This window comes from Grampus griseus, assembly GCF_964374135.1.
Source record: "Grampus griseus genome assembly, chromosome: 2".
In the NCBI taxonomy this organism is placed as follows: Eukaryota; Metazoa; Chordata; class Mammalia; order Artiodactyla; family Delphinidae; genus Grampus; species Grampus griseus.
This window is the reverse complement of record NC_139018.1, coordinates 78,411,135-78,483,223: the sequence shown is the minus strand read 5'-3', so window position 1 is coordinate 78,483,223 and position 72,089 is coordinate 78,411,135. Positions and strand designations below refer to the sequence as shown.

Here is a 72,089-nt window from a genome sequence, read left to right as displayed (position 1 = left end):
TACAGAAGCATGGATTTCTTCAAGGATGCAGTTCAATTTGTTGGTAGCCTCTAATTTTTACCTGCCCACCCCTGCCAAGCCAGTTCTGCACAGATCTATCCTTCAAACACACATAGAAAATTCCCAACACCGTACCATGCAAATAAGCACTACATACGTGCAGAATCAGTCTTACAAATAGACAGCTGGATGATCACCCCTATTCTGTAGTATAGGAATGCCACTGTGGTTCCTCTGCTATAAAATACCTCCCTACTAACTTGGATTGTATATGCAAAATGCCACCATTATGGAGTTGTTCACTTAAGCTATAGAATTGCCCCTTTTCAAAAGCAAATATTTCTTAGAAAGGTAATATTTTGCTACCACCAGATATTAACAAATTCATGTAAATGCCTTTATTATATCTTCTCTAGAGTATGAAGCCAAGGGCTTCCTTTAATCTAGTAGAATGGGTAGGGAAACTGGGGGCACAGAGATGGAGGAAGGACATATCAAAGAAAGGAAAATTTCCATTCCATTCTGTTTGCTGTTCTGCAAAATTTTCCAGTGAATTCTTGGCTGTCTCTTCCGCTTTGTGTCAAAGGCACCCTGGGGAGCATTCATTTGATTGGTCAACCCCAGGCCCCATGCCTATGCCCTATCTACAGAGCTGGGGATATAAAACTGCCAAGGTTTTCACTTCTTAGTGGGAGGTGTACTCTGTCTTAAACTGTTAAGAAACAAAATCCCATTGAGTAAATTTTAAAGATCTTACTGGCTCTATTCAGTAATTCCTGAATCAGGCAGCATCCAATCTAGCAGAGAGAAAGGAGCTCTGAAGACCTGAATAAGGCAAGAGAATTTTATAGGCCAAAGTGAGCAGGAACAAAGGAGATATGCTGGGCATTTGCTGATTGGTTAAAGCAGGATTTGTTTCCTTATATGGAACAAAGGGAAGTCTTAGAGCCAGGTCAGGTAACTAAGCAAAAGCCGATTGGCTGACCTAGGACTGCCTTTTCTGGAAGAGTTAAGCATAGAATCGTAATTAAATCTGGGCTTGCTGATGTGGGGCTTAGCATGAGTGACTCCATCTTGGGCCCAATCTGGCTACTTTAATAGCATCGAGACTCATAAAGTGAATAATTCCCTCAAATATAGAAAGGGAGCAAAATGGTGAGCAGTTCCCAAAATGATAAATACCTTTTACCGGCCTGTTATGTGTCAAGCACTGTGTTTGATTCCAAGAATAAGACACAGCCACTGTCCTCAAGTAACTGATAGTGAAATGGGAGAGACAGGCAGGTCGGGACAGTTACACTGCAGTGCCCATTGTAGCAGCATTTAATATAGTGCAGAAAGTGCTATTGGATCCCACTGCAGGGAGTGACTAAACCCCAGGAAATAGGAAAAGGCCACAGAGAGGAAATACCATTTGAAATGTGTCTTGAAGGATCAGTGGGAGTTGCGTCCTGGAGAAGAGAGGGAGGTAGCCACCTTTCTTGTGTGTGGGGAGGAAAGCTTATACAAAGGTATGTAATCATGAGAAGTGAACAACTGAGAATTCTTCGTTATAATCAGCTTCCACTGATTCTGGCCAACTTAATTTGAAAAGGAATTCATGAGATGCATGGCTGATAGCTCAGAGTCAACAGAAAGGCAGGAACTAGGGCTGGAAAACTGGCAGGAATCAAGGGATTGTTGCTAAAGGGCTGGATCTTAACCTAGGAGCAGCCTGTCAGGACCCCAGTCACTGGACGAGGACCCCACCACTGTCCTTGCACACAGAATGCTGCTGCCACTGCCACCAGCAGAATGGATTATCAATGGCCTTTGCATCTTTCAAAGTCCTGGGCCAGAACACTCAAGTGACCAAACCAGAGGATACACCCATACTGTCAGTGCTCCCCAGTGAGAATACCCTTGGACTCCCACCCAAACTCACGCCTTGAGATTCTCCCCAGATAGGAAAGGGGTTCATAAACTGAGTAGCCAGAAAATAAATAAAACTGACAGATGTCCTTGGCAAAGGGTACGGCCTAATCTGAGAATATTCAGAAACTCTGCTTGTTAGTTCCTAGAATGTGTGGAGCAAAGTAATGCTAGAGGAGGTTGAAGACAGATGAAACCGAATTTTTGAAGACTTGCATGACCACCTCATTAATTTGAACTTACTCCTATAGGCAGTGAGAGTCAGCAGAGGTAGTAACAGCCAAATGACTGTGTGTGGGTTCTTCTTTTTCCAGAAGACAATGGCAATGTGGACAGTGAACAAGAGTGGAGAGAGATTGGTATCTGGGTATTTGGAGAGTCAGTCAGGGCTTGTTGCTATATTACAAATGATAGACTTGGAGAGTTTGGGCTATGACGGTGCTCGGGCTGGAACTGAAATACAGTCAATGGGATTTGATCAACTTGAGGTTGCACAGATTTTATCACCTTCGCTTAACCTGCTCAGTGACTTCAGTGTGGAGAGAAGTGGAGGGCCAGGAAGCAGCTGGGGATAAAGAAGCCTATGTTCCCCCCTTGTCTATTCCAACCCCAGGAATGAGATCCTTTGTGTTTCCCTCATCAAGGCAGGAGCCTGTATTCTGAGGCTCCTTAAACAGTCTCAGCTGCTGGTAAGAACTGAGGGTGTGGTGCTGCCCTGGTACCCTGCTGAGAACTACGTACCTGCTCCACAGCTAGCTCCTTTTAGACGAGGGAACCTTTGGTTCTTACCAATTTCCATCTGTCTCCAGCTTCCCATCATGGCGGAAGCTAAAAAGGTGAGGCAGATGGGTCTTATAAGCCCCCGGAAGCCAGGGGGTGGAGGAGGCTCTAGGACCTCAGGGTCCAGCTATTTCCCTTGTCCTTTATGCATTCATTTTCAATGTTAATAAAGTTTCCACTACTAGCAGAGCCCTGCACTAGATTCTATGGGGTGTCAGAAGCACTATAAGACACAAGCGTCACTCTAAAGGAAATTACAGTTGAATGGAGAAGACGAGGCATGAAGCCAAGTCAACAAGTGTCTGTTAACTGTGTGTTGTGTTCCTGGCACACTAGAGAAAAATTACAAGGCTCCATATGTCATGCATGCTAGCAGTGCTTGGCTAAATGCTAAGGATGCAAAATATAAAGAAATGAAAAGTATTGGGCAAGATAAATTGGAGAAGACTGCTTGGAGAAACTGATTCTTACTCTGGGCCTCAAAAGAAATGCAGCATATAGGTTCCTCAGTAGAGAAGAAAGGAGGAGTATTCCAAGGTGGGGGACCCTCAGGAACAAAGGCACTGAGGAGAAGTGAACAGGCAGTGCACAAGGGACAGTTCAGAGGCCGGCATCACTCTAACCAGGTGGCTGTGCAATAGAGTAGAGAGAGATGAGGATGGAGAGTAAAGTGGACCCAGCCATGAAGAACTTCAAATATCTGGCTAGGGGATTTCTGATGCACTGCCACTGAGAGTTGCTGTGTGGGTGAATCACATGTCAGATGATATTCAAAGGGGGTTAATCATGGGATTGGTCGGCATCATGGCCCAGGACAAGAAAAATTCAAGATCTCGCCCCTTGGGGAATAGTGTAGTAGTTTGGGTGTGGGTAACCAAGGGTCTGGAAAAGAGTATTGGGTATAGAATGAAGAGAAAAAAGTCAAATCTGGAAAACACATTGAAGCATTGAAGAAAGAGTGCATATTCCTGATAGGATCAGGATTTGGAGGTAGAATCAAAAAAATCCCAAGGCCTCCAGGAGCCTTGGAGAATGGTAGTATCAATAACAGAGAAAAACAAACATTGACCTGGGTGGGGAGGGAAGACTGGGCAGGTCAGATTTTGAAATGTCCTACATGGAAATAATAAATACCTCTTCTGTCTGACCTGGTCATATCACCTCTGAAGACTGCAAGTGGTTCTAGTCTAACTGTGGAGACAGAGAGGAAGTATTATGGAGAAAAAATAACATATCATTTTCAAGCTTACACATTCGAAGGTGAAACCCTAAAATATTTTGACTACATGCTTCAGACTGTATACTAACTCATCATTTCATATTAATCTCTTGCATTTGTGACCCACTTTATATTTTTTAAAAGATTCCCCCATATTTTTTCCTGTGAGTTCATAATAACTGTAAAATAAACAGGACAGGAACCACTGTTGGGACTGAGGTACAGAAAAGTGAAGTGATTGGTCCAAAATCACATAGCTAAAAATCATTGGAATGTTGATTTCTGGTGTTGTGTTTTTACCATTAACCCAGGTTACCTTCCTCATATGGCATGGTGACACTAACCATTATCTTATGATACAGTATTACTGAGTCTAGTATGGACTAGCTGCAATGCTAAGCCCTTTAAATACACTACCTCATTTCATTCTCCCACCATCTCTGCAAAGGTTTGATGATGGGCTAGCAGCACTGTGCTAGTTGTTTTAGATACATCATTCCATTTAATCTTTACAACAACCCTATGAGGAAGATACTGTTATACTCATTTTATAGGTGAGGAAAACAAGGCTCATAGGAATTCAATCACATGTACAATGTCATGAAGCTAAAAAGAGGCAGAGCTGGGATTTGAACTAGGACATTCTGGTTTCCAAGCTCATAGTTTTCCATTATTTTACACCACTTCTAAATTAGCAGCTAAGAGATGATTTTTTAAAATAGTCTGCATTACATAGTGTTACATTGTCAAATGGAACTGGATTCTGGAGGCTATGCTTAGTGTACTCTGTAACCAAAGTGCTCGTGATATTGGGTTTTCTTTTTGTGATAGGGAGAATGATTTTAATTTTCCTCTTTCACTGCTGAAGCCTACAGATCAGTCCAGGATACTCCCTATTGTTTTTTTTCATTCACTCTTTCCTTCTCTTTCTACTTCCTTTCCCAAGCTAAAGCAAAAATGCTCACCTGCAATGATTCTATCCTGTAAATTAAGAAAGGAATTAGAAATGTCATAGATGACTTCTTTGGTCACGTGTACCTGGCCTCCAAGGTTCACGTTTCAAGAGTTCATCCTGAAAGGATATGAAGGTCTTCATAAGCTTGGAGGCTTTTCAAATACTATAGCTCTTATGGCAATAATTACACCCCTCCAGAATCTCCATTTCAAGAATCACAGTCCATCACCGTCACATCCTGTCCTTTGAGTGAGCGCCCTCACAGTGCCCACACCCTTTACTCTGTTGTCTCTGACGCAAAAGCATAACTAGCCTATAGAACTGACTATGAGCCTTCCTGCCACAGTATGGTGGCCTCTCAGGTTCTGCTCCTTACTGGATAAATCACCTGACCTCAATGAGCTTCCACATGGGTATCATAATAGAACCTACATCATAGGTCCATTGTGTGGGTTAAAGAAATGTTTAGCACAATGCCAACCACTAGAAAACACTCATTAAATGATTCTTATCATAAGAAAACTTCAAAAAAATAGTCCCTGAGACATGGGACAACTGGCTTTGGGGAATTACCTGGCCCAGTGCAGAGCCTGTTGTATGTAGGCTTCTAGGAGTCAGTACCAGCTAGATCTGCAGTGAACAGTCCCCACTTAAGTGCTACTATCCTGGGGGGCTGAGTTCACATGCATACCCCAGCCTCACACCCTTTTCTTGAAGCACAGCACGTTGGGCACTTCCAGAGGGAGCCCAATGCTGGACCTGAGCACGAAGACCAAGGGTGCAGCAGCTCTGCAGCTCAGGAAGCTGGGGCTGCCTCAGAGTACACAGAGGCTGACCCCAAGCCTGCACGTCCATCCTGACCTCTGCTGAAATGAATGGATTGAAGCCTAAGGGTGAATGGAGGCAGCAGGGAAGCATTTGATTTTTCAGTCAGGTTTAGAGAAACCCCAGAGCAGAAGTGGATTTTTTTAAAAAGTAATTTTGAAATGTCTTGTTGTATCATGAATGAAATTAATAGGGCCTCCATCCCTGCCTCAAAGGGGGGAGTTTGACAGACAAACTGCCCCAGGAGGAGCTTGGTGCCTCTACATAAGGCCTGACTCAGCCCTGGGAAGCAATCCCAGTGCTCCCTAGGACTCATGAGGAGACACTACAAGGCAGGGTGGAGTGGGGTGTGATAGCCATCCTCTAATGTTTGGAAGGCTGTCACATGAGAGACAGAGTAGACTATGTTGTTCCAACAGGCAAAACAAGGACCATTTGTTAAAATTACAGGACAGACGTTTTTCACTTAACCAAATAAAGATCTTTGTAAATCTACTACAGTCAAACAATTGACAGGCAGTATTGTGATAGAAAGAACACCTGTATAATGCTTTCCAGTTCTAGTCTTCCATAAGTCAAGATGGACTTGGCTGTCTTGAAGGGATAAGAAGAATTCTGCACACCAAAGGATCAGAAGTCAAATGCATGTTTCATGCTTTTTAATGTCCAAAGTGTTCTGCTGTGAGAACAGGGCACACCTCAGGAAGCCAGGATAGCCATGGATGGAAGACCTAGGAAACACGGCCTCTGCTGGAGCCCCATATGCAGTGGCCCCTGATGCGTAACTGCCGTGGCTCAGGCATACTCACTAGCCCTTCTGGCTGTCACCTGTGTGAGCTGCCTATCTCTGCTACATCTGGAACTTAACTGGTGCCTGCCTAGGTCTGCATTCTACAGTTTCTAACCTGACTCTTCAAGTAGCCCCTTCCTGGTTCCCTAAGCTCCCAACCTAATCCAGAATAGTGGCTGGATCCGGTCTAAAATGAGTGGGGACGGGGGCGCGAGAGGGGATAGCCCGTGACGTTCAGAGGTGGCTGGTACTCACAGCTGAGCCGTGTGGCTCTCCTCTTAGATCTGAAAATCTCACAGAACTCCAGCTTCAGACAAGGTCACTCTGAGATCATGATAAACAAGGCCATGTCATAGTTTTGCCTAAGCACAGACAAAAACAAGGTCACCATGCCAACTACAAAATACCAAATACCTTTCTCTCAGCCAAAATGAGCAACCGTTACCTCTTTACCAATTACAACTTTATACTTATTCTAGTCTTCCTTCTCTGTAGATAAGACTTACTGAGATATCCAATTAAAGAATTGCCCCCACTGACAGCATCCAAGCTAGAGCAAATCTTTTACGAGCTTAGACCGTCCCCTGAGTAACCCAACAAAAACCCAAATCTCATAACTGGTTCTTTCTATACCCTCTTACTGAGATGCCCTAAGGCTCTCTGTGGTGTGTGTTGCCTCTCACTGCAATGAGTAATAAGCCCAACTTGTTCAACTGCAAGTGTTTTCCTGGTGTTCTCTGGCTGGAGTGTATTGACAGCCTACCCTTTGTCTAGAGAATGAGCACCAAACCTCCTAGCCACCATTGTATTTTGCTTTAAATTTAGAGGCAACTTCATTGGACTGCCTCACCACCCAGTGGATTTAAAACCATCATATTCACACTCATGGGTCTCCTCCAGGTGCTCATTTCCACAGCTAGCCTTTCTCTAGTTATGATGCCTCCAAGCTACCCTACATACATTTGATGCACCAGATCCCCTCAAGTCCCTCTGCCATCAGGACTTGCAGTAGTTGATGCCACTCTCACAGAGTTATCTTTTAGCCACGATGAAGAGGATCAGAACCAATATTTCCAAATTCTTGACTACTATCTCATTATCTACCACGCTTATCACTTCACCCCCATTGACTCTCCCAGTACTGATTTGGGGATTTTTTTCTGTTTCCTACAGCTGGTCAGCATGGCTTCTTAGGGTCCTGGGGTAACTTAAGGAAGACAAAAACATGTTCAGCTTCCAAATCTTAATCTTACTGATTCCTGTTGGTATGGAAACAAAGCATGAATGTCTCCCTCCTTGCTCAAAGGCGACTATTTTGACTCAGGTTTATATAAATCACCAAAGCTCTTCTCTGATTGCAAATATTCCTAATTCCTTCCCAGTTTCAACGCTTTTTCATTACCCTAACTGCCTATTTACCAAGTAGAGCAGCAGGGGAAATAGCAAATGAAAATGAAAGAGTCAGCCTAGCAATACAATCTTTGCCACCAATTTGGAGATGTCTGTCTTCACAAAGCCTTCTCCTTGGGAACCCTCAGCATCTTATGACATTATTTTATGGATTTTTCAGCCTAACTCATCTTCTGGTATCAAGGTTATCTCTTCTGTCCTCCCCAGTGCCCAGCTCCAGCAGATCAGAGAAATGCAGACTTTACCTAAATGCTGAGTATTAACTAGACAATACCTAGCAAACAATTCTAAGGAAAAAGAGACAAAACCAGACAGTTTGCTTTGTTGAGCAGATAAGGAAATGCAGGATGATGTACGGATGTGCTTAATGCTGGAGAACAAAAGAGAAGAAACATTTAGGGTTTTTTTAGAACTTAGATTCTTTCTTAGTTTCTGCCATTTTAGTTCCAGTCTTGTCAGCTTAATTGAGTCCAGTGTTGACTCTCCACTTCTATTTGAAACACATTCAACATAAGCTAATGCCCACTGTTTGTTATAGATCGGCAGTTTGGCTCCAAATTCCTGCAAACTCATGAAGGCTCCTTTTGTCTAGAACAGAGGAAATTCAAGTGGCTTGTTCCTTGACTCCTTTCCTCTGAGTCTATAGTAAGTCTGTTTTCTTGATCTCTGTACTTTATGGGCTTCAGGTATAGAAACTAGAGTCTTCCCCTTAAGAACTGACCACAAAGGCTCCCTTTCCCTTGGACCCCACCCTGGCCCTGCTAGGCCTTCCAGGATGGAGGGCAGGACTCCCCCAAAGGGGTACAGTTGAACCTCTGCAACAGTTGACATGGAGTACTTATCATATGCCAGGCCCTATTCTTGAGAGCTTTATTTCCTGAATTAATTTAACTCTCTCATCCATTCTATGGGCTAAATGCTATTATAATCCACATTTTACACATTAGCAAGCTGAAACACAAAATTATGTAACCTGTGCAAAGAAAACTGACAAGTAGGAAAATCAGGACTTAAACCCTGGAATCTGACTTCAGAGGCCATGTTCAGCTGCCCCTCAAGAAAGGAAAAGGAAAGAAGGAAGTGATCCAAAAATGCTTTGCATATTAGCGCCACCGTCCATATGGGTATGTCTGAGTACATCATGGTATCCATGTCTTGGAGTAAAACTTCTCTTCCCCAAGGTCAGCAGTGGTCTTCACACCTGGGAATGAGTGCCCCTAGGCATATGCAGAGGCTTTCCAGGGTAATGTGGGTGCAGTCAGTTTTAAGGGGACTGATTTCCATGTCCCCACCTTCCATGTGTTCTTTCCTAAAATGGATCTTCTTCAGAACTTACCAGCATGGACAGGCAGGCTCTCCCTCCCATCTCCCCTCCATAGTAGCCCTTCTTCCAATTAACAGAAGAGCACACCTCTCAACCTTCCCAAATATTGATACGGTTCATTGTCCCAGGTTGTAAACATCTAGGGCCTCAGTTCTGGAGCTGAGAAAGTGAATAACTCTAATGATTGGCTAACATATTCTTTAGAAAATCAGTGTTTCAACAAAACTGAAACACTACCTAATAGAGATGATGGATCACTAAAAATAATTGTTGATGCTAGAGTACCACTTGACTTTAGCATATGATTCAGGAGTCTGAGAACTGAATGACATTGCTATAAAAAAAAACTCTTCAGATGTGTATATGAACAAGATTATTTAGTGCTTACATCTGTTAAAATGGAACTAGGAATATAATTGTACCTTCACTTGTAATATTCATCCATGGATATATAATACTGTTTACCCACAGATATATGACTATACACTAGAGATGTATTTCCAAAATTTTTTACTTTTATGTTTTTTTATTGAGGTATATTTGATTTACAATATCATGTTTCAGGTGTACAGCACAGGGATTCAGTTATACACACACACACACACATATATTCTTTTTCAGATTCTTTCCCCATATAAGTTATTACAGTGTATTGAGTAGAGTTCCCTGTGCTGTACAGTAGGTCCTTGTTATCTATTTTATATATAGTACTGTGTATATGTTAATCCCAATCTCCTAATTTATTCCCCACTCCCTTCCCCATTTGGTAACCGTAAGTTTGTTTTCTATGTCTGTGAGTCTCTTCCTGTTTTGGAAATAAACTCATCGAATCTTTTTTTTTAAGTAAGCCAGACAAATATCATATGATATCGCTTATATGTGGAATCTACTTTTATCTTTAATAATCATCAAAGGTTATAATATAATTATATTGTTTTGATATATTACATACCAATAGTCATTTTGATAATATCTCAACCCAGAAGACTGTTTTTAAAACTTAGACCAAAGGTTCTCAAACTTTCTTGTTTCACGGCACCCTTGATGAGCCAGCAATATTTCCAGTGTCCCCAGACTAAAAGAATTACCTATCGGTTCCATTTATTAACTGCTTAGATCCCAACAACGTAATAAGTACTTATATCCTAACAACATAGTAGCCATTGGCAACAATAAAACACATAAAGTGGAAGAAAAATTAATATTTTTTAATTTCATTCTTAAACAATCACAGTTACTTAATGAGATGTGTGCACCTGTTGTACTCTGCACAGCTTCTCAAACCTGGGGATCAGATTGGGCACCACACCCTCATTTCCTGTCCCACGCCATCTTTCGCGCTGACATGCTTTCGAATCACAGCAACTGCCGAAAAACCAGCTTTGCAAAAATATAACCTCATCAAAGGAATGTAGTTCAATCTAACGGAGAAGCTATAAACTACTTCTAAACTGTTGACACTGTGTTTCCTTGCAAATTTAAAGTACCCCACAGTTCCCCTGCGGATTCACTGAAGAGCCCCTGGCACACCTGGGTAAATAGTTGGGGAGTAGCAGACTTAGAGTCTCAGGTTCACAGGAAATAATTTTTTAAATCTCAATTTATTTATTTTGTTGTAGAGAAAATGGTTGTGTCATAAGTCTTACAAGCATAAACTATATTATGTTGCAATAATATTCCACAGAGGAAGTGGAATGGAAATACCCTTTTTTATGTATCTTTTAAAAAAGATGATGTTAGATATCAATTTGATATGGTGCTTAAATATCACTGGATATCTTTAAAACAATGATATAACTTGTATTGTTAAATATTTATTTTTAAATATCAGACTTAATAATATACCAGCCATTACAATCCTTTGCCACTGTTTAAACTTATGATGAAATATTTACATGTCAGCCTATGTGTAAAAGGGTCATATTTTTCAAAATTCTTTTAGGGCAGGGCTTCTCAACTTTAGCACCATTGGCATTTGTGGCTGTATAGGTCTTTGCTGTGAAGGGCTACCCTATATGGTAGCTACCTTATTAGCAGCAGCCCTGGCCTCTTTCCACTAATGCCAGTACTATTTTCCCCACATTGTGACAACCAGAAGTGTTTCTAGATATTGCCAAATGTGTTGGGGGGGGGGTGGTTGGCAAAACACCGCCAGCTGAGAACCATTGTTTTCAGGGTATTTAAGCAAAAAGTTATAAAAACCACAAGCTAGACTTATATGAGACGCAATAAAGAATGATCGTTAGGAACTCAGGTTTTAGAACTTCTGGTCCTACTGTTACTCACCTTGGGCAAGATAGCTAATTTCTCTAAACCCATCTCTTCAACTGTAACTGAGAATAAACTTTATTACCGCTCCAGAGAGTTGTTGTGAGCCTTAGATAAGAATATTCATGTGAGAGCCTTAGGAGAACCTGACACACAGTAATCTGTTAATAAGTCTTAGACATTATTAAATAGTTACTCCCAGCACCTCTTCAGTATGTACTTCCCTACAGAGGCCACTCGTCTACAGCATCATCTGCCTGAACTCCTCTGGCTGATATTCATGCCTTTTATAATCTGTCCGCACACTGTCTAGCTAGCCTTATGCCCTAGTGAGGAAAGCATTGCACATCAGACTCAACATGATGCAGTCTGATTTCTTGTCTGAGTCTAGTTCCCGGTTCTGTCACTAAAGACCTGTGTGAGCCTGTGCGTGTGTGTCTTTCTGTGTGTATATGTGTGTGTCCGTGTGTTTTGGGAGGTGTGTAGCAAGACTTGGTAATCTCAAATTGTCTCTTTAAACTTCAGAAAGAGGAGGGGGAAAGGAAAAGAAGAGGAAGAAGAAGAAAGAAGGAGAATGCTGTGGACTGTGGCAGGAAATTCTTTTCCTAAGGCAGGACTCTATTCTCTTAACAGGCCAGACTCCCTGCCTTTATTCGTGTTATCCCTGCTCCTCTCTGCTCTTCTGATTCCCTCAGGGCAGCTTACATTCCACCTCTTCTAACCCTGCCCTGCTCACCCAGCTCACACAGCTGTCTCTCACTTCTCTAAACTCCTGTAGCACTTGTGGTCTGTAAACTAATTAAGTGTAGCACTTAATTATATACCATCAATTCTCAATGGTCTCCCTTTATGTCTTGTGTCTGTCATATGACCCCATTGAGATGACTTACTTAGGGCAAAGAGTGCCTCACATCCTTTTTAATCTTTTCTTTTTTTAACATCTTTATTGGAGTATATTGCTTTACATTGTTGTGTTAGTTTCTGCTGTATAACAAAGTGAACCACTATACATATACATATATCCCCATATCCCCTCCCTCTTGCGTCTCCCTTCCACCCTCCCTATCCCACCCGTCTAGGTGGTCACAAAGCACCCAGCTTATCTCCGTGCTATGCGGCTGCTTCCCACTAGCTATCTATTTTACATTTGGTAGTGTATATATGTCCATGCCACTCTCACTTCGTCCCAGCTTACCCTTCCCCCTCCCCGTGTCCTCAAGTCCATTCTCTCCATCTGCGTCTTTATTCCTGTCCTGCCCCTACGTTCTTCAGAAACTTTTTTTTTTTTTAGATTCCACATATATGTGTTAGCATACGGTATTTGTTTTTCTCTTTCTGACTTACTTCACTCTGTATGACAGACTCTAGGTCCATCCACCTCACTACAAATACCTCAATTTCGTTTCTTTTTATGGCTGAGTAATATTCCATTGTATATATGTGCCACATCTTTATCCATTAGTCTCCTGATGGACACTTATGTTGCTTCCATGTCCTAGCTATTGTAAATAGTGCTGCAATGAACATTGTGTACCTGACTGTTTTTGAATTGTGGTTTTCTCAGGGTATATGCCCAGTAGTGGGATTGCTGGGTTGTATGGTAGTTCTATTTTTAGTTTTATAAGGCACCTCCATACTGTTCTCCATAGTGGCTGTATCAATTTACATTCCCACCAACAGTGCAAGAGGGTTCCTTCTCCACACCCACATTTATTGTTTGTAGATTTTTTGATGATGGCCATTCTGACTGGTGTGAGGTGATACCTCATTGTAGTTCTGATTTGCATTTCGCTAATGATTAGTGACGTTGAGCATCCTTTCATGTGTTTGCTGGCAATCTGTATATCTTCTTTGGAGAAATGTCTATTTAGGTCTTCTGCCCATTTTTGGATTGGGTTGTTTGTTTTTTTGATATTGAGCTGCATGAGATGCTTGTAGATTTTGGAGATTAATCCTTTGTCAGTTGCTTCATTTGCAAATATTTTCTCCCATTCTGAGGGTTGTCTTTTGGTCTTGTTTATGGTTTCCTTTGCTGTGCAAAAGCTTTTAAGTTTCATTAGGTCCCATTTGTTTATTTTTGTGTTTATCTCCATTTCTCTAGGACGTGGGTCAAAAAGGATCTTGCTGTGATTTATGTCATAGAGTGTTCTGCCTATGTTTTCCTCTAAGAATTTTATAGTGTGTGGCCTTACATTTAGGTATTTAATCCTTTTTGAGTTTTAGTGTATGCTTTAAGGAGTGTTCTAATTTCATTCTTTTACGTGTAGCTGTCCAGTTTCCCCAGCACCACTTCTTGAAGGGGCTGTATTTTCTCCATTGTATATTCTTCCCTCCTTTATCAAAGATAAGGTGACCATATGTGTGTGGGTTTATCTCTGCTTTCTATCCTGTTCCATTGATCTGTATTTTGGTTTTTCTGCCAGTACCATGCTGTCTTGATTACTGTAGCTTTGTACTATAGTCTGAATTCAGGAAGCCTGATTCCTCCAGCTCCATTTTTCTTTCTCAAGATTGCTTTGGCTATTCAGGGTCTTTTGTGTTTCCATACAAATTGTGAAGGTTTTTGATCTACTTCTGTGAAAAATGCCATTGGTAGTTTGATAGGGATTGCACTGAATCTGTAGATTGCTTTGGGTAGTATAGTCATTTGCACAATGTTGATTCTTCCAATCCAAGAACATGGTGTATCTCTCCATCTCTTTGTATCATCTTTAATTTCTTTCATCAGTGTCGTATAGTTTTCTGTATACAGGTCTTTTGTCACCTTAGGTAGGTTTATTCCTAGGTATTTTATTCTTTTTGTTGCAGTGGTAAATGGGAGTGTTTCCTTAATTATTCATCATTAGTGTATAGGAATGCAAGAGATTTCTGTGCATTAATTTTGTATCCTGCTACTCTACCAAATTCATTGATTAACTCCAATAGTTTTCTTGTAGCATCTTTAGGATTCTGTATGTATAGTATCATGTCATCTGCAAACAGTGACAGTTTTACTTCTTCTTTTCCGATTTGGATTCCTTTTACTTCTTTTTCTTCTCTGATTTCTGTGGCTAAAACTTCCAACATTATGTTGAATGATAGTGGTGAGAGTGGACAACCTCGTCTTCCTGATCTTAAAGGAAATGGTTTCAGTTTTTCACCATTGAGAACGATGTTGGCTGTGGGTTTGTCATATATGGACTTTATTATCTTAAGGTAAGTTCCCTCTGTGCCTACTTTCTGGAGGGTTTTTATCATAAATGGGTGTTGAATTTTGTCAAAAGCTTTTTCTGCATCTATTGAGATGATCATATGGTTTTATTCTTCGGTTTGTTAATATGGTTTATCACATTGATTGATTTGTGTATATTGAAGAATCCTTGCATTCCCTGGATAAACCTCACTTGATCATGGTGTATGATCCTTTTCATGTGTTGTTGGATTCTGTTTGCTACTATTTTGTTGAAGATTTTTGCATCTATTTTCATCAGTGATATTGGCTTGCAGTTTTCTTTCTTTGTGACATCTTTTTCTGGTTTTGGTATCAGGGTGATGGTGGCCTCATAGAATGAGTTTGAGAGTGTTCCTCCCTCTGCTATATTTTGGAAGAGTTTGAGAAGCATAGGTGTTAGCTCTTCTCTAAATGTTTGATAGAATTTGCCTGTGAAGCTATCTGGCCCTGGGCTTTTATTTGTAGGAAGATTTTCTTAAAAATAAATTTATTTATTTACTTATTTATTTTTGGCTGCATTGGGTCTTCGTTGCTGTACACAGACTTTCTCTAGTTGCAGCGAGTGGGGGCTACTCTTCATTGCGGTACATAGGCTTCTCATTGAGGGTGGCTTCTCTTGTTGCAGAGCATGGACTCTAGGTGTGCAGGCTTCAACAGTTGCAGCATGCAGGCTCAGGAGTTGTGGCTCACAAGCTCTAGAGCACAGGCTCAGTAGTTGTGGTACATGGGCTTAGTTGTTTCGTGGCAAGTGGGATCTTCCCGGATCAGGGCTCGAACCCATGTCCGCTGCACTGGCAGGCAGATTCTTAACTGCTGCACCACCAAGGAAGCCCTGCTTGGAAGACTTTTAATCACAGTTTCAATTTCAGTGCTTGTGATTGGTCTGTTTATATTTTCTATTTCTTCAGTCTCAGAAGGTTTTGCTTTTCTAAGAATTTGTCCATTTCTTCCAGGTTGTCCATTTTATTGGCATATAGTTGCTTGTAATAATCTCTCATGATCCTTTGTATTTCTACAGTGTCAGTTGTTACTTCTCCTTTTTCATTTCTAATTCTGTTGATTTGAGTCTTCTCCCTTTTTTTCTTGATGAGTCTGGCTAATGCTTTATCAATTTTGTTTACCTTCTCAAAGAACCAGCTTTTAGTTTTATTGATCTTTGCTATCATTTCCTTCATTTCTTTTTCATTTATTTCTGATCTGATCTTTATGATTCCTTTCCTTTTGCTAACTTCGGGGTTTTTTTTTCTTCTTTCTCTAATTGCTTTAGGTGTAAGGTTAGCTTGTTTATTTGAGCTTTTTCTTGTTTCTTGAGGTAAGATTGTATTGTTATAAACTTCCCTCTTAGAACTGCATTTGGGGTATTCCATAGGTTTTAGGTCATTGTGTTTTAATTGTCATTTGGTTCTAGATATCTTTTGATTTCCTCTTTCAGTTCTTCAGTGATCCCTTGGTTATTTATCAGTTTGTTATTTATTGTTTAGCCTCCATGTGTTTGTATTTTTTAGTTTTTTTCCTGTGACTGATACCTAGTCTCATAGTGTTGTGTTCAGAAAAGATACTTGATACGATTTCAGTGTTCTTAAATGTACCAAGGCTTGATTTGTGACCCAAGGTGTGATCTATCCTGGAGAATGTTCCATGAGCACTTGAGAAGAAAGTGTATTCTGTTGTTTTTGGATGGAATGTCCTGTAAATATCAATTAAGTCCATCTTGTTTAATGTGTTATTTAAAGCTTGTGTTTCCAGCACTGAAATTGAGACTGTGATTAAAAATCTTCCAACAAACAAAAGCCCAGGACCAGATGGCTTCACAGGTGAATTCTATCAAACATTTAGAGAAGAGCTAACAACTATCCTTCTTAAACTCTTCCAAAATATAGCAGAGGGAGGAACACTCCCAAACTCATTCTACGAGGCCACCATTACCCTGATACCAAAACCAGAAAAAGACGTCACAAAGAAAGAAAACTACAAGCCAATATCACTGATGAACATAGATGCAAAAATCCTCAACAAAATACTAGCAAACAGAATCCAATAACACATTAAAAGGATCATAAACCATGATCAAGTGAGGTTTATCCAGGGAATGCAAGGATTCTTCAGTATACACAGGTCAATCAATGTGATATACCATATTAACAAACTGAAGGATAAAAACCAAATGATCATCTCAATAGATGCAGAAAAAGCTTTTGACAAAATTCAACACCCATTTATGAAAAAAAACCATCCAGAAAGTAGGCATAGAGGGAACTTACCTCAAGATAATAAAGTCCATATATGACAAACCCACAGCCAACATCGTTCTCAGTGGTGAAAAACTGAAACCATTTCCTCTAAGATCAGGAACAACACAAGGTTGTCCACTCTCACCACGGTTATTCAACATAATTTTGGGATTTTTAGCCATAGAAATCAGAGAAGCAAAAGAAATAAAAGGAATCCAGATCGGAAAAGAAGTAAAGTCTTCACTCTTTGCAGATGACATGATACTATACATACAGAATCCTAAAGATGCTACCAGGAAACTACTGGAGCAAACCAGTGAATTTGGTAAAGTAGCAAGATACAGAATTAATGCACAGAAATCTCTTGCATTCCTATACACTAATGATGAAAAATCTGAAAGAGAAATGAAGGAAGCACTCCCATTTACCATTGCAACAAAAAGAATAAAATACCTAGGAATAAACCTACTTAATGAGACAAATGACCTGTATGCAGAAAACTCTAAGACACTGGTGAAAGAAATTAAAGATGATACAAAGAGATGGAGAGATACACCATATTCTTGGATTGGAAGAATCAACATTGTGCAAATGACTATACTACCCAAAGCAATCTACAGATTCAGTGCAATCCCTATCAAACTACCAATGGCATTTTTCACAGAACTAGAACAAAAAATTTCACAATTTGTATGGAAACACAAAAGACCCTGAATTGCCAAAGCAATCTTGAGAAAGAAAAATGGAGCTGGAGGAATCAGGCTCCCAGACTTCAGATTCTACTACAAAGCTACAGTAGTCAAGACAGTATGGTACCAGCACAAAAACAGAAATATAGATCAATGGAACAGGATAGAAAGCACAGAGATAAACCATGCACATATGGTCACCTTATCTTTGATAAACGAGGCAAGAATATACAATTGAGAAAATACAGCCTCTTCAATGAGTGGTGCTGGGAAAACTAGACAGCTACATGTAAAAGAATGAAGTTAGAACACTGCCTACCACCATACACAAAAATAAACTCAAAATGGATTAAATACCTAAATGTAAGGCCACACACTATAAAATTCTTAGAGGAAAACATAGGCAGAACACTCTATGACATAAATCACAGCAAGATCCTTTTTGACCCACGTCCTAGAGAAATGGAGATAAACACAAAAATAAACAAATGGGACCTAATGAAACTTAAAAGCTTTTGCACAGCAAAGGGAACCATAAACAAGACCAAAAGACAACCCTCAGAATGGGAGAAAATATTTGCAAATGAAGCAACTGACAAAGGATTAATCTCCAAAATTTACAAGCATCTCATGCAGCTCAATATCAAAAAAAATCAAACAACCCAATCCAAAAATGGGCAGAAGACCTAAATAGACATTTCTCCAAAGAAGATATACAGATTGCCAACAAACACATGAAAGGATGCTCAACATCACTAATCATTAGAGAAATGCAGATCAGAACTACAATGAGGTAGCACCTCACACCAGTCAGAATGGCCATCATCAAAACATCTACAAACAATAAATGCTAGAGAGGGTGCTGGAGAAGAGGGAACCCTCTTGCACTGTTGGTGGGAATGTAAATTGATACAGCCATTATGGAGAACAGTATGGAGGTGCCTTATAAAACTAAAAATAGAACTACCATATGACCCAGCAATCCCACTACTGGGCATATACCCTGAGAAAACCGTATTTCAGAAAGGGTCATGTACCACAGTGTTCTTTGCAGCTCTATTTACAATAGTCAGGACATGGAAGCAACCTAAGTGTCCATCGACAGATGAACGGCTAAAGATGTGGCACATATATACAATGGAATATTTCTCAGCCATAAAAAGAAACAAAATTGGGGCATTCGTAGTGACGTGGATGGACCTAGAGACTGTCATACAGAGTGAAGTAAGTCAGAAAGAGAAAAACAAACACCATATATTAACGCATATATGTGGAACCTAGAAAAATGATACAGATGAACCGGTTTGCAGGGCAGAAATAGAGACGCAGATGTAGAGAACAAACATATGGACACCAAGCGGGGTAAGTGACGGAGGGGTGGTGGTGGTGGTGTGATGAATTGGGAGATTAGGATTGACATGTATACACTGATGTGTATAAAACTGATGACTAATAAGAACCTGCTGTATAAAGAAATAAATAAAATTCAATTTAAAAATTTAAAAGAAAAAAAGACGAGATAACAAGTGTTGGTAAGGATGTGGAGAAAAGGGAACCCTTGTGGACAGTTGGTTGGAAAGTAAATTTGTATAGTTACTGTGGAAAACAGTATGGAGTTTCCTCAAAAAATTAAAAGTAGAACTACCAAATGATCCAGCAATTCTACTTCTGGGTATATATCTGAAGGAAACAAAATCACTATCTCAAAGAGATATCTGCACCCTCATGTTCACTGCAGAATTACTGACAATAGCCAAGATATGGAAAGAACCTAAGTGTCTGTCAACAAATTAATGGATACAGAATCATGGTGTGTATGTATATATGTGTGTGTGTGTGTGTATATACACACACACGAATGACATATGAGTTATATATATATGTATATATGTGAATGACACATATACAATGGAATATTACTGAGCCATGAGAAAGAAGGAAATCCTCCCATTTGCAAGAACATGGATGGACCTTGAGGGCATTATGCTAAGTGAAATAAGTCATACAGAGAAAGACAAATATTGTATTATCCCTATGATCTCACTTATATGTGGAATCTAAAAAAGCAAAAAAAAAGAAAAAAAGATGTGGCACATATATAGAATGGAATATTACTCAGCCATAAAAAGAAACAAAATTGAGTTATTTGTAGTGAGGTGGATGGACCTAGAGTCTGTCATACAGAGTGAAGTAAGTCAGAAAGAGAAAAACAAATACTGTATGCTAACACATATATATGGAATCTAAAAAAAAAAAAAAGTTTCTGAAGAACCTAGGGGCAGGACAGAAATTAAGACGCAGAGGTAGAGAATGGACTTGAGGACACGGGGAGGGGGAAGGGTAAGCTGGGACAAAGTGAGAGAGTGGCATGGACATATATACACTACCAAACGTAAAATAGATAGCTAGTGGGAAGCAGCCGCATAGCACAGGGAGATCAGCTCGGTGCTTTGTGACCACCTAGAGGGATGGGATAGGGAGGGTGGGAGGGAGACGCAAGAGGGAGGAGATACGGGGATATATGTATATGTATAGCTGATTCACTTCGTTATAAAGCAGAAACTAACACATCATTGTAAAGCAATTATACTCCAATAGCGATCTTAAAAATAAATAAATAAAAAGCTTGTGTTTCCTTATTTATTTTCATTTTGGATGATCTGTCCATTGGTGAAAGTGGGGTGTTAAAGTCCCCCACTATTGTGTTACTGTAGATTTCCTCTTTTCTGTCTGTTAGCATTTGCCTTATGTATTGAAGTGCTCCTATGTTGGGTGCATAAATATTTACAATTGTTATATCCTCTTCTTGGATTGATCCCTTGATCCTTATGTAGTTTCCTTCTTTGTCTCTTGTAATAGTCTTTGTTTTAAAGTCTATTTTGTCTGATATGAGAATTACTACTCCAGCTTTCTTTTGTTTTCCATTTGCTTGGAATATCTTTTTCCATCCCCTAACTTTCAGTCTGTATGTGTCCCTAGATCTGAAGTGGGTCTCTTGTAGATAGCATATATACGGGTCTTGTTTTTGTATCCATTCAGCCAGCCTGTGTCTTTTGGTTGGAGCATTTAATCCATTTACATTTAAGGCAATTATCGATATGTATGTTCCTATTACCATTATCTTAATTGTTTTAGGTTTGTTATTGTAGGTCTTTTCCTTCTCTTGTGTTTCCTGCCTAGAGAAGTTCCTTTAGCATTTATTGTAAAGCTGGTTTGGTGGTGCTGAATTCACTTAGCTTTTGTTTCTCTGTACAGGTTTTAATTTCTCCATCCAATCTGAATGAGATCCCTGCTGGGTAGAGTATCTTGGTTGCAGGTTTTTCCCTTTCATCACTTTAAATATGTCCTGCCACTCCCTTCTGGCCTGGATAGTTTCTGCTGAAGTATCAGCTGTTAATCTTATGGGGATTCCCTTGTGTTATTTGTTGCTTTTCCCTTGCTGCTTTCAACATTTTTTCTTTGAATTTAATTTTTGATAGTTCGATTAATGTGTCTTGGTATGTTTCTCCTTAGATTTATCCTGTATGGGACTCTCTGTGCTTCCTGGACTTGATTGACTATTTCTTTTCCCATATTAGGGAAGTTTTCAACTATAATCTCTTCAAATATTTTCTCAGTCCCTTTCTTTTTCTCTTCTTCTTCTGGGACCCCTATAATTCGAAGGTTGGTGTGTTTAATGTTGTCCCAGAGGTCTCTGAGACTGTCCTCAATTCTTTCATTCTTTTTTCTTTATTCTGCTCTGTGGTAGTTATTTCTACTGTTTTATCTTCCAGGTCACTTCTGTTCTTCTGCCTCAGTTATTCTGCTATTGATTCCTTCTAAAGAATTTTTAATTTCATTTCTTGTGTTGTTCATCGTTGTTTGTTTCATCTTTAGTTCTTCTAGGTCCTTGTTAAATGTTTCTTGCATTTTGTCCATTCTATTTCCAAGATTTTGGATCATCGTTACTATAATTACTCTGAATTCTTTTTCAGGTAGGCTGCCTATTTCCTCTTCATTTGTTTGGTCTGGTGGGGTTTTATCTTGCTCCTTCATCTGCTGTGTGTTTTTCTGTCTTCTCATTTTGCTTAACTTACTGTGTTTGGGGTCTCCTTTTCACAAGCTGCACGTTCATAGTTCCTGTTGTTTTTGGTGTCTGCCCTCAGTGGCTAAGGTTGGTTCAGTGGGTTGTGTAGGCTTCCTGGTGGAGGGGACTGGTGCCTGTGTTCTGATGGATGAGGCTGGATCTTGTCTTTCTGGTGGGCAGAACCGCGTCCGGTGGTGTGTTTGGGGGTGTCTGTGAACTTACTGTGATTTTAGGCAGCCAATCTGCTAATGGGTGGGGTTGTGTTCCTGTCTTGCTAGTTGTTTGGCATATGGTGTCCAGCACTGTAGCTTGCTGGTCGTTGAGTGGAGCTGGGTCTTAGTGCTGAGATGGAGATCTCTGGAAGAGGTCTCACCGATTGATATTATATGGGGCCGGGTGACCTCTGGTGGTCCAATGTCCTGAACTCAGCTCTCCCACCTCAGAGGCTCAGGCCTGACACCTGGCCGGAGCACCAAGACCCTCTCAGCCACATGGCTCAGAAGAAAAGGGAGGAAAGAAAAGAAAGAAAAATAAATAAAATAAAGTTATTAAAATAAATTTTTTAATTATTAAAATATAAAAAGTAATATACATACACACACACACACATATATATATATATAAAGTAATAAAAAAAGAAGAGAGCAACCAAACCAATAAATAAGTCTGCCAATGATAAGCGCTAAAAAGTAAACAGATAGGGGGCTTCCCTGGTGGCGCAGTGGTTGAGAGTCCGCCTCCCGATGCAGAGAACATGGGTTCGTGCCCCGGTCCAGAAAGATCCCACATGCCGCGGAGCAGCTGGGCCCGTGAGCTATGGCTGCTGAGCCTGCGTGTCCGGAGCCTGTGCTCCGCAACGGGAGAGGCCACAGCAGTGAGAGGCCCGCAGATGCAGGGTACATCAAGTTGATTGGGGAGCTTTAATCCGCTGCTTCTGAGGCTGCTGGGAGAGATTTCCCTTTCTCTTCTTTGTTCTCACAGCTCCCAGGGGCTTAGCTTTGGATTTGGCCCCGCCTCTGCGTGTAGGTCTCCGGAGGGCGTCTGTTCTTCGCTCAGACAGGACCGGGTTAAAGGAGCCGCTGATTCCGGGGCTCTGGCTCACTCAGGCGGGGCGGAGGGAGGGGCACGGAGTGCGGGGCGGGCCTGAGTCGGCAGAGGTGGGTGTGACGCTGCACCAGCCTGAGGCGCACCGTGCGTTCTTCCGGGGGAGTCGACCCTGGATCCTGGGACCCTGGGACCCTGGCAGTGGCGGGCTGCACAGGCTACCCAGAAGGGGGATGTGGATAGTGACCTGTGTTCGCACACAGGCTTCTTGGTGGCGGCAGCAGCAGCCTTAGCGTCTCCTGCCCGTCTCTGGGGTCCGCGCTGTTAGCCGCGGCTCGCGCCCGTCTCTGGAGCTCCTTTAAGCAGCGTTCTTAATCCCCTCTCCTCGTGCATCAGGAAACAAAGAGGGAGGAAAAAGTCTCTTGTCTCTTCGGCAGGTCCAGACTTTTTCCCGGACTCCATCCCTGCTAGCCGTGGCACACTAACCCCTTCAGGCTGTGTTCACGCCGCTAACCCCAGTCCTCTCCCAGCGCTCTGACCGAAGCCTGAGCCTCAACTCCCAACCCCGCCCGCCCCGGCGGGTGAGCAGAGAAGCATCTCGGGCTGGTGAGTGCTGGCCGGCACCAATCCTCTGTGCGGGAATCTCTCCGCTTTGCCCTCCGCACCCCTGTGGCTGTGCTCTCCTCCGCGGCTCTGAAGCTTCCCCGCTCTGCCACCCGCAGTCTCCGCCCGAGAAGGGGCATCCTAGTGTGTGGAAACCTTTTCTCCTTCACAGCTCCCTCCCACTGGTGCAGGTCCCGTCCCTATTCTTTGTCTCTGTTTTTCCTTTTTTCATTTGCCCTACCCTGCAGGTACGTGGGGAGTTTCTTGCCTTTTGGGAGGTCTGAGGTTTTCTGCCAGCGTTCAGTAGGTGCTCTGTAGGAGTTGTTCCACATGTATATCTATTTCTGATGTATTTGTGGGGAGGAAGGTCATCTCCACGTTTTACTCCTCCGCCATCTTGAAGGTCCTCCCCTCACATCCTTTTTAATATGTGTTTGTGATGCTCAAATCATATCACACAGCAGTGAATCAGTACGGGTTAATCAGTTAATTGTCTGTGTCATTATATTTTGGTGTGTGCTACACATGACGTGTGTGTCCTAGAAAAGTTTATTCAGAAATTATCATGGGGTTTGAAAATAAATAGCCACTCAAAATTGTACAAGCACAATCACACAGGGCTATGTTGTGGAAATTCCCCAGTTGTTTCACATTTATTATGTCCTTCCATGACTGAACAGTGATGGGAAGGACAGAGAACATTAGACACCCAAGCTACTCTTGTTCATGTACTTTTATAGTCTCTAAGAGTGCTCTTCTAAGTAATTCCCTCAACTGTGGTTCATTAAGGACCGTTAACAATCCCCTTCTGGCCCTAATTAATTACCTTGCTTTGGAGTTAAAGAGGGAGAATTGTTGTCAAGGGCATTATTTGCTCAGTTACCCAAAAGCCATAGATAATGTGTGGTAATGAATTGGAAGATGGAACACCCAGCCCTTCTCCAAACCCACAACTGTAAAACCTTGTTCTGCCCTTTAAGGTGTGTAACATCAGCCCTTAGAAAGAGCTTGTATTCAGGGCGACGCTAAATGGAATTAGAGGATGTAATATCTTCATTTTCCTTCCAGTAGAAACACTAAAATTCCACATTAATGTGGAAAGGCTCAGCTTTTTAGATGATTCATGGACCAATTACCAAGGCTTCTTGTTTTTCTTTCGTTGTCTACTCCTCCTCGCGGTCTGCTTTTTGGCCCTTTCACGGCTATTTCATAGCTGACTTCATCCCTAGGCTAATTATATCTTGTATGGTATAATTAGACCTCTGCTTGCAGGGTCTTCTGTTATAAATCTACATTTTACTTTTGTTTGCTTTTTAAAAAGCATGTTCTATTAGGGCTTGGGTTTTAAACTATAAAAGGAATGCTTTTCTTCTTTTTTAAAGAAAGAAGTAATCTTCATCAGACAAGAGTTATATCTGATCCTATTTGAGATAGTTGCTAAGGAGATACTTGGTGTCATGTTGAAAATAACAAAGCTTCAGGGGTAAAGAGCTAAGGTGAAGAGAAGTAAATCAGAAGCCAAGCACCTCTTCTCTAACAGGAAAGTGAAATCATGGCATTTTCCTTCTCTAAGAAGAAAATGATATGCTTTTTTCATGTGCTTGAGATCTTTTTCTTTTTACTTGAACCAAGGGAATTTGAAAGCAAATTTTTCTGATTAAATCATGAGCTGTCAGTACTTTGTGGCTTCCTTCTACCCATCTATAACAGATTTTGAACTGACATCGGCTTAGGGTCCTAAAACTATTACAGTTCTAGGGTAGTCAGGGTGGGGGGTTGGGGTAGGATTAAGCAGTGGTTGCAAACCACTTTGGAATTCATAACACTTGAAATGCTCTAATTGTTTTTAAATATAATTATAAGGAAATTATTGTTTAAAATGTCTAATACGTGTAACAATAGGGGTATGTCAACTTGCACTGCTAGCACTGAGGAAAGGGTGTCTAGCTTTGCGATGGTGGTGGGGCTGTGTGAGGTGTGTGTACGTGGGTGTGTGTTTGAGTGTGTGATTGGTGCATGAGTGTGTGGTATGTGTAAGTGTTCATGTGTGTGGTAGGTGTGACGTGTGTGTGCATGTGTGTGTGAAGGCTTCACTCAGAAGGTAACTCCTGAGCTGAGTCTTGAGGGATGAGTGTTCCAGGTGGATAAGAAGGGTGAGGACGTTTAAATCAGAATAAACAGCACTTCAGCAGTAGAGAGGCCCTGAGAAAAAAGAAGCTAGATCCTGCTGAAGCAGAGACTGCAGGCTGGGAGATGAGGCTGTCATCGATGAGAGGCTGCAGACCAGCTCACAGATGCCTTGTCTACCCATACCTGGGCAAAACATGACACATGAGGAGAAGGCAGCTAGTCTGATCATTGATCAGATAACTGTTAAACTGGCAGCATGGAGCTTACCCTTCTGTACTGAGGCTTAGCCTGTCTGTTCCCTGGCCATCTCCTTGGGTTCCCTGGTCCTCTGGAGCTAATCTAAGCCAATTTGTTTAGACCCACTGGATTCAAACTTTGGTCCATTCCCCCAGTGTACCTGTTACCGCCTATTTGGCAGACACTTTAGGCTTTGTTTCCAGCTTGCCAACTCTGAATCTGCTTCTCTTCAGCTAAAAGGCACATCCAGATCCCTCCTTAAAATGGAGATTTTCAGATGATTCCTTTTGTGCATACCTCATGTCTGTACCTTTCATATCCACTTCTCCAACCAAGCTTTTATTTTGGACATTCTTTTCAGCCCATGACACAAACTACAAATGCCTTTGCTTACCTATTTGAATAAAAGATTTTTTTTGCTTTGCTTTGTTGTGTCTTAAAACACAATTGACTGAAAAACTATGTGCCATCCTTTCCCCACTGTGGTACAGTAAGAAATGTATTTGGTCTTTGTCCCCAGTCCCTGGCACAAAGGTGCCAAAACCCTCGGGATTTCCTGAGTGATAGGAGCCCCTTTTGAGCCCACCTGATTTTATGCTAATGAGGTGACTTAGAGACCCATAGGGAGCCTCAGGAAGGGACTGGTCACCAGAAAGCCTAGGCGATTAGAGGACTGGAATTTTTAGCCCCACCCGCTGACCTCTGGGAATTAGGAGCAGGTGGCTGCAGATTAAGCCCTATAAAAGCTCTTGAACCACAACAGTTGATGGGCCTCCACATTGGTGAATGTATCCACGTGCTGGTAGGGTGATGGACCGCAATTTCATGGGGACAGAAACTCCTGTGCTCAGGGTCCTTCTGAGCTTTACCCTATGTACCTCTTCATCTGGCTGTTCATCTTTATCTTCTATCATATCCTTTATAATAAACTGATAAAAGTAAGTAAATGTTTGACTTCTGTAAGCTGCTCTAGTAAAATACTTGAATCTGAGGAGGGAATCACAGGAACCACCAGTTTATAGCCGGTAGGTCAGAAGCACAGGTAACAGCTTGCCCTTGTGAATGCCATCTGAAGTGGGACAGTCTTGTAGGACTGAGACCTCAGCCTGTGGGATCTGACAATCTCCAGGTACGTAGTGTCAGAGTTGAGTTAAATTTTCAGGACACCCAGTCAGTGTCCACTGAGAATTGGAGAATTGCTTGGTGATGTTAGAAAACATACATCAAACCCACTAATCAGTCACATTTGGCCATTTAGGCCAAAAGGTCTCATTATCAGCCATTCCCCCATCCTTCATCAGTCGTGGTTTGGTATAGTCCTTCTTGAAGACAGGAAAACACATTTGGAATCTATCAAAGTTCTTCCAGTTCTCATGACTTCATGGTTTTATCCCTAGATGTAATTATTTGTAGCCCATAAATGCCAACAATGAAAGCTAAATAATACTTTTTGAATGATTTCTTTTCAAATTTCTGATCCCCATAGAATCACTTTTCTGTGTCAGAGGAGACCATGTTTACAATCTCTCTCATAGAAAGAATGAAATGTCACCAGGAGCTCCCCTGCTGCCACCCCCTGAGGATAATAAATGCTGTTACACTGACTAGTATCAAGGCATCATCAGCCTGGAATGCTTGCATGGGGCTCCCTCATTCTGGGTTATAACGAAAACAGACTTTCTGATTTCAGTAGGCACCTGACATCCAAGAAACTTGACTGTAGTATTTTGAGATGATTTTAGTCCCGCAGTTCACATTTTATCGTATTGCAGCACCTGGCTTGGTTTTGGTAGTGTCACCACTGTCACTGGAGGCCTGTCACAACACCTTGGCACCTCATCCATATTTCTCGGTAAATCCACGTATTTGCAGTTTGCAAAATGATCAGATTGTATCTTAGCTGTTTGGACTACTATAACAGAAATACTGTAGACTTGGGGGACCTAAACAACCAACATTTATTTCTCACAGTCTGGAGGCTGAGAAGTCCAAGACCAAGGTGCCAGCAGATTTGGGGACTGGTGCGTCCTCTTCCTGGTTTGTAAATGAATGCCTTACTGCTGTGTCCTCACGTGTTGGAGAGCTAGATTGAGAAGAGACAGTATTATGGACTGAATTGTGTCCCCCCCCTCCTAGATTCATATGTTGAAGCCCTTACCCCGCTGCCCCCCGTACCTCAGAATGACTGTGTTTGGAGATAGGGTCTTTAAAGAGTGATTAAGTTGAGGACTTTAGGGTCAGCCCTAATCCAATCTGATTGATGTCCTTATGAGAAGAGGAGATTAGGACACACAGAGAGACACTAGGGATGCGCATGGAATGACCGTGTGAGGACACAGAGAGAAGGTAGCCGTCTGCAAAAAACAGGCCTCAGAAGAAACATCCTGCCAACATCTTGATTTTGGACTTCTAGCTTCCAGAAATATGAGGAAATTAATTTCTGTGTTTTAAGCCACCCAGTCTGTGGTATTTTGTTATGGCAGCCATTCAAGATGGCTGTTATGGTCAGGCCATTCAAGATGGCTGTTCTCTTGCTCTCTGTGCATCCCCTGCTCCACTAGTCCCTTCACTCACATGACTATCCAGTCCACTTAATTAGGCAGCTTAATCAGTAACTGCCTACGTGCTTGCTCCCTGCCCCAGCCACTGGTTTCCCTGGTAACCGATGAGCCTACCTGACATTAATTCCCCCTGAGTAGTAAAGATTGCTGACTGTCCTGCCTGCTGTCTGCTGTTCACAGTGGGGTGTTGCTCCAGGACCTTTTGCTTCAGACTTGTAAGATTCCCTATTCAACAAACCATTGATGTCTCCTATTGCTGTCTCTGGACTCTTTCTTTGGTCTTGCAGCTGGGCAATTGGAAGGCTTGAAGGCCTGTGGGGTGCACCCCAATACAGCCCTAGCAAATTAATACATATATTAATAATTATTAATAAGCATTTAAACAAATAAAATAAGAGACTTCTTTTTGAGGCTACAGGGTGAAGCAGAAATAAAATGACCCAATGATCCTACAGTTTCACCCTTGTTTTAGGGTGTTTGGAGGAAGACAGTATCACCCATAAGCCCTCTTAGAGACTGAATTGGGCTGATTCTGGATCTGGATTACTGCCACTACCCAGGCGCCTAGTGGTAAACTACTGACCATATGTTTTCACCTATTGTAGATCAGTTACTGTCTTTTCATTCTTTTTAGTGCCCACTTGAACTTTGAAATGTGTCCTGACTTATATGAGAAGTGATATAGTCATCTTTATAGGTAAGTTGGGGTAACGTGCATCTCCACAAGAAACCTCTTCGAGCTGGGATCAGAAAATCAAGCAACAGTTTCCCTGGATGATTTGCTGAAGGAGAAAAGGAGCCAGGCGTCCGCGTCAGTGTGGCAAGCGCATACCACACAACAAATGAGCACGCTAACAAATAAAAAGCAAGATTTAGTACATTGTTATAGGTCTCTGTACCACACGCAAACACACAGACAGCATCAGCCTAGAAAACGTCCACCATCCCTGGGTCCAAGTGCCTGACCTCTCTTCCTCCATGTTCTTTCAAAGGGTTTCTAAAGGATTTTAGCTTTGGTGATTTCTCCCATTAAACCTGCTTTTTAAAGGAATTGAATTTTACTTGCTCCGTCTGCATAAATATATGTGAGCCTGTAGAGGAGATCCCACAGTGTAGTGGACCGGCATCCCCCTCCACTTCCTGCCTCTGCACAGAGAGAGGAAGGATACTTCCCCTTCTCCCAAGTAAATTTACTTACAGGCAGAATCGGATGCAAATGAAATTTTAAAAGAGTAGCTGCAAAGAAAGTAGATCATAAATGTTCTCAGTGCACACACGCACACACAATTGCAATTATGGATGTGTTAATTAACCTTAGTGTGGTAATCATTTCATAATATATACTTGTATCAAATCGTCCCCTTGTACATCTTAAATTTACACAATGTTATATGTCAATTATATCTCAATAAAGCTGGAAAAATAAAAGAGTAGCTATAACGAGGAAGATAGCAAGCAACAGTAGCTTAAGGAAAAATAAAACCTTTATATGAAATAATAGGAATCTAGGGAAGTGGCCTCCTAGACGCTATTTTTATTTTCAGCATTTCAGGTTAACACAGATTGAGTTAATGATGTTTTCCTATAGCTCCCAGGCAACTCAGAAATGGCAGGGCTCAGACTAGCAGAGATGCACTTCGTGCAGATTTGGAAGGGGTGAGAAGCCAGGCCTGGGGGTTTTGCTGAGTCTCCAGTCAGTAGATATAGAGGAAAGTAGTATTATATCAGGGATTTTCTACTGCACCCTAGACACGTGGCAATTTTCACAGATCTTCTCCTTGTCAGTTTAACCAGTTTGAATCAGCTACCCAATTTCAGTGGCTAACAGGCTTTTTTATTAAAGTAACCCCAGAGGTTCAATGATGGAAAATGAGCCATATTAGAGTAGAGGACCATTTCAGAATCCTAAATTCCATTTCACCCCTGGTGTTTATGTTTTCCATGGGAGAGGTTAAAAAGTGTATGTTCACAAAAAGGAAATTTCTGAAACCCTAATGGGAAAGTTTGAGATGTTTCCTGCTGCTAATGGATTGTTAAAGACTAAAGAATCAGCTCAAACTGAGGTCCACCTTTTGGTTGACTGGTGATTGCTACTTAGAGACTTTATGTCAACCTGTTTAAGTCAATGAAGATTGGTAGAGACATTTTGAAGTTCCAGCTCTACTTTCTTCTTTGGAAACATTTTCGCAACATCTGCCTTTTATGGAATTCTTTAATTAGTTTCTCAACATTACTTAATTATTCAAAAGCCTGACTCATGAATGCTTCATGAGCTACAGCCAGCAAGTGGTGTGGTGTGTGTGTGCACGCATGTGCATTGCATGCTCACATGCACGTGTGTATATTTTCATGTGCTCTCTTTGGACAACTCTCTAAGTTTTCTAGATAATTGTCTGCATTGGGATCATATTCTTTGAATCATAAGCTCTAAGAGGACTACTTCTAGGTCTGTGAGTATTGAATTATATTATTAGATGGTGCTTAAAACATAAGCATAATAGAGATAGTGTAAGAGAGAGGACCTTTCCTGAAAAGGGAATTGGAATTTTTGGGTTATTCATATCATATTATAATTCATATTAGCAATGCACATTGTCATATTTTATTATTGTATTAAAATATTATGTTTTTTTAGTATTGCCTTTTTTGCCAAAAAAAAAAATGCATTCAGGATAGATGAGATAAAGACAGTCAGCCTGATGTGACCTATAAAAACAGAAGTCATGAATGTTTGGTCTTCCTATCAAACACTTGGCCTCCAGGCAGCATCTATTTCATGTCAGATGCACTGTCTATTGTGCTTTTATTGATTTGTTTTATTGTGGCAAAAACCACAAAACATAAAATTTACCATGTTAACCATTTTTAAGTGTACAGTTTAGTTGGGTTAAGTATATTCCCATTGTTGTGCAAAGGATCTGAAGAACTTTTTCATCTTGTAGAATTGAAATTCTATACCCATTAAACAACAATCCCCCTTTCCCCTTTTCCTCAGGCCCTGGTAACTACCATTCTACTTTCTATTTCTAAGAATTTGACTACTTTAGATATATAAGTGGAATAATACAATATTTGTCTTTTTTGTGGCCGGCTTATTTCATTTAGCATAATGTTCTCAAATGTCACAGCATCTGACAGGATTTCTTTCCTTTTCTTTTTTTTTTTTTGCGGTACGCGGGCCTCTCACTGTTGTGGCTCTCCCGTTGTGGAGCACAGGCTCCGGACGCTCAGGCTCAGTGGCCATGGCTCACGGGCCCAGCCGCTCCGTGGCATGTTGGATCTTCCCAGACTGGGGCACGAACCTGTGTCCCCTGTATCGGTAGGCGGACTCTCAACCACTGTGCCACCAGGGAAGCCCTCCTTCCTTTTTTAAGGCTGAATAATATTCCATTGAATGTATATATCACATTTTGTTTATCCATTCATTCATCATGGACATTTGAATGCTTCTACTCTTGGCTGTTATAAATAGCACTTCTATGAACATAGGCATGCAGGTATCTCTTTGAGATCCTGATATCAGTTCTTTTGGATACATACCTAGAAGAGAGAATGCTGGATCATACTGTAGTTGTATTTTTAATTTTTTGAGGAACCACCATACTGTTTTCCGTAGTGTTTGAACGTTTTTACAGTACTACCCAACAGTGCACAAGGGTTCCAGTTTCTCCACATCCTCATCAACACTCATTTTTTCCTGTTTTTCTGATAGTAGCCATCCTAATGGGTATGAGTCTTACTGACTTTTGACTAACAGGTTCCATAAATTCTATTAGAGCCTATTTCAGTGTCCTGTAATCTTCACTATTGAAATACCTTGGTTTACAATTGTTCACTCAGCCTTTATTTAGTGCCTACTTTGTGCTAGGAATAGGGGATACAAAGACTTTTTAAAAAGACATCTTGCATGCCATCAGAGAGCTGACAGTCTCATCAGGGACAGACCTGTAGATAATCATGTATTTACATGTGATACAACATGTTATATCACATAAGCAATGTGGTAAGTGTCAAAATACACTCAGGTACAATGTTTCAAGACAGTACTAAGGAGTGAGTACTTAACTACTTGGAAGAGAACCCCAAGGAAATGATGGTTGAGCTGATTCTTGAAGCATTAGACAGAGAACGAGAAAGGAAAGGCTTAGGGAGTTTGCATTTGCAGAGGTACAAAGCAATGGAAGAATATTCAAGTTTAGGAAACCACCAGTTGTTTCTCTGGATATGGTAAGAGCATAGGATATGTTCTGGAATGTGACAAAGGCACAAAGGAGTGTGACAAAGGAAATGGCAGAGTTGATGCTAAAATGTAGGCAAGAGCCAGATGTGAAGAGTCTTGTGTGTCATGCTCTAGAAGAGGATGTCACTTCCACGAGCAGGGAAGTGACATAGATGCAAAATGTAATGGAGTTGGAGGACCAGTGGGGAGGATAAGACTGAAGATAAGGAAGACAATTTAGAAACTTCAATTGTCCTATACAGGTTAAATTAAGTAGAGATGTTAATGTTGGACCAGATTCAAAAGATACTTATTGGCTGAATATATGGGCTCTGATGAGTCTCTTGATGTGGTACATAATGGAAGGTGAGGAATCTAGGATGGCTCATATTTCTGATTTGGGTGGATGGTGATGGCATTAACTGAGATGAGAATATAGGAAGAAGGCCAAGCAGGTTGTTTGGTGTTTGTTGGGGTGGGACTCTAGGAGGATGACAAGGAGATAGAGAGGTAAGAAACACCTGTAGGATACAGATAGAGAGATGTTTAAAGGGGTAATTGGAAAAATGAGCCTGGAGTCCCAGAATGAGGTCTGAGCCAGAATAGCATACATTTGGAAGTCACCACTGATAAATTAGTAAAGCCATGGGAAGGGATGCCATTATTCAGGCAGACCACGCAGAACAGGAGAAGGTTGAGTACAAAACTCCAGGGAGCCCAGTCTTCACAGGGTGAGAGACATGGGAGGACTTTAGAAGAGCCAGAAGAAAAGGGTTCTCTGGTTGGCCAGAGAAGTGACATAATGACTGAAAATTGTCCAGTGAATTTGGCAACCAGGTTATTGTCACCTTGGCAAGAGCATTTTCAGTGGATTAATAGCCATAGAACTCAGATTACAGTGACCTGAGGGAGGTGAGGACTGAAAGCCATAAGCCATGTAGAATACTCTTTCAAGGTTTTTGTAAAAAGAAGAGGAGAGGGTAGGAGGCATAGCTGGAGAACTGAAAGAAAGTTTTTATTTTTCACTTTTTTTGTTGTTTTTCTGAGATGAATATGTTTTTAGGCTGGGAGAAAGGAATCAGTGGAGAAAGAAAAATTGGCAATGGAAGAGAAGGGGGAAAACTGATGGAACAAGATGCTAAAGTTAAAAGTTGGATGGGCTCAAAAGTGCAAGAGAAGACATTAGCATTGGACAAAAGAAGGGTCCCTTCTTTACAAGAAAATGAAAAAAGATGTTCTGGGGTACACACCTCTATATGTAAGTGAGATCATTCCTTATTCTTTACAGCAAGTCTCTTAATTCTCAGCAAAGATGGAAAATGGATCAATACCTTTCTCCATTATAATTTCTACTCCTCTCTTAGTCATTTGAACTATAGTTCAATCTTTTGTAAAAATCACCTTTGGTTTGAGTGATCCAAAAACAATAGAAGGACTCTCCTAGGCTTACTCTTTAGGAATTCCCAGCAAAGAGGGATCCCAAGTTCATTGATGTCAAGGTAGCTAAGCAACCATGTCACTGTCTAATATTATCTACCACAATGGCCTGACACAGAAAATAACCTGACTTTAAGTGTGAACGTAACTCCCTACTTCATTTTGCTGTCTCCCCCTCCCCCATAAATTTGGTGGTCTGTATTGAAAGGGAGTATTTGCCATAAAACACAAAGGGCATTTGCTTCCTTAACTGGAATTTCAGCATTCATTTAGCCCACGATGCAAAAATAGTGCCTATGTCCATCCCAGAACAGAAATCAGGGAAATCCTTAAGAGTTGTTAGTGACTTCATTTAGAAACACTCCCATCCATTGTACAGTTGCATCATGTTTGCTGCTAGGGAAAAATAGAAAAGATCTGCCGTACAGAATTATAGATAGGATTTAAGTATGAACATTTTTTATGAGCTTCAAGGTACTATTTTCTTGAGCATAGAGCACAAGAAGGTGGTAGAGGAATACAATATTTCTTATTTATGCTTATATTTATTATTAAAATTCTTGATAATGTATTTTGTGTAATACTGAGATAACATTTAATGCTTACCCACTGTCATTTTTTGAGGAGAATTGTATTTCTAAGATGAATTATGATGACTGGGAGAATGGAAAGGGAGCTAATATTGATTAGGTCCCACTCGTAGGCTGGGAACCTTGGGCACATAATCTCATTTATCTCCCAAACCTGTGAAATAGTTATTATCCTTATCTACTTATCTACTTGAGGAACCGCCATCTACTGGAGTTGCTCTCAGGTTTATGTGTTAGATCCAGGACAGTGTCGTCTCTTTTTTCCAGGTAGGGCGTCTCTTAAACTCCAGAAGACTAAGTGATCTCTACTACTTGAACCCTCTCAAACTCATCATTTTTTATAACTCACCTGATATATAACTGCTTTCTTACCAAGCACTCTCCTCCCTGGACTGAGTGTTTTATTCCCCCTTTAATGCTCTTTATTCTTACCTTATCTTTGAAGCCTGCTATCATTCCATTTTCTTATCAGGACCTCCCCAACAGTCCGAGAACTCTTTGATTGTCTGGTGTGCTGACTTAGGCCCTCACTAAGGCCACTAACAAATCAAGCCTATCTTATCAACTGACAACACATGCTGGAACTATGATGGATCATTAGATATCAAGTCTTCTATCAAGACCTCTATAAATACTTGATGGACTGGAAAATATCAATATGAATAGAAGAACTTCAAAGCTGCTAAACAGGTAAATAACAATGTGTACCGTATACTCATTAAAGGAAAGAGGATGGTATTACTTCTAGATCCTGTATAAAAAAATAACCAATGAAGATGAAACTGATGAGTGGACACTTCTTGAGCTGAAATCTAAAGCTATCACTTTCTTTCTCTCACCTACCAGATTGGAACTCTCTGGTAAGAGCACAAAACTCTGGTTACCACTGTTAAATTAATTCAACAAGGAGACCATGAGGCCAGGGTGGCTCTACTGCTGTTGTGGCCCACATAAGCAAACTGCAGTCTTAGCCTATAAATGCCTCCAGGCTACAAAATTGAAGCCTAAGGACAGCTAATCACAGACAGCCAACTAGGCTTCAACTATACCTGATCAATAATTTCCTTGCTTTGCTCCACCCTTTCTCTATAAAAGTCTTTCCCTGAGCTCCTGTTAGTGGAGCACTCCTAACCACTTCTGGTTTGGCACTGTCTGATTCAAATATATTTTTGCTCAGATAAACTCCTAAGTTTTTTTTTAATACGCCTCGGTTTATCTGTTAACACCACTCTATGAAAACTATGGACTGAATGAATGTGAGGGGAAAACTTGGTGAATAATACCTTGGTTTGCTTTTGCAATTCTAACCTATTGGTGATTGGTCTTCTCTTTCCTTCAAGGGATATCTCACTGCAAAATATACTCTGGTCTGCCTCCTCAACTAGATGTTCCCTCTCAAGGTAATGGCCTCTTCAATGTTGCTGTGTCTCTAATGCCTAGCACGGGAATCGCTCAATGTATATGTCGGGTTGCTGACAATGATCCCTGAGATCTCTTCCCTCTAGGAAAGGGTTCAAACCTTCTAATCTTTAGTCATCTTCCTTCAAGATCCAGAGAAAGAGATTTTGGAACATTAACTACCATCCATCTAGAGGTAAATAACTGGCTTCTTAAAGGTGTGTCTGCATATGTGCTTCTGATACATTTTGAACAGGCATCAGATTGTGTTCCCACATCCCCTCTTCATCTGAATAAAGACTGTATATGTCTCAGATACAGTCTGTGAGAGTCAGATTTCCACCCACAATAACACAGAGCTGCCTTGAAAAGTGCATTTCACTGGAATTTCATTCTAAATGAGTATTCAAAACTAGGCATGCAAAATTAAGAAAAGAAACTGATTTTAATACAGTAAAATTGATTTCACCATAGTTCTAAGAAACTTGGAAAATAAAACTTCACACTTGGCAAACTTGGCCATAAAAATGCACTAAGGTAGCTCATTCTTCTCATCAACCATAACTTTTGATCAAAAGTCAATGCCTTTGTGGCCTACAGATCTGTTTGTCAAAGACTGGGCTGTTCATAAAATGTAATGTGTTCATGTGGATCCACTGGCTAATAAGAGAAAAGCATGGATTTGAGGACTTTTCTGCCCAGTTTATGCACAAAAATTAGCCTAAAACTGAAAGGTGTTTTGTGTTCCTTTACTCCCCTCTGCTGGTGAGTTCTAATATAGTGCTTAATTTTTAAAAAGTTGGTAGAAACGTTGTGTTTTTAAAACTGTAAGAGAAGATAATGTTGAAAATCATGAAAAGATTTTCTACAATGCAGTTCTTTCAGTTTGAATTTCATGCTAGAGATTTCTCTCTGGATGATGCTCCACAGTCGAGTAGACCAGTTGAAGTTCATAGCGATCAAATTGAGACATTCATTGAGAACAATCAGTGTTATACCACGCGGGAGATAGCTGACATATTCAAAATATCCAAATCAAGCATTGAAAATCATTTGCACCAGCTTGGTTATGTAAATCGCTTTGACGTTTGGGTTCCACATAAGTTAAGTGAAAAAAACCTTCTTGACCGTATTTCCACATGCGATTCTCTACTTAAACATAACGAAAATGTTCCGTTTTTAAAACAAATTGTGATGGGCGATGAAAAGTGGATACTGTACAACGGTGTAGAATGGAAGAGATCGTGGGGCAAGCGAAATGAAACACCACCAACCACACCAAAGGCCGGTCTTCATCCAAAGAAGGTGATGTTGTGTATATGGTGGGATTAGAAGGGAGTTCTCTATTATAAGCTCCTTCCGGAAAACCAAACGATTAATTCCAACAAGTAGTGCTCCCAATTCGACCAACTGAAATCAGCGATCAATGAAAAGCATGCAGAATTAGTCAACAGAAAACGCATCACCTTCCTTCAGGAAAACGCAAGACTGCATGTTTCTTTGATGACCAGGCAAAAACTGTTAACAGCTTGGCTGGGAAGTTCTGATTCATCTGCCGTACTCACCAGACATTGCACCTTGGGATTTCCATTTATTTCAGTCTTTAATGGAAAAAATTCTCTTAATGGAAAAAGTTTCAATTCCCTGGAAGACTGTAAAAGGCACCTGGAACAGTTCTTTGCTCAAAAAGATAAAAAGTTTTGGGAAGATAGAATTATGAAGTTGCCTGAAAAATGGCAGAAGGTAGTGGAACAAAAGGATGAATACGTTGTTCAATAACGTTCTTGGTGAAAATGAAAAATGTGTCTTTCATTTTTGTTTAAAAACCAAAGGCACTGGCTTCCCTGGTGGTACAGTGGTTAGGAATCCACCTGCCAATGCAGGGGACATGGTCCGGGAAGATCCCACATGCCGCAGAACGGCTGGGCCCATGAGCCATGGCCACTGAGCCTGCGCGTCCGGAGCCTGTGCTCCACAACGGGAGAGGCCACAACAAAGAGAGGCCCGCATATCGCAAAAAAAAAAAAAAAAAAAAAAAAAAAGAATTGCCAGGGATATTTAGATTGATGGAACATCTGTGTTTGAAAGGCTTTTGATGATTTCAAACTGTTACTTTCCTCATACCCACTCTATTTTCTCCTTCCTTTAATGGGAAACGTATATGATCTACAACTATGTCCAAACTTCTTAGATCTGAGAGACCACATAAACATTTGACTAAAGCTTGCAGACCCAGTGTGGGTATAGAGATAGGAAAGCCCACCAATAATGAGAAGAGCATTGCTGAAGGGTGTCTCAATGGGTTTACATGAACACGGTGCACAGGGCACCAAAGCTCACTCCTCAAACACTAACCACCAAGTGCTTTGAAATAATGAGAAAAAGAATAATTTAACAGTGAAATACTAGGAAGTGCAGTCCAACTCCCTCCTCTTATTGGAAAGTCCCAGCGCACAATGGTGTATTAAAGGCCTCTAGAGACCCTATGGTAAGGAAACTGGTTTAAATCCCCACGCTTATTTGCCAGGAGATCTTTTTAACATTCCACACAACTAGGAATCTGGAGTCTGCCCATAGACATGTTGGTTCCCCTGCCTTCCTCTCTTCCCAAATCTAGAGTCTTTCAATTTTCATCCTTTAGGTGTTTTGTTGCTTTTGTTTGTTAGTTTATCCTACTCTGTAAGAGTGGGAGGGAAAGCTTTTCTTGCTAATAGGAGTTCCTCATTCAATAATTCAAAAAGCATTCATTGAGATCTTTATTCAAAATTCAGGGCGACACTTCATGGGAAGTGAACATGAACCTGGCCCCTTCCCACTTGTGGGACTTAGACCTGGAGGAGAAAATGTAAGGCATGCAAATAGCTGCTCCCGACAAGGACTCTAGTGTTGCCCTCTGAACTGTCAGGGAAGGTTTTGTGAGAGAAGTCACCTTTGTGCTGGCTGACGTGTCATCTTCCTTCACGTCAGTTACAGCTCCATTAAATTTTCAAAATGGCAGTGACTTTACTTTTTAATGATTATCAAGTAACATGTGTATTAGTCACGTAGGGCTACCTTAATGAGGTACCACAAGCTGGGTGCCTTCAAACAACAGAAGTTTATTTTCTCACAATTCTGGAAACTAGAAGTCAAGGTTGGTAGGGCAGTGCTCCCTCTGCAACTCGTAGGGGAGAACCCTTCTTCGCCTCCTCCTAGCTTCTGGTGGTGGCCACCAATCTTTGGTGTTTCTTGGTGTGCAGATGCAGCACTTTAGTCTCTCTCGCCATCATCAAATGCGTTCTCACCTCACATGGCTTTGTCTCTCCTCTTCTTATAAGGATATTAGTTATATTGGATTAAGGGGCCACCCTACTTTGGTATGACCTCAACTAAGTACATCTGCTAATAAGGTCACATTTTGAGATACTGGGGGTTAAGAAATCAACACATCTTTTGGGGGGACACAATTCAACCCCTAACAATAAACCCATTATGAAATATTCAAATGATAATAGCAGAAAAGCACAAAGAAGAATGCAAAAAAGAAAAGTCACTTGCAAAGTTACCACTCAGACATAACTACTGTTAATATCTTTCCATTTTTCTTTGCATACACACATATAAAGCACAGCAGTCATATTATACACACAACTTTGTGACTTCCTGTTCTCAAATTATATCCTGGATACCCTCCAAATCAATAAATATATCTATGTAATTGGTGCACAATAACTTATCTAATCAAGCCTGTACTGTGGTTGGTGGCACTATTAAACTGTCCATTTCATAGTTTTGTCAAAGACAGAAAAATTCTTAAGCTTTTCTGTACTTACAGTTTTTATTTAATCATTTTGGCTTATCTATCATTATCTTTTTCCATCTCATTTTTCCTACCTTCCCCCATGCTCCCCATTCCCCCCCAAAAAAGCAGCTTGAATTTCTTGCTCTAGAACAGAACAGAAATTTGTATGTGTCTCTTCCACTCACAAGTCTCAGAAGGCTATTATTCTCTGTTTGACATTTTTTGTCAGTCGTTTCAGAGTTGGCACAAGTCCTGGACTATTCTTTTGGATATTGGAACACCATACAAGGCAACCTTAAAGGCAAGAGAAAACCCTGTGACCTGAGACTAAAAGACCTAAAATTGACTAGTCAGGTGATGACATTTACTCTCTGGGTGCCCCCCACTTTTATTTGTTTAATTTGTGTAATATAAAATACAACAAAACATTTTGTTTGGTTTCCCCACCTAACAACCCAGAGTAAGAAACATTTTTGAACTTAGACCATTGTCCTTTGAACCTGGTCCACAGGTTCTTAAACTTTAGTGTACAGACAAATCATCTGGGAACCTTATCAAAAGGCAGATTCTGATTCAGTAGGTCTGAGTGAGACCTGAGTTGCTCCTTTTCTAACTTCTCCGTGTTGACAACAATGCTGCTGGTCCATGGACCACATTTTGGTAGCAAGACTCTGGTTGAGAGCACTGGTTAGGGAAAACCATCAACCCTGTATCTTAAGTTGGGCTGCCTGAATAACAGACACTGAGGTGGAGATTCGTGAGCAGGAGTCTTGCTGGGTCAAACTCTTGGAATAACAAGAGTAAAGGAGTGAAGATAGTAGGATTGGACAGATGGGAAGGCTGAGCTGTGATACGATTGCCACATAGGCCTCAGCCCATCCCACAGGAAGCTCTGGAGCCGGGAGGCCCTTCAGTTGCCCTGAATTGAGGCAAGGGGCCAAGCTTATGGACCCCCATATAAACCAGACACGGTAAGCACACTGCAGACCGCCCCCAGGAGGCATCATGTGGGGTGGGGCAGCTCCCTTCTGTGAGAGCAGTTCTCACTTCTCACAGGGGACTTGGCTGTGAGCCATCTGTAGCCAAAATTCCTGCGAGCAGGGAAAGCAAGCACCTCAGCCCTGGAGGGGGATCTAGGTGAAGCATCGCTGTGTCCATTATTCTGGTGAGAGCTCCAGTGACCTGAGAAAATCATTGTATTACTTTCTATTTTAGTCAAGTCTGAATTTTAGACATTTCCCCAAATGTTTTGGTTTTTGAAATTGTGTCTGTGCAATGTGCCAGGCCTTGGAGGCAGTGATTTCAAGGACAATCACTTTAGATTTACAGAGAAACGCTCTGTATCTGACTTGAAAAGCTACCTGAGTCACCTTTTCCCAAGCAGGGGTGCAAGAAGAAAATCTAGGGAAGCCCTTTGGCAGATACGTGATTTATGTCACGGTAAAGAGAGCTAACTGAAATATCTAAAGAAAAAGATGTGTGCCATCTAGTGGCACTAACTAAAAGCAAAGTCTCGGTAATTCCCTGGTGGTCCAGTAGTTAGGCCTCCATCCTGCCACTGCTGGGGGCCCAGGTTCGATACCTTGTAGGGGAACTAAGATCCTGTAAGCCACGCAGCATAGCCAAAAATAAAAATGAAAATAAAATAATAAAAGCATAATCTAATGTTCAAGTGAAAGCAATTTCCCCTTACCCAGTCAAGGTACTCTATGGGCATTCAGTAGTAGTGTTCTGCTACTTTCAGAGGCAGGTGTCAGGGGTTGCTGAAGTGAGATAAAATTAAAATGTCTAGGACTGGGTAGCCATATGGAAAATAATAAAATTTGATCCATTCTTTATTCTACACTGGATAAATTCCAAATGGATCAGAGATCTAAATATTTTAAAAGAAAGAAACAAACAAACCTGGCATTTAAAAACTGGCATTTTTAAAAAAAGAATAAATTATTTTGTAACTTGAGAGTAGAGAAAACATTCCTATCATTCAGAGTCTCAGGGACGAGGTTGATTATCTTAACTATAATTTAAACAAACAAGCAAAGCAGAAAGTCCAATAAAGGTTAGTTTTTAAAAGTGCAACCCATATCACATAGGGCTAATATATAAAATTTCTAAATTTTTTTTTTAAAAGAAGGCCATCTTGATGGAAAATAGGTAATGGATTGACAAGTCAAATAAAAAGAAATAAAATTCAGATAAAAAGAAACAGATGAAAAGATTGATTCACTTATTTCAGTTTGTTTTCCACTCAGTGGTTGCTTTTAAACTTTATTTTGTATTTTAAACATGTTAACCATTTACATGACTCCAAGGTCAAACTATAAAACAAGATATATTCAGAAAGCTAGCTTCCATTCCTGCTCTCTCCCTCCCCTTGCTCTTCCCCTATTGGTTCCCATTTTTATTAGATTTTGATTTACGTTTCCATTTTTTTAATCTTTTTTTTTTTTTGGCTGCACCATGCAGCATGTGGGATCATGTGGGATCTTAGTTCCCTGACCAGGGAATCAAACCTGTGGCCCCTGCAGTGGAAGCGTGGAGTCTTAATCACTGGACTGCTGGGGAAGTCCCCTCCATTGTTTATTTTTAAAAATGTAAGCAAGTTTACATTTGTGTATGTATTTCTACCCCTTCTTACGTACATACTGCACACGGTCTTCCGTGCCTTGCTTTTTCCACATCATAGCTGTATATCTTCCATATTCCTTAACGGATTCATCCTTGCATTTCATTATATGTATTCATTTTATTCATGCACCATTCAGAAAGATGCTCCATATCATTCATAAAAAGATAAATGCAAAACTATACTGAGATACCATTTCTCACCTATCGTATTAGCAAAAATCTAGGAGTTTGACAATCCATTCTATGGGAGAGGATGTGGGGAAATAGGAACTCATATATTACTGGTATGAATACAAAATCACACCACTTCTATGAAGGTGAATTTGGGAATAATAAAGAAAATAACATTCTTTTACTTTCTAACCTAGTAATCCCATTCGTCCCAATCTATGCTAAAGATCCATTAGCAAGTAACTTTTTGTGATAGCAAAGACTGGAAACAGCCCACGTATCCATCAATATAGGTCTGGTTGATTAAACTACGGTACATCCATAATAACCAAAGAGAAGATGTACGTCCAGTTCATTTAAAACACAATATTTTGTCTGTACATTTCCAATGGGATATAATGTGAAGGGAAAAAAAACAAACACAAATTTAAACTTCATTCAGCAGCCTTACGTTAGCAATATTGCTATTCCTATTGTTTTTTATATATATATGTATATGTGTGTGTATATTTATATACATGGATAAAGCAGATTTAAGTAATTATGTTAATATCATTAAGAACTAATATTTTCATCTTAAAGGACAAAACACAAAAAGAGCTCAGCTTTAAAAAAGCATTAATACATAGTTAGAAAAATTAATATTAAGAGACATAGGGGGTCCTAAAGCCCAAAACAATGTGAAGTTTGGGGACGGGAGGAGGCTAAAGATAACATAAATAATTATTTATAGTTATGTCTGAAGGAAAAGAGGAGAAATGGGTTCAGCATAGCCTCTGATGTACTGGCTCCTGTTAAAACTGATGGCTTTTTCTGCAGTGCCTTTTGTCTCCTAAATGCTGGTCCCAGTCCACCATCCCACCTTCACGTTTTACTAAGTTAATTTCTGCTGATTCTTCAGATCAGTCAATTGGTACACTGCCCCTCCCCCATCAAGGATCTTTCATTGTACCCTGTCATGGAATAATATTCCTTGCCTAGTGCACGCCTCTCAGTTAATAATTATGCCCCCATTCGTAAGTTACTTGGTTGATATTCTTTCCCGCTCCCTTCGAGGGCCAAAATTGTGTCTGGTTTTGCTCATCATCCTATACCAAACTGCATGATAGGGGCTCAACAAATAACTGTTAAGATAAAGCAAAATGTTTAACTTCCATTTTGTTCCCACTTCTTCAGAGAATCCTCTGTAGATTGGGAAGGGTAGCACACCTAAAGACCTGAACTCCAAAAGGAGCAAAATGGTTCTAAGAAAACTGTTTCCCACTTAAATCCGTTCACGTCCGCAAATATGCATTTAGCCCCTGGCACAGTTAGGTAATAGGCACACAAGTGGATAATGCAGATAAAGTTCTGTTGATACTCTTACCAAGTTTACATGGGAGTGAGGCAAGGGTGGTAGTAAATGTATGCTGTATTGTCTGCAGTATTTGAGTCCAGTCTCCAGCCCTAAACAAATTACATCCCCCCAAAACAGAAAACACCCTGATGGGATTGCTGATGTTCGAGAATGGAAAAGCAGCCCGGGAACTAGGGCCTAGTATGTGTAATCTTGTCTGTCAACAAGATAAGCAAGGTTTCTGCATTGTGTGGGCCCGGAGCCAGGCTCCTCCCTGGTGTCCTAAATCCATATTCCACCAAATGAAGCTTCTGCAGCTGCCGCCTTCCGCGGACTTCGCATGCCTCCCGCACTCTATACTCTCTCATGACGGGTTTTCTTTGTTGTATTTAACTACCTAAGAGCTAAGATTTGGGCGTCACCATCAGCCCCCACGCCAAGTATGGACCAGTTCCCATAGCCGAAGTTCCCACCAAACGCCCCAGCTGAGGGTTACTAAGATCAGCGTTTGTGAATTCTGACCCAAATTGTCTCCCCTCCGGTTCCGTAGAACAGGTTTCTCTGTAAAAGGGCCTTCAGCCTCGGCCAAGTTCTGAAAAAATAAGAATTAGGTGTCTATTACATATCCCCGAATATATTGTCTCAGGCGCAGGCCGGGTGTTTTAAAATACACGATAAAAAGTATTTTCCTCCAAAATATGGCTAAGAAGGAGCAAGTGTAACTCGTCTTTTCGTGTTTCTTAGTTTTGCCCGCCACACCCTTCGTGGTCCCGCCCCTTTGCCCTTAACTCACTAGACAGGCAGTTTCTGGCCACCTTCCGGGGTCCTGATTTTGAAAAGAGGAGCGGGCCAATCAGAGTGTGGAACGTTTTTTGGCGCTGCCGTTTGAGGCTGGACTGGAACAGAAGGTGGGCCGGCCGAGGTGGCTCCGGTTGTCTGTCGAGGCGGTGGGGCGGAGGCATGAGGAGGGACACTTGACTTTCAGTGAGCGCACCCGGATGTGCTGGCCGGGGGCGGCAGGCAGGTTGATGGAGGAGGGAGGGAGCAGCCTGTGAAACGGTGACGGCGGCCACCAGCCCGGGCGGGGACCGGGACTGGAAGAGGCCCCTGAACAGCCGGCTGGTCCGGCGACTGGGCTAGGGTGGGGGACTCGGGGCCGCAGGGACTAACGCCCAGCTGAGTCTGCGGGGGGTGGGGCAGGAGGGGCGAGGAGAAGGGTTGTCTTTACAGTTCGGAGAGAGACGAGGGCAAAGGGAGGTTTGGAGGAAGGTGGCCTGAAATAGTGAGAAGCTGGTAACGGGCGTGGTACAAGGAACCGAAAGGATATGGAAGAAAGAAGGGAGGTCTGTGTAAGTAGCCGAAAGGATTAAGTGACTAGAAAGAATGCCGGTGTAAGTGAAGGAAACGTGAGGTGTGGCTAGGTCAAAGGGCTAAGAGAAGACGGTCGGTGGAGCAAGGAAAAAGCCGTGGAAGTGGCTGGGGTCCGGGGCCGGAAGAGTGCCAGACGTGGCCGGAAGGCAGCGGAGCTGAGCGCAAAACTGAGAGTGTTCGGAAATTGGAAGACTTGGTGGCGAAAGAGGGTCAGGACTCAGATCCCACCTCGGAGAGTGGGCGACGTGTCCGGGATGTGGGATCAGAGGCTGGTGCGGTTGGCCGTTGTACAGCAGCTTCGGGCTGTTTATGGCGTTAAGGTCAAGGGTGGCCGTGGGCAGTGCGATCGCAGGAGACAGGAGACAGCAGCCACGGAAATCGTGGTAAGTTCTGGGGAAAGAGATTTAGGTTAAAAAAGGAGGGGGGCGTATTCCCTACCATCACTTATTACCGGGTCATGCTAAAATGTTCATTCTGTATGGATCCAAAAGAGAATATGTTTAAGTGTGTCAACTTCAGCAACACTGACATTTTGAACTAGATAATTCTTTGGGGGGCATTGGGGTTAGCTGTTCTGTGCATTATAGGATGTTTAGCAGCATCTCTGGGTTCTATGCTCTAGATGCGCATAGCGTGTCCCAATTGTGACAAATAAAAATGTCTCCAGATACTGCTAAGTTATTGTATTTTGAACAAGTTGCACGTGGGAAGGGAGACAAACACTACCCCACCACCACTGTTTGAGTAATATTTGGAGAGGAACAAGGGGTACCAGTATCTTTTTTAAATGAATCAGTAGATGAGGTGTGACAGTATTAGAAATAGGCTTTAGATAATAACTTTATATTCACGTATTTGAAAAGAACATGCTTGCTGCTTGGCTATATCATATTTTTGAGACATAAAGGTTTTTTTTTTTTTTAATTAATGAGTAAATTGAGAAACCAGAGTGGAATGATTCAGAAGCTGTTGAATTTTGGGTGGTTGAGGTTAGGGGATTTCGAATGAGATTTTAATATCTCTACAGAATCGTCAAGAATTTCATTGTGAAAAATAAGTTGAATATAAAGCATTTTGTTTTAGATTTACTTGCCTAATTATATGGTGCTTTCTAAATACAGATGAAAACTAAAAATTTCATAACTCTTAATAGTTTATAGTTTCTGAAAGAAAATAAGTACTTGGAGAAGAAAACTGACAAATAATGTATATTCCTCTTAACAGCTTATAAATTCTGGAGAAATTATTTTTGTTGTTTGCAACTTATTGGCAACATATTTGTTTATATTTAAAAACTAAGGGCTTCCCTGGTGGCGCAGTGGTTGAGAGTCCGCCTGCCGATGCAGGGGACATGGGTTCGTGCCCCGGTCCGGGAAGATCCCACATGCCGCGGAGCGGCTGGGCCCGTGAGCCATGGCCGCTGAGCCTGCGCGTCCGGAGCCTGTGCTCCGCAATGGGAGAGGCCACAACAGTGAGAGGCCCGCGTACCGCAAAAATAAAAAAAAATAAAAATAAAAAAAAAACTAAGTGGTTTCTTCTGATTGTAAAACTGGCTTTCCAAGATCTCAAATATAGTAGGTTTTGTACGTATATGAAAGAATTTGTATGCAGATTTTTTTCTTACCCCTTAAGAAAAACTGACACTTGGCCTTTAGAGTCAGATAGACCTGAGTTTGATTCCTGCTCTACCCCTACCTGGGGTGTGATCTTGGGCTGCTTGTCCTAAGCTTTAGTTTCCTACTCTATAAAATGGGAATGGTATCTCTCGTTGAGTTGTTTAGGGGATTTAAAAAAATTATAAGATCTGTAGATGAGACTAGCACACAATGCCTGTCACATGCCACTAGTTGTTATGATAATCAGAGGTCCTCATCCTAATTGGTAATCATGCTAGAAACCCTAATAAAAATATTCTAATAGAGAAATACAGAAGATCATTGTGTTAACAGGAACGAGATCTAACATGTTAGGTAATTATTTGAATACCAGATTTCTTTGGCTCTTTGGTGTTTGTTATCTAATGATAGTTTTGAGCTCTTTAAGAAACTTGCTAGACATCTTTTTAAAGATGATATTGTAAGTGATGTTCTAATACATAAAATTTTAAAAGCATGTTATTAGTTTTATTTTATGAGATTAAATTATAGCACTTACTTGTGAAGCCAGTTATTGAGCGTAATGAGACTTGAAAAAAAAAAAACCCTGAATTCTGGTTATGTAAGACATTTGTAAACTTACAATCAGCTTCAGCATCTGATTTATTTTTGCATTTTGTTTGGTTGCACAGTATCAAGAAAATTCTGATTTACCCAAATAAGGGGTTGCCCATACTAAGTTTTTTTTTTTCTTTAATTTTTTTTTTGGCTGCACCATGCAGCATGTGGGATCTTAGTTCCCCAACCTGGGATGGAACCTGTGCCCCCTGCCATGAAAGCACGGAGTCTTAACTACTGGACCACCAGGGAAGTCCCCCTAACTTTTTTTTTTTTTTAATAGCTCACCTTGAAATAATTGTAACAGCAACAAATATTCTTTGAATGTTTGCTTTGTCAGACACTGATGTTTTACATCTTTTAATTCATTTAATTCTCTCTGCAACTCTGACTTAGGACCTATATAAGGATACTGAGGCACAGACAATGACCGTTTAATCCAGGTCACTCAGCTAATAAGTGGAAGAGCCAGGATTTAAAACTTGGCAGTCCTGCCTCTAGGAGGCTCCTCACTTAAGCACTATGCTACACAGTCTTTTCTATATTCGTCAGTTAAATTGAGCCAGCTACTTGAAAAAGGACTGGTAAGATTTTGTCAAATCATTAAGAATACTGAATGATTTTGGCTGCACCGTGGTTTGCGGGATCTTAGTTCCCCAACCAGAGATGGAACCCAGGCTCACAGCAGTGAAAGAGTGGAGTCCTAACCAGTGGACCACCAGAGAATTCCCTGAATGATTTCTTATTATAAATAACAGGTTAAATAAGGTACTCTTACAACACAAGTGCTTCAAGAGCATTCATGGAGAGCAGATGTATCTAAACTAAATTAAATCACATATGATCTAAACTAAATCACATATGAGTGATTAGGTATGCCCACTTAATCTAATTTCATATAAGCAGACATATACAGGCTTGAATTTTTTTTTTAATTAATTTATTTATTTTTGGCTGCATTGGGTCTTTGTTGCTGGGCACGTGCTTTCTCTAGTTGCGGCAAGAAGGGGCTACTCTTAGCTGCGGTGTGCAGGCTTCTCATTGCGGTGGCTTCTCTTGTCGCAGAGCACGGGCTCTAGGCGCTCGGGCTTCAGTAGTTGTGGCACACGGGGTCAGTAGTTGTGGCTCGTGGGTTCTAGAACACAGGCTCAGTAGCTGTGGCGCACAGGCTTAGTTGCTCCACTTGCGGGCATGTGGGATCTTCCCGGACCAGGGCTCGAACCTGTGTCCTCTGCATTGGCAGGCGGATTCTTAACCATTGAGCCACCAGGGAAATCCCTTGAATTTACGTTTAAGTCCAAGGCAAAGCTACAACCTTCTTAATCAGTGACTCGTTTTTAAGAAGTTTGAATATATGCCCAAAGATAGTGGCAGATTCTTTATTCAGAGGTGTGCACAAACACTCAAGTTAACCAACATACAAATGTGCTCTTGGGATCTTCAAATGTATTAAAATTTGAATGCGAGTAATACATTCCACTCTGACTTTTTAAAATTGGTTTTGAAAGTACGACGTGAAATTTAAATTGTTTGCAGAATCCCTTCCTTGGATACCTCAGAACAGTTTGATTAGTACTCTCCCATAGAGTGTGGAAAAGATAATCAGGTATAAAAGGAACCACCCTGATATAATTTTAGGAAGTACTGAGTGACAGGAATTACTGTTATAGGCCAATTTGGCCTTTTCAAGTTAGTATTTATAAGGTGACCAACAGAAAGTTTAAGGTCAGTATTTATATAGTTACTAAAGGAGCTTGTAGTATTTTCCAGAAATGTTAGCATATTGGGCCAAATTCTGTTTAAGAATTTCCTTACTGAACACTAAAGGGATTGATTTTCTGTTGTGGGATTGGAAACTGAGGGAATTTGCTGCGTTGCTTAAGGGCAATGACTCTATCTTGACCATTTTTGTACTCCCAGCATCTAGCATAATATCTAGTATAAAGTAGTTATTTTTTAACAAATATACTTGATGTAATTGTTTTCTGTGTCTCGACCAATAGTTTATTTCTGCTATCTTGTTTTATTTTGTGAGGTTTTTAATTTGCCTAATGTTTAAGAAAACTTATATTGAGCCTAATATTTGTGTTAGAGTAACTGACTTTGTCGTTTTAGGGTAAAATATTTGGAGTACCTTTTAATGCATTGCCCCAGTCTGTTGTTCCAGAATATGGACATATTCCAAGGTGAGCAAACTTTGAAATGAAGAGTAAATATTTCAAACTGGTATTGGAATGTTTAACAATAAATAGTTGAATGGCGCACAAAATTAGTTGGAACTAGCAAATGATTTTATTTCTCAACTAATGTTAAAAGTTGTTTTTTAAACTTTTGCATATTTTAACTTTTTAATTTGTACTCATTTTCAGGATTGAATTTTAAGGTTTAGTAATAAATAAATGTTAGAAAGCAAATTATTTTTGTTCTAAGGCAGAGTTTTCCGTTCTGTACCGATGTTTTCATTGCTGTTTTGATGATACTCAGTAATATACTAAACTACCAATTCATTTATAATTTTAATATTTTTTATCTTAGAATTGTTGGACAAAAGAATATTTAACTATCGGAGTATTTGTGAATATAAATTATTTAACACTTGAGCTTTTCTGTGTCACTATTTGTAAATAACCTTCGGGACTAACTGCATCAGAAGTTGCTAGGGAAGTTTACGGCTTAAGAAAATAGTTTAAAAATGCGTAGTAGAAAGATACTACCTTAGCTCTTACTAATTCATTTCCCCTCTATCCAAAGTAAGGTTCATTCTGGCTGCTCTAGTCTAATAACTTAGGTTTTTAATTGGTGCATTGTCCAAAAGTATTTGTTGAACACCTTGCTGCCTTAGAACAATTTTCCCTCACTCACCCTATAGATACAGATTCACAATCTTCATGAGGTAACCACTTACTATTTTGCTTTTTAAATGGCCTATGAAAGGTTTTTTTTAATGATGATTTTCAGCGTTTAGAATTGCAATCATATCTCTAGTAATAATGACTAAATCTTTGTTGTAGTTTCTTTGTCTGCTTTTTTAAAAAGAAAGTTTTTCTGTCAGTTACTCTGCAACATTCAGCCACTATGCACCAGTACAATGCTTTCGTTTACTTGCAGCTGACATCCATTCAAATTTTTTGTTACCAGCTGTTACCTAAGCATCTAAAGCCAATATTGTTAAAAATTATTCAGTATAAAGAAATTGAGCCCACACCTCTAAATGTGTGAAGGATTGTAAGGACTGGGATGGATATATCTGACTTTCTGACAGGTAATGTTGGTGAGAAAAAAAAAAAGCCTTGCCTTATTTTTGGGCAAATGTAGTTGATGGTAGGTTTTTTAAGCTATGTGTGCTGTGCAAGATCACCTGTGGAGAGAGAATAGGTAAAGAAATGGAGAAGGCCTTAGAGCCCTGGTTGATCCTAGGATGGAGAAGTCTGGCAGAAAAAGAGAAGCCAGAAAAAGTTTGAGAAAGAGCAGTCAGGGAGACAGCAGAAATTCCAAAAGTGTAGTGAAGAAGAGTATTTTCAGGGCCATCACAGAGTGGTCGAGTGTATCAACTGCTGGTAGGACAAGCAAGATAAAGACAGTGAACTGACCATGGATTTGGCAAGGCAGAGGCCATTAGTGATCTTGATGGAGTAATGGGGATGAGTCTGATTGCAGAGGGTTGAGCAAAGACTGGGATATGAAGAAGTGAAGGCAGTAAAAAAAAGACAAATCTTGTGCTCTGAGCTGAAGCAGAGAAATGGATTAAGATTGGCAAGGATCAGGGATGAGCAGGCTCACTGAAGTTGTCATGGGTAAAAAGATGGGCTTTAGAGAAGAATTTAGGAAGCAAGAAGGGAAACTAAAAGTAACCTTCTATCACAGAGATTAAAGGAATTTGTAGCATCAGAGCTGAAAGGGGTGTAGTCTCTGGCAGGAGAATAGGATTTAGTGAGATGTGTGTCTTACCACCTAAAAAGAGTTCTCTCTTTCAGTTTTCTTGTTGATGCTTGCACATCTTTAGAAGAGCATATTCATACAGAAGGGCTTTTTAGGAAATCAGGATCTGTTATTCGTCTAAAAGCACTAAAGGTAAGCATATTCTTGAACTATAATTTTTCATTTGTACCACTTTTTAATTTGGTTTTTAGGATTGAAATATTTAGAACTATTACATGAATTATGGACAGAAATTGAGTTTGCAGAAAGCTTTTTTTCATGGCAGAAGAACCTTTTTCTTTTTTCCAAAATGTATATCATTTATATAATGCTTTTTTTAAAAATTGAGGTATAATTGACAAATACATTTAAGGTGTACAACCTGATGTTTTGATATATGTATATGTTGTGAAATGATTGTCATAATCAAGCTATTTATATTTTATAATGCTTTAAAAGTTTACAGAGTACTTTCAGATTCATGGTCCTTGTTCCTATAATGTACTATATGAAATGAAAATTTTTTTAAATTTTGTTTTTAGCCTTCTAAAGAGAAGTGATAAATACTAAAACAAGAGTTAAGAGAAATTTATTAAAGAAAGCTCTTTAGAGTATAAGAAAGGATACTTTATTTGCATTAAACCCTTAAGCCCCCGAACGCTCAAGATTGTTGTATTTATTTCAGAATAAACTGGATCATGGTGAAAGATGCCTGTCTTCTGCACCTGCTTGTGATATTGCAGGGCTTCTTAAGCAGTTTTTTAGGGAATTGCCAGAGCCCATTCTCCCAGCTGATTTGCATGAAGCACTTTTCAAAGCTCAACAATTAAGAACAGAGGAGAAGAATAAAGCTACATTGTTGCTTTCCTGTCTTATGGCTGACCACACAATTGATATATTAAGATACTTCTTTAACTTTCTCAGGAAAGTTTCTCTTAGGTGAGTAGTAATTAAAAGTTTTGGGAGATGGTAGTTTAATTTCTCAACTAGCTAGATTTACCCTTATGATAAGAAATTAAATTTCATTTGGCATGGAAATTTTTCTTAAAAATATTATATTTTTCCTTACTATAAGAGGTATACCCTGTATCATTTAAAAAAACAATATACCAAATATAATATTTCCTTGCTGTCTTAGGGTTGTCATGGTGGATGCCTTAATGGCTTATTGGTGTTTATAGGCTTCTTAGTCCATTGAATGGCTTCAGATTATTGTGTTTCTAAAATATTTGCGATTTGCTTTTCAAATTTTTCCCTTCTCCCTGCTGTCATTGAGACTGCTGGTTTTAGACATACTTGGCTGCCTTCAGTACTTTGAATTTTCTGTGTGTGGGTTTGAAAAATCAAAGAAATGTGTTCAATTTGTGTGGAAAAACAAAGCGTGAACTCTGTGGGTAGCAATGTTTTTATGACATATATTTAAGCACAGAGAGGCTGTGTATTTCTGGTTCTGTCTTATTTCAAGCCAGTCATGTAGATGGGTAGATGAAGGATAACTGTGTCTTGATTTGTGTTTAACTGATAAAATAAGAGGTCTGCAAAATGTGCCCAATATGTTATTTTAACTCTGTATTTTTATCTTTAGCTCCATCTCATAAAACCTTTTTTCCTTTAAGGTGCAGTGAGAATAAGATGGATAGCAGCAATCTTGCTGTGATATTTGCACCAAATCTTCTTCAGACAAGTGAAGGGCATGAGAAGATGTCTGCTAACACAGAAAAAAAGCTACGATTACAGGCTGCAGTAGTGCAAACTCTTATTGATTATGCATCAGATATTGGTAAGATGTAGTTGCATTATTAAATAATGGGATTTGTTTAAATGAGGGAGATCCCAGCTTTTTCTAAGTGAACTATGAAGACAACTGTTAGAAAGTGGCTATATACTATTGCAATGTTTTGAGGGGGAGTAGAGGAACCATCTTAATTGTGAACATTTTCGTTTAGGACATGTTCCAGATTTTATCCTAGAAAAGATACCAGCTATGTTGGGTATTGATGAACTCTGTGCTACTCCATCACTAGAAGGCTTTGAAGAAGGTGATTATGAAACTCCTGGTGACTGTAAGAGAAAGCGAAGACAAAGTGTAGGAGGTAAGCGGTCATGGCAGTCCTGTTTGTGGATGTACAGCAATTTGCTTTTGCCTGAAATGTGTTTGAACATAAAAAAGCATAAGCTATGGTGTATGCCTTTTTGGTGCTTACAGCATAGTTGGAGAGGCATGACATATGCATGTGAAAAATAAAAATGACAATATAATCTAATATTTATGTGCTAGATGTTTAACACAAATATAAACTGCATTCCAGGGAGAAAAGTTCCCTGGTTGTAATGACCAGGGACACTATAAAAAGAAAGTTAAACTGAACCTTCTTGAAGAATGGGTAGAATCTAGGAGAACTGGGTGGAGGGTCAGAATATTTGTATCCTATTCGAGGATGCTATGAAGAAAGATTTGTGTAAACTAGAAGTAATCTATGTCTGTGTCTGTAAGGTAGAAGTAATCTATGTCTGCATGACTTGAGTGGCTCAACCTAGGGATTAGGATGGTATTATGATAAGCTTGAACTCACACTAAAGAATTAGAACATTAAACTGGGTATTGGAGAACCATTGAAGGTTTGGAGAGAGGCATAACATGATTACACTATTTTAGAAAATCATCTGGTTTGGAGAATTGAGACTTGGAGGTAGGGAGAATAGTCAAAAATGTGTGGCAGTAGTCCATGTGTGAGATCATGACTTGAAACAATAATATAAATTAGCAGTATGAACTAAATAATGAAGGAAACATTACCAAGGAAGAATCAAAAAGAACCAAAGTTTCCTCTTGGTGGAATCAATCATGAGACTTCTTAATCTTCTTGATTGGGAAGACAGACTATTCCTCCAGTTGCCTTAGGAAATTTCTTATCTTTTGCGTATCAGAACCAATTTCTGTTAACTGTCCGATGCCTTTTTGAATCTTTTGGCTGATATGATTTTGCCTCCTCCTTGGTTTTTTTTTGCCTCCTTTGTAGATTTCCCTTATGCCTTCTTTGTTCTGTAACAAAGTACTGTACTGTACAGTACAGTACTGTAACAAAGTACCACAAAGTACCACAAATTACCACAAACTGGTTGGCTTAAAACAACCAAAATTTATTGTCTCACAGTTCTGGAAGCTAGAAGTCTGAAATCAAGGTGTTGTCTGGGCCATGTTCCCTCTGAAACCTTTAAGGGAGAATCTTTTCATGCCTCTTCGGGCTTCTGGTGGTGGCTATCGATTCTTGCCATTCTTTGATTTGCAGCTGCATCACTTCAATCTCTGCCTGTGTTGGCATTTGGCGAACTCCCTAGGTGTTTCTCTGTGACACCAATCACATTGAATTAGGGCCTACCCTAATGACCTCATCTTTATTTTTTTCTTTTTTTTGAGTGAAAGCAGGTTTATTTTAGAGATACACACTCCACAGACAGAGTGTGGGCCATCTCAGAAGGCAATAGGTAGACTGTCTTGAAGGGCGAGCGGCCCTGAGGTGTGAGGGTCTTAGTTTTTATGGGCTGGTAATTTCATAGGCTAACAAGTGGGAGGAGTATTCTAACTATCTTGGAGGAGGGGTGGGGATTTCCAGGAGTTGGAGTACCACCCACTTTTTTGGCCTCTTATGATCGGCCTCTGAACTGTCAAGGCACCAGTGGGTGTACTAATGACCTCATCTTAACTTGAGTTCATCTGCATAGACCCTAATTCTAAATGAGGTCACATTCACAAGTACTGGGAGTTAGGACTTAAACATATCTTTTTGGAGCACACAATTCAACCCACAAAACTTCCTACCCCAAATTCAGATATTCTTGGATACAGATCATCTTATTACCCTTTTCCCTTTGTGATTTCATTCACTCCTGTAAGTTTCACTTATTGCATCTAAATAGATGAGCACTTAAATCTCTACCACTGTTATCTCACAAATGTCAAACCACTTTAGTAAAAGTCTCTACTAGGCAGACATCACACTTCTGCTTTTCCTTGGTGCTTGAGCTCAGCATTTTGAAATGATCATCTTCACCTTCTTTAAACTGGTTCTTCTCGAATTCTTTTTTCTATTAATGGTACCACCATTCTCTAGTCACAGCTTTAAGCCATAGGTGCCCAACTATTACTTTACCGTCTGTATTCACAGAGTTTTCAGGTTCTGTAAGATTCTATCTGCAGTGTTTACTGCATGTTTACTGTAAGAATTTCCTTCTTGGTCTTTGTGCCTCCTCCTTGAATCTGCCCTGCTTATTGCTGTCAAGGCGATATTCTTAATATATAATTCTAATCATGTATCTCACACGCATACCCTTCAGAAACTTTCATTAATACTGATATCTGTAGCCTGACATTAAAGATCTTTCATAGGATTGCTTTACCATGCCTTTCTACTGTATCCTATCTCTCCTTTATGCAGTCTATACTTTAGTCAAACTGCTTTCTTTATTCATTATTTTTAGACACTTTGTTCTTTTGCTTATACTTTTTGATATAATGTTTTACTTCCATCTACCTCTACTGTTCAAATAATATCCACTTGTCAAAACCCAGCCTAAATGTCTTATCCAGCAAGCTTCCCCCCTCCCTTTTAAAAATTTACTGTTTATGTATTTTTATTGATCTGACATTGGTCTATAACATTATTGTAAGTTTCATGTGGACATTAAATTTCGACTTACCTATACACTGTGGTGTGCTCACCACCAAAAGTTTCATTTCTATCCATCACCATACAGTTGACCCCCTTTACGCATTTCGCCCTTCCCACGCCTCTCTTTCCCTCTGGTAACCATAACTCAGTTCTCTGTATCTGTGTGTTTATTTTGGTTTATTTGGTTTGTTCATTTATTTTGGTTGTTTTAGTTTGTTTGGGATTTTTATTCCACATATGAGTGGAAGCATGCGGTGTTTGTCTTTGTCTGACTTATTTCACTTAGCATTATACCCTCAAGGTCCACCCATATTGTCACAAATGGCAAGATTTTGTCCTTTTTTATGGCTGAGTAGTATTCATTGTGTATATATATACCACATCTTCTTTATCTATTCATCCATTGATGGACACTTAGGTTGTTTCCTCCCCCTGCCCCATTTTATTTATTTATTTATTTATTTTTACATCTTTATTGGAGTATAATTGCTTTACAATAGTGTGTTAGTTTCTGCTGTATAACAAAGTGAATCAGTTATACATATACATATATCCCCATATCTCTTCCCTCTTGCGTCTCCCTCCCTCCCACCCTCCCTATCCCACCCCTCCAGGCGGTCACAAAGCACTGAGCTGATCTCCCTGTGCTATGCGGCTGCTTCCCACTAGCTATCTACCTTACATTTGGTAGTGTACATATGTCCATGCCTCTCCTTCGCTTTGTCACAGCTTACCCTTCCCCCTCCCCATATCCTCAAGTCCATTTTCTAGTAGGTTTGTGTCTTTATTCCTGTCTTACCCCTAGGTTCTTCATGACATTTTTTTTTTCTTAAATTCCATATATATGTGTTAGCATATGGTATTTGTCTTTCTCTTTCTGACTTACTTCACTCTGTATGACAGACTCTAGGTCTATCCACCTCATTACAAACAGCTCAATTTCGTTTCTTTTTATGGCTGAGTAATATTCCATTGTATATATGTGCCACATCTTCTTTATCCATTCATCCAATGATGGACACTTAGGTTGTTTCCTTATCGTGGCTATTGAAAATAATTCTGCAGTGAACATAGGGATGCGTGTGTCTTCTCAAATTAGTGTTTTCATACTCTTTGAATAAATACCCTCATATGGAATGGTTGGATCATAAGGTGGTTCTAGTCTTAAATTTTCGAGGAATCTCCATAATGTTTTCCACAGTGGCTGCACCAATTTACATTCCCACCAACAGTGTATGGGGGTTCCATTTTCTCCACACCCTCTCCAACACTTGTTATTTCTTGCCTTTTTGATAATAGCCATTCTAACAGGTGTAAGATGGTATCTCATTGTGGTTTGGATTTTCATTTCCCTAATAATTAGTAATGTTGGACATCTTTTCATGTGCCTGTTGGCCATCTTTGTCATAAATTAATTGTCCATATATGTATGGATTTATTTCTGGGCTTTGAATTTTGTTCCATTGATATGTGTCTGTTTTTCTGCCAATACCAGGCTGTTTTGAATACTATATAGCTTTGTAATATAATTTGAAATCTGGGAGTGTGATACCTTCAGCTTTGTTCTTTTTTCTCAGGATTGCTTTGGCTTTTCAGGAATTTTTGTGTTTCCATATAAAGTTTAGGATTTTTAATTCTGTTGACATGAAAAATGTCATTGGGATTTTGACAGGGATTGCATTGAGTCTTTAGGTTGCTTTAGGTACTATGGACATTTTAATAGTGTTAATTCTAATAATGTATGAACACAGAGTATCTTTCCATTTCTTTGTGTCTTCTTCAGTTTCTTTCAACAGTGCCTTAGCATTTTCAATGTACAGGTCTTTTACTTCCTTGGTTAAATTTGCTCCTAGGTACTTTATTCCTTTTGTTGTGATTGTAAAATGGGATTGTTTTCTTATTATTTCAAATAGGTTTTTAGTGGAGTCTTCAGGGTTTTATATATATATATATATATATAAAAACTATGTCCTCTGCAAATAGTGACAGTTTTACTTCTTCCTTTCAATTTGGATATCTTTTATTTATTTATTTTTTCCTTTTCTGTTTGCTCTGGTTAGGACTTTCCATACTGTATTGAATAAGAGGGGTGAGAGTGGGCATCCTTATCTTCTTCCTGATATTAGAGGGAAAGCGTTCACCTTTTTGCTATTGAGTATAAGGTTGACTGTGGGTTTATCATATATGGCCTTTATTATGTTGAGGTACTTCCCTTTTATACCCATTTTATTGAAAGTTTTTGTCACAGATGGGTGTTGAATCTTGTCAAATGCTTTTTACATCTATTGAGATGATCATATGATTTTTATCTTTCATTTTATTAATGCAGTGTATCATGTTGATTGATTTGCGGGTATTTGATCCTTTTAATGTAGTGTTGTATTCAGTTTGTCAATATTTTGTTGAGGATTTTTGCATCTATGTTCATCAGAGATACTGGCCTATAATTTTCTTTTTTTGCATTGTCTTGCCTGGTTTTGGTGTCAGGGAAATTTGGCCTCATAAAATGAGTTAGCACGTGCTCCCTCCTCTTCAGTCTTTCGGAAGCATTCGAGAAGGATAGGTATTAAATCTGTTTTGAATGTTTGGTAGGATTCACCTGTTTTGTTTTGTTTTTCGCCTTTGATTTCTTGATTGACCCAGTAGTTCAGTAGCATGTTGTTTAGTCTTCACGTATTTCTGATTTTTCAAGCTTTCTTCTTGTAGTTGATTTCTAGTTTCATACCATTATGATCGGAAAAGATGCTTGATATGATATCGGTCTTCTTAAACTTATTGAGACTTGTGTTGCAAGTTATGGTCAATCCATGAGAATGTTCCATGTGCTCTTGAGAAGAATGTGTGCTGCTGTATTTGGATGGAATGTTCTGTATAAATCTATTGAGTTCATCTGGTCTGATGTTTCATTTAAAACTGCTACTTCCTTGTTGACTTTCTTTCTGGATGAACTATCCATTGATGTAAGTGGGGTGTTAAAAGTCCGTACTGTTATCGTGTTGTCAGTTTCTCCTTTAGGTCTGTTAATACTTGCTTTATATATTTGGGCACTCATATATTAGGTGCATATATATTAACTGTTGTTTCTTCTTGGTGAATTGTCCCCTTTATCATTATATAATGTCCACCTTTGTCTCTTGTTAACTTTTTTAGCTTGAAGTCATTTTTGTCTAATATGAGTATGGCTATACCCATTTTCTTTTGGCTGCCATTTGCTTGGAGTATCATCTTCCATCCCTTTGCTTTGAGCCTATGTTTGTCTTTAGATCTGAAGTAAGTCTCCTGGAGGCAGCATATAGTTGGGTCTTGTTTTTTAATCCATCCAGCCACTCTGTCTTTCGATTGGTGAATTCAGTCCATTTACATTTAGGATGATTATTGATAGATGAAGACTTAGTACTGCCATTTTATCTTTTGTTTTCTGACTGTTCTGTATCTCCATTGTTTCTTTTTCTTTGTGTTTCTGTCTGCCATTTTGGTTCGATGGTTTTCTATGATGTTTTCCTCAGTTTTCTCTTTTATGTTCTGTGTCTCTGCTCTAGATTTATATATATATATATATATATATATATATATATATATATATATACATATTTTAAATAAATTTATTTATTTTGTTTGTTGATTTTTGGCTGCGTTGGGTCTTCATTGTTGCACAAGGGCTTTCTCTAGTTGTAGCAAGCAGGGGCTACTCTTCGTTGTGGTGCGCGGGCTTCTCATTGCGGTGGCTTCTCTTGTTGCAGAGCACAGGCTCTAGGCATGCAGGCTTCAGTAGTGTGGCATGTGGGCTCTAGAGTGCAGCCTCAGTAGTTGTGGTGCACAGGCTTAGTTACTCTGCAGCATGTGGGATCTTCCCAGACCAGGGCTCGAACCCATGTACCCTTCATTGGCAGGCAGATTCTTAACCACTGCACCACCAGGGAAGTCCCTCTAGATTTATATTTTCTGATTACTATGAGGTTTGTGTAAATTGTCTTACAGATAAAAGTCCTTTTTCTGCCAATAGCATCTTACTACCTTCATTTGCCTATATGAGTTTCATCCTTTTCCTTTTACCTTTCTGTTGCCTGAAATTGTCTCTTTATGTTTTGTGTTCTCTACCAAATTGAAGTAGCTATAGTTTTACTGCTTCTTTCCCTTTAACCTTTATTATAGAATTGTTTGACAGCTTATTTTGATATAGAGTTGCAATTTTCTGATTCTGTTTATCATCTTACTCAAAATTTTGTTTACTTTTGCCTTTTTGTTTTCTGGTAGAAGGGTTCCTTCCAGCATTTCTTGTAAGGCAGGTCTAGCACTGATGAAGTCTGTCAGCTTCTGTTCATCTGGGAAACCCTGTATTTCTCCTTCATATCTGAATGATATAGCTGACAGTTTTTATCTTTAAATATATTGAGTATGTCATTCCATTCTTTCCTGGCCTGTTGAGTTTCTTTGGATGGCGCCATTGTCTACTCAGTCATCAAAGTCAGAATTCTAGACGTCCTTATCTGCTCTTTCCTCATTCGCACATCCCACTATCACTTTGATCTCTTAAATACCTTTAATAATGCCTCCATTTCCATAGCTGCTACCTCAGTTAAGACCTTCTTCTCTTGCCTGGCTAATTCCCACTCTTCCTTCAGGTCTCAGTTTAAATACCAGTTCCTCAAGGATACCTCCTCTAACTCCACAGTCTAAATCCATTGTTATATTTGTACTTCACACTATTTACCCATTTGTCAATAGGTATTTATTTCCTTAGTATATTTAATGTTTGTTTCCTCCAATAGAGTAAGTTTTGTAAAGGTCACTGTTTCATATTTTGGCCACTGTTGTATCTTCATTGTGTCTGACACATAATAGGTACAAAATAGATATTTGTTGAATGACTGAATAGCATACTTAGAAGAAACTTTAGCTAGTTTGCCTGTCTCCATCCAAGGAGGCTTACCCCCCAATAAATCTGTCATACTGCTGCAGATTTAGTGATTTTCCTAAAGTGCAGAAATGATGACTTTGTTCCTTTTTGCCTTTGGAGAAGTTCAAGTTCTTCAAAATGATACACAGCCCTGTTCTGCCTAATACACAAGACTTATCTCTTACCGTATCCACTGTTCACTGTTTGCTCTAGCAGTATCAAACTCCTGGTTTCTAGTATACATAAATTCTCTTTTTCCTTACATACCTTTGCATATACTAGTCACCTTGCCTGAATTCTACCTTCCACCCTAATCAACACCTACAAATCCTTCAGAACACTGTCCAGGTTTTATTTCCCTTGCAAAGATTCCTCTCTTAATGCCATTTCTTTCCTTCCTCAAAAGGTAATGATTTCCTCTTCCATACTCTTTCTATACATTATAGATACTTGTTTTACAGTTCATTCTGTATTTATTTATTTGTATGTTTTTTGTTTTTGTTTTTGATGTGGACCATTTTTAAAGTTATGTTTTTAGTTTTTTGACTGTGAGACATGTGGGATCTTAGCTCCCCGACCTGGGATCGAACCCACACCCCCTGCATTGGAAGGCAAAGTCTTAACCACTGGACCACCAGGGAAGTCTCTCATTCTGTATTTAATGTCTTCCTATTTATCTATTTTTTTTTTTTTGAGAGATATGGGAGTATAAGAGGGGAATGAAATACAAATATACCCTTTAGTATTTTTCCCCTATTTTGAAATAATTCCTTTTACATGACCTTAAGTGACTTTAAAACATACAAGCTGATATAAACTTAGATGCTAAAAGACCACAAATAGCAATATGAATTATTGATAAAAGTTAGGTAAATGTTGTTATAATTGATTATATGATTATAAATATGCCTTGCATTTCAGATTTTGTTAGTGGAGCATTAAATAAACTTAAATCTAACAGGACACCCTCTATTACACCTCAACAGGAAAGAACTGGTAGGTATTATATATATTTATTTAAGTGGACATTTATATATATTATACAAAAATTAATTACGATAATGATTACCTAACTTATTTTGTTTAATCAATTCCAAATGTAATTTTTAGTGGAGATATTGTACTATAATATTATGACATTGGATATATATATGTAATACATAATATATAATTACATTGGATATAATGAACGTAAAATTGTAGGTATGAATTTATTTTAGTCTATTGTTATATCTTTGATCTTCTGAATCATGTTCTTCCATTTGTAAGTTGGATGATATTGAACATGTGAAAATAAATCTCATTTTTATTTTAGAACCAGAAGTTTATTAATATTTGTTCCAATTTTTTTTTTTTTTGGTTTGCTTGTGGCTGAAATTATTCAACCCAGTAATAGAAAATTTGATCACTTGTTTTGTTTTCTAGATTGAAGACATTAACTGGTTAATACTCAGTTATGATGAAAATCAAAAATATTTAGATCAGTTTTTGTTTCAACACCTTGATTATAATTTTTCTTGCCTATTTAATACTCTTTAATGTGAATTATATGCATCTTTTAGTCTATTTGGTGTTGAAGTTACTAAGAGTCTGGCCTCTTTGCAACTTCACTGTTTTTATTTTAAGTAATTGCATAGTGTTAATTTAGTTTTATAATATATATTTGATAATGTTAATGTAAACATATCCCCCCCATTTTTGGTTCTAAGAAATAGCTTTATAAGAAGAAATTATATAAAGTGTTTGTATTTTATCAACTTTGTGGGAGAAAAAACAAGTTTTCTTTTTTTCAGCCCAGCTATCCATTTCACCAATGATTCTTACACCAAATGCTAAGCGTAAACTACCGGTAGATTCCCATGGTTTCTCAAGTAAGAAAAGGAAGTCCATCAAGCACAATTGTAACTTTGAGTTGTTGCCAGGTAATCTCTTCAGTAGCACTTCTACACCAGTATCAGGTAACAAATAGAATTTATATTATTGGGTTATAAACATTAACATGAGTGCCTATTCTGGGCAAAGTGCTATTTCATATTAATATGACCCTTTAGGAGCCAGAGTTTTATTCTCTGTTTTATCAGATCTCTGAATTTTATAAAGTCCCCTAACTTTTAAAATAGACAGTGGTTCAGTATAATTTGTGTGTGTGTGTGTGTGTGTGTGTGTGTGTGTGTGTGTGTGTGTGTTTTACTGCTATGCCTATTGAAAGTTATGGGTCACTGTGGATAGGATAGCACTTGTGCTCAGGTTTTACGTGATTGAACATCCTAAATTCTACTTTAGTTACTTCTGGATCTGTAGCTGTGGCTGGATTGCTGTCTTTTGTTGAGTTGAGGTCACCAGCGTTTGAGCATCTCTGAATCCAGAGTAGGGGTGTTACCATTGAAGTACCATTGTGGGTTAATTTGGGGGGCAGTATTTTTAAAGTTTTATACTCAAGTGGCTTTTATAAAAAGCCATCCTTATGGCATGGTTTCCACATCCCTTACCAGCCCAGCCATTTTATTCCAAATGAAATACAAGTTCCTAATGTGGCCAACCAGAGCCTTCAGAGAAAAATATAATCATGCTAATTTGAATACCAAATTTTTGTTAGTGTGATCTTGGATTGAGTCGGCTCCTTTAGCATGTGTAGAATACAAGTTGGCTCGTATTAACCTGTGGTCAACCCAAAATGAATTGAAACTCTAAGCCCAGAGTCTTCCATCTCATATTTGTGTCACATTTAGACAAAATGTGAGTAGCCTCTGATTCTTTTAGATTTTCTTTGGTTTCAGACAATGTTAAGAGTTTCAATTTGAATTTGTTAGCTGGGTTATGAGGTTTTCTTCCCAAAAGCCTCTCTTTCGCTTTTGTTATCCGAAAGGTTTACATTTTCCTTGTTTGTTGTATTAAAAAGGTGAACAGAATAGCAACTTGTTCTCTATGGTTCTTCAGGTTCTCTGTGGTTCATTAAAGTGTAATGATAAGAACTCTGAAGCTATGTCTGTAGTTCTATCTGTATTCACAGGCTGGAGACTTAAACTCCTTTAAAGTAACTTAGTGTGTTTTTAGTATTTAAAGGCTTTCTGCTTTGGAGGACTACTTCCAAGTGACAGATGTGAATCATAGTTCTACCTGCCTTTGTTTATTAGCAATACATCATCTTCCCCAAGAAATGAACCTGCAGATTCCTTCTCTCCAAGTTCCCCAAAAATAGATTAAACATTATGTTACTGTAACATTAGCGAAACTTCTTTTATAAAAAAATTAACAAGTTCAGCATCAGTAATTCTATTATTTTAACTCACCATTTTTCTTTGACCCTTTCTCAGCCACAATTCAGTAAATTGCATCTGCAAAATTGAAAATGAGTTGGTTTCTAAGTTTGGATTATAACAGATATGATGCTTTTCTTTAATATATGTAGGCAACAAGATTAATCTACAATCCATAGTGTACTTATTTTTAATTTTTTTCTAATATGTGTTGTAACTGTGTGTTATTCCATCTATTCTGACTGTGCCTCCTTGTCACCACTGATATATTTTCAAGATAACTAGACTGCAGCCCTAGAATAAAGCTACCTATGTCACATTGGATATATCATATTGCCTCCAAGCTTTCTTTTTAGCCAAATGCACCCAAAAAGTCACTGTAATGGTTGTATTATTTTCTGGTTTTGTAATTGAAAAAACATGGATATTTCTGTTTGGGGACCTGTGAATTCTTTATCGATACCAATGATAAGTTGAGAGGGTTCATGTTTGTTGAGTGTATCCTGGGCAATATTCAAATACAAATCAAATGTATATGGAGCCTTTGCTCATAACTATTATACTTTTCCCTAATTTTTTATTATAGTTGGTTTCATGGTATAGTGTTAAATAACTTAATCAAAATGAGCTGTTGTAACCTCCAGTTGTTATCATGGAACATGGCAGTAGCCAAGTGGTTAGGTGTATGTTATAGATCATCAGTTTTTGTTTGTTTGCCAAAACTTTTGGACAAATTGCACTCCAGAGTCAGGTAGACAGCAAGTTGGCTAGCAGGTGCATACTGGATACTCAGATACTAAATTGTTTTTCAGTAGTTTATTTTTGATAAGAGCATTAATTAATCTTATGTACCAGGTACTGTGCTAGACATCTTATATACGTTATAGTAATATTTATATTCACCATAGAAGTCCAGTTTTAGAGCCTAAAGCCATTTAGTAAGTGGTGGACAAACTCAAGTCTGTCTCGAAAGCTTGCTCCTTCTCCAATCTGCAACAGTGCCCACCCCTCCCTTGTAGTATTAAAAGAGTTTAAAGCAAAACTCTAATATAAAAATAATGTTTAATCTGACCTTTAATTGGTAACTAAAAAGTAAGAAATAGATTTTTTTTTTCAGTTGACTTGGGTTATTTGACCCCTGAAGATTCTAACCAGAAATTATGTGATTTTGTGGTTGTTTAGGGGTGGAAATTAAGACTTCAAATCTAATTGCTATTAATATTTTATACTTTGAAAAGAAAATGAGTATGTGTGGTCTATCACGTGTGGTTATTTTTATAGTTCACTTTGATACAAGCCCAGAAGGGTCATCTCAGAGTTCACTCTCTCCTGTCGCCGTCAATGGAAACCATTTGATCAGTACAGGTGTGCTAAGGCGAAGTAAAAGGCTTGCAAGCAAAAAAGTTTGCAGGTAATTTATCCAGGTTGGATAAAAATTTGGTATATACAGTTAATAAAATATTTTGTGTCTTTCTACTGAGAATCATAATTTTTAAAAATGCCCTTTGCCTTTATAGTCTTATTAATCAAGTGCATATCCTCTAGAGAAAGATTCCTAATTTGAATCCATTTTACTTGCTTAAAATCCTATTTTATGTTGATGTGTGTAATTTTTAAATTTCCTTTTAATATAAAAAGCTAGTCTACCCTAATGATTCTGGTTTATAAGTGACTAAACTCTGGTGATAAACAGGAAAGTTTATTTTATAAAATACTTGTATTTTTTATGCAAATACAATGTGTTCCTATATGGTGTCTTAAACCTAAAAAATTATTACTCTATTCAATTACTAACAATGTGATTTGCTCTGGACTTTCAAACTTTATTTCGTAGGAATTCCAGTTCTTATGCTATAAACTGATGTTTTTAATTTGACTCTTTCTAGGGTGGAATCAGGAAAAGCAGACTGCTTCTCTCCTAAAATCAGCCGTAAAGAAAAGGTTCGAAGATCTCTTCGTTTGAAATTTAATCTAGGGAAAAGCAGCAAAGATGGAGTAAGTGTCTTTCACCATTTCATTGAAGTTTATATTAGGATAAAGCTGAAGACTTGATGCTAAAAGACTCTCTCAACCCTGCCTCTCTTCCATCTACTGTCCCATTCTCTGCTCTTCTTTATACCAGCCCTTACACTTGAGTTGTTATCTCCAGTTCCTCCTTTTCTATTCTGCTGAAATCAATTCCAGTGAAGCTTTCATCCCCAACACTCACTGAAACAGCTCTCATAAGATCACTCATGAATTGAGCATTGCTCAGACCAGTCCTTGTTAGCCTTGATATGTCAGCAGCATGTAACCTGGCTGATGACTTGCTCCTCTCTGGCATACTTTCTTTCCTTGCTTCAAGGACATATAGTCTCATGATTTTCTTCCTTCTTTGTCAGTTAATTTTCTAATTCCTTTACATTGGAGTGCCCAAAACTTTGCCCTTGGGTTTTTCTTTTCTCACTCCACTCACTCAGGGTGATCATCAGCTCTAAACATCATGTATATACTTACGACTTATATACTTACGACTTCAAGTTTATATACTTACGACTTGAAATTTATATCTCTAGCCCCAAATGCTCTCCTGAACAACTTGACTGTTTAACCGACCTACCTACTTGACCTCCCTACTTGGGTGTTGATCCCAAGTAGGGAGGTGTTGACATCTCAAGTGTAACCTGCCCCAAATAGAGCTCCCAGGATGCACTTCTCCACTGTTGGTATTTCTCCACTCCTCCCCATCTCCTCCACCCACACTTCTATTCTACCTGTAGTCTTCACCATCTCACTTATGGCAACTCATTCTTCTAATCACTTAGGCCAAAAACCATGGAGGCATTCTTTTTTTTTTTTAACATCTTTATTGGAGTATAATTGCTTTACATTGTTGTGTTAGTTGCTGCTATATAACCAAGTGAATCAGCTATACGTATACATGTATCCCCATATCCCCTCCCTCTTGCGTCTCCCTCCTACCCTCCCTATCCCACCCCTCTAGGTGGTCACAAAGCACTGAGCTGATCTCCCTGTGCTATGCGGCTGCTTCCCACTAGCTATCTATTTTACATTTGGTAGTGTGTATATGTCCATGCCATGTATATGTCCATGCTTTCTCACTTCGTCCCAGCTTTCACTTTCCTCTCCCCAAGGAGAGGAAACGGTCCTCAAGTCCGTTCTCTACATCTGCATCTTTATTCCTGTCTTGCCCCTAGATTCTTCAGAACCACTTGTTTTTTAGATTCCATATGTATATGTTAGCATATGGTATTTGTTTTTCTCTTTCTTACTTCACTCTGTATGACAGACTCTAGGTCCATCCACCTCACTACAAATAACTCAATTTCGTTTCTTTTTATGGCTGAGTAATACTCCATGGTATATATGTACCACATCTTCTTTATCTATTCACCTGTCCATGGATACTTAGGTGGCTTCCATGTCCTGGCTATTGTAAATAGTGCTGCAGTGAACATTGTGGTACCTGTCTTTTTTTGAATAATGGTTTTCTCTGGGTATATGCCCAGTAGTGGGATTGCTGGACCATATGGTAGTTCTATTTTTAGTTTTTTAAGGAACAACCATACTGTTCTCCATAGTGGCTGTATCAATTTACATTCCCATCAACAGCATGCAGACATTCTTGACCCCTCACTTTCTCTCACATGTACCGTCAAAACCATTAGGGAATCCTGTCTAACTTCTGCTTTCAGTCTATCCAGGCTGACTATTTCTCACCAGTACTACATTTCTAACCTTCTCTAAGTTATGTCATCTGGAACTTGGATTACTACAAGTTCCTACTAGTAGGTCTACCTGCTTCTACCTTGCTGCAGTACTAGAGCCAAAATTATCCTCTAAAAACCAGAGTTAAATCATGTCACTCATGTCACTCCTCAGCTCAGAACCCTTCAGTGACTCCTTGCTTCACTCTGAGGGGAAAAAAAGAGAAGCCAAAGTTCTTACACTGATCTGCAGTGCCCCGCATGATCTGTTCCTGGCCTCCCTCTTGGAGCTCTCCTCCTGCCACCCTCCCTTGCTCTCTCGGCTTCATTCACTTTTGCCTCCTGCAGTTTCTCAAGTGTGCCAGACCTTGCTTCAGCCTTAGAGGCTGCACTGGCATTTTCCTGTTCTGGAATGTTCTTCCCCCTCATACCTTCATGACTGTCGCTCTCATTTTTCTTTACTCACAAATCATCTTCTGTTCACTGTGTTTAAAATTATACCCCACCCTTCACCACTCCGTATCCTCCTTACCCTGCTTTGCTTTTGTCCTTAGCACTTTTCACCTTATATATTGTATATTATACTTTATAGTTTATTGTCTGTCTTCTGGTCTAAATCTGCCCATCAAGAATGTAAATTCCATGAGGTAAGATTTTGTTCTGTTTTTCTGTTTTCTTTCACTCTTGTGAACAGGTACTGGCACAGTCATCACACACACAAAAAGTTTTTTAAGTTAATTTGTGAGGCTGTTTTTATTTTAGATCATAAAATATCCACTAATAGCCAAGTCAAATGCTTATAATTTTCATCAGCATGCATGCAAGTATATTGTGTTTGCTATAAAATTGTTCCTCAATTATATACACACCTTTTAAAATCAGCTGTAGAGGATTTTGATAACTACAAAGTAATATTTTGAATTAACTAGGTTTATTTCTTAACCAAAACTTTTTCATTTTGTTCTGTACAGAATGTGTGTTCTGGTGTCGATAGATCTGAAAATGTTGGTCGACGACTTGCAAATCAACAAAGTTTAAAAAATAGGATTGAATCTGTAAAAACAGGTCTGCTTTTTAGCCCATATATTGATGAAAGATTAACAAAAAAAGGTATATTTACATGATATTGTTACAGTTTTATCCCAAAAGCCTACTTCCGTTGTTTTTTAAAAAATTTTCTTCCCATTTTAGTGAGATATAATTGACATATAACCTTTAGTTGTTTTTAATGATAAAATATATTAAGTAATTTACTATTCTAGAAATTGAAAATTCGTGTTTGAATAATGAAAATATTGGAATTGCAATGTATTTGTCTATGAATAATTGGAGGATCTTTAAAAATGTAAATATAAAGATGTTCGACATATTTATAGGTAAAAATTATCTCTTTTAACACAAATCTAGTTTATCGGAATTAAATGCTTAGTATTTAATTTGTCATGTATTTGAATAACATTTCAAAACTAGGTCAGATATAAATGATTAAAAACACTGAACTGCTTTATTTTAGGTTCAAAAAAGATCAGTAAGTCTGAGGAAAACTTATTAACTCCAGAGCGACTAGGTGGAAGAAATTACCGGATGTCTTGGACAGGACCTAGTAATTCAAGTTTTCAAGAAATAGATGGAAATGAAGCTTCTCCAATAGATGCAGTTCTTGAGGTGGAAAACTCTTCCTTGGAGACCGATATGATGGTTGAAAAGTCACCTGTTAGGTCATATGAGCTTACCCCTTCTAATGTACACAGTAGGCATAATAACAACGTAACTGGCAGCTCTCTTAGTGGGGATGAAAATAACCTGACCACAGAGACTGTGGTGAAAATTCAGAAAGCATTTTCTGAATCTGGAAGTAATCTTCATGCATTGATAAATCACAGGCAGTCGTCATTAACTAATGTAGGGAAAGTAAAATTTAATGAAACATCTTCTATCAAATGTAGCACAGAAAAAAATCTATTTGAAATTAATAATTTCACTGTGATAGAATCCAATGAACACCACACTAGTAAAGATGAAATTAGTTTTTCAGAAAGAGACTTCTCACTACATCAAACTCAAAAATTGGGTAGAGAAGCCCCTATAAAATGTTACTCAACTCAGATGAAAATAGAACTAGAAGACAACATTCATTCGAATATACCAAAAGATTATTTAAGCAAGCAGGAATTGTCCAGTGATGAACAAATAAAGAAACAAGAGTCCCCAAGGGATACACTAAATACTAAATTAAAGGAGAATGAAAATATGATTGAAGAGAACTTACTGAAATGTGCAGCTTCTAGAGAGGACGTGGCTAGCGCCTCTTCCTCAGAGCAGATTACGTGTAATAGTGCAAACCTGTCAAAACCTAGGCCTGTGAGAATTGTTAAACAGCAGTCACTGGTGGAAACATGTGATAAAACGGTTTCTGAACATTTACAAATGACAGAGCATGGAAAGGTTTCAGACCACATACAGTGGTTTAACAATCTTTCTTTAAATGAACCAAATAGGACAAAAGTTAAGTCACCTCTTAAGTTTCAGCGTATGCCTGTCCGTCAGTCTGTCAGAAGAATTAATTCTTTGATGTTGTATGGTGGACAACCTCCAAGACATAAACTAGCAAGTCTTGGTGATGCTGCTTCTCCTCTGGTTAAATCAGTGAGCTGTGATAGTGCTCTTCCCTCTCATGTAGAATGTACATCAAAAGATTGCTCTATTCCATGTACCAGATCAAGTCCTAAAGAACAGAAGTCTACATCATGCAAACAGTCGAATGTTGATGCGATTTCAAAATCAAGCATGGAGGTAACTTCTACATCTTTCTCACAAATGAAGAGGCACCCAAACTCTGGAAATGCTTCTCTTGGGTCCACCAGAGTTTGTAAGCAGGAAGTGATATCTAATGGCCAAATTAAGGTTCCCTTGGATGATCTGACAAATCATGATATAGTAAAATCTGTTGTAAATAATGATATGGGCTTTTCTCGTGGCATAAATAACAGGGTCCTTAGAAGACCATCAGATAAAGAGAGGGTCTGGTATAAAGGTTCTCCAAAAAATCCTATTGGAAAAGCTCAACTACTACCAACAAGTAGACCTGTAGACTTGTAATTGGTAAATGTTATACTACTTGTCATTAATGTAAATAAAATTAGCAATTGGTGATATGACTTGCAAGGTAATCTACGTGTTAGTTTGTAGCTCAGAATGATTGGTGTGTGATCAATTTTAATTTCATTGCACAAGCAACTTGAATTCTTAAGCTTGTTTAAATGATGACTTTGTTTTTCTTAATTATGGCAATATTTAAACTTATTAATTTTATTGTCATCTCTCAAAGCAGAGGTTACACTTTACTTTTTTAAAGAAATTGTTGACTGGGTTTATAAGAAATTAATTTTTGAAAATTGCATGAATTTTATTTTTTAACATGCGATAGAAGAATGGAATGAGTTGTGCCTATTTCCTGTTACTCCTAAATCAGATAAGGTTTCTCTAAGAAATGTCTAACACAGAGAGAGAGAGAGAGATAAGCCCTGCAAATCTTATTTCCCAAATTCCGTTAATGTTTATTGTCTTTATTAAAGTCCCTAGAAATTAATTTGTTTCAATAGCATCTTAATCCTTTATTCCTTTTGGGTGCAGAGTAATTAGACATATATTGTCTATAGATGTGACAGTGTGTTCACTTGAACTAAGAATAATGGCTAATGCAGAATGACGACTCAAGTGTGCTCATATAGTATGATGCTGCAGAAGTAACTGTGACTTTAAAGCCATACTATGTTTTTTAAAGTTAATTTGCACAAGTACATTTATATCTGTTTTGTCCAATATAGAATTTAAAATGTTTTAAGAGGGAGTAATTAAGCTTGGAAGATTTTAATCAAAGTGATTGCTTATATACAGATGCTTGATTTTAGACTTTGAAATAGTTGATGCACCTCTGTACATTTACCTTGGATTCTTACACTTTGGATTCCTACAGGAGCCTGTGATGGTTTTGTCGTGTGTGTAAATGTTATTTATTTAGCAAAGACATTAAAGATAACTTTCTGGAAAATGACTTGCCTAAGACTCTAATGAAATTCAAAATAACCTTTTAGAATTTGACCCAAATTGTCAAGCAAATCTATCTAAATTTATATTTTAAATTATTAGAAATAACAAATCTTTAAGGAAAGAATAATATCAACAGTAGAGGGTATTCTCTGAGTTTTGGAGGAAGGAATATGCATGCAGACTCAACCACTA

At 39.3% G+C, this 72,089-nt stretch overlaps 1 protein-coding gene across 1 annotated transcript; it reads left to right on the top strand.

Annotated features, from left to right (window-relative positions):
- The first annotated feature begins 44,811 nt into the window (after positions 1-44,811).
- LOC309818741 (rho GTPase-activating protein 11A-like) lies at positions 44,812-71,842 on the top strand. Its single transcript, XM_082648644.1, has 12 exons — positions 44,812-45,568; positions 49,514-49,584; positions 51,373-51,469; positions 52,002-52,255; positions 52,933-53,096; positions 53,263-53,409; positions 61,805-61,879; positions 62,677-62,841; positions 65,422-65,551; positions 66,027-66,135; positions 68,819-68,957; positions 69,361-71,842. The coding sequence occupies exons 1-12, from the start codon at positions 45,440-45,442 to the stop codon at positions 70,944-70,946; spliced, it is 3,066 nt and encodes a 1,021-aa protein (XP_082504770.1). The 5' UTR covers positions 44,812-45,439; the 3' UTR covers positions 70,947-71,842.
- Positions 71,843-72,089: the final 247 nt, after the last annotated feature.

Bases quoted from the DNA above. Each gene is read 5' to 3' on its own strand.
- LOC309818741 (XM_082648644.1), top strand. From the start codon at position 45,440: ATGTGGGATCAGAGGCTGGTGCGGTTGGCCGTTGTACAGCAGCTTCGG. The intron at 49,585-51,372 runs GTGAGCAAACTT...TCTCTCTTTCAG, and splicing joins GAATATGGACATATTCCAAG to TTTTCTTGTTGATGCTTGCA. The intron at 61,880-62,676 runs GTAGGTATTATA...TCTTTTTTTCAG, and splicing joins ACCTCAACAGGAAAGAACTG to CCCAGCTATCCATTTCACCA.